The sequence below is a fragment of the Ursus arctos genome, unplaced genomic scaffold (assembly GCF_023065955.2).
Source record: "Ursus arctos isolate Adak ecotype North America unplaced genomic scaffold, UrsArc2.0 scaffold_9, whole genome shotgun sequence".
In the NCBI taxonomy this organism is placed as follows: domain Eukaryota; kingdom Metazoa; phylum Chordata; class Mammalia; order Carnivora; family Ursidae; genus Ursus; species Ursus arctos.
Genome location: NW_026623111.1, coordinates 692,368 through 762,045, shown reverse-complemented (window position 1 = coordinate 762,045; position 69,678 = coordinate 692,368). Strand labels below are relative to the sequence as shown.

The window sequence follows — 69,678 nt, the reverse complement described above, 5'->3', positions numbered from 1 at the left end:
GGCAACAGAACAGAGTAGATGGTACAACTCACCACAGCACCGAGTGCTGTGACTCAGGGGCCCAAGGGAGCAGAGGAGAGGACAAGCCTGAGTAGCTGGGTGACCTGCCACTACCTATGGCCGGGTTGGGGGCGGAGAGGGTGTGGTGACTGCAGGGGGCCAGAAGCCCCCTCGCCCAGACCACTGCCACACAGGGAGGGCAGCGGGAGAGAGCGCTGACCCATACTCATGACTTTCCAATCACAACAACCCCACCCTCGGGTACACAAGGCCCAGCTGACACCTCACATTTCAGTCTGACCGATCAGGTTACCTATATTCTCCCCTGGGGAAGGGTCAGAGGTGTAAGGCTTCCCTCCCCTTTCGGTCTGTCCCCAGGGAGTCACCCCTGCTGGAGCACTGAAAGGGCCCTTACCTCTACATCCCCCACTGCTCTCCGCACATTGGCATCCCCACTCCAGCCTCTCCATAGTCTGGTGAGGGGGACGTAGAGAGGCCATGGCACATAATGGTGACCGCAGGGTGGAAGGATGTGAAGGGGCCAGTGGGGGCACCTGCCCCAGACGGGGTCAGAGGGCCAAAGAAGCTATGCCCTTTGGTCATGGGAAAAGGCTCCAAAATCAGACAGATATGAATGTAAATACTAATTCCTCCACTTAAAAGCTCTGTGACCTTGAGCAGTTTTCTTTATCTACCTAAAGACAGTGGGGATAGTTTCAAGGAGGAATAGTAACACCTCTTTGGCTGGGATGTCTTATGGTGAAGAATAAATGTGCAAAGCATATAGCATGCAGTAGACATTTGGAATCATCATAACAGAAATACAGAAGAGATGGTGGTGATGGTGATGATGATGGTGGTGGTGGTGGTGGTGGTGGTGGTGATGGTGGTGGTGGTGATGGTGGTGGTGGTGATGATGGTGGTGGTGATGGTGATAATGGTGGTGGTGACGGTGGTGGTGGTGGTGACGGTGGTGGTGATGGTGATGGTGGTGGTGGTGGTGGTGGTGGTGGTGATGGTGGTGGTGGTGGTGGTGGTGGTGGTGATGTTGGTGATGGTGGTGGTGGTGGTGATGGTGGTGATGGTGTGGTGGTGGTGGTGATGGTGGTGATGGTGATGGTGGTGGTGGTGGTGGTGGTGATGGTGGTGATGGTGTGGTGGTGGTGGTGATGGTGGTGATGGTGATGGTGGTGGTGGTGGTGGTGGTGATGTTGGTGATGGTGGTGGTGGTGATGGTGGTGATGGTGTGGTGATGGTGGTGGTGGTGGTGGTGGTGACGGTGGTGACGGTGTGGTGATGGTGGTGGTGGTGGTGGTGGTGACGGTGGTGACGGTGGTGGTGATGGTGGTGGTGGTGGTGGTGGTGACGGTGGTGGTGATGGTGATGGTGGTGGTGGTGGTGGTGGTGGTGACGGTGGTGATGGTGGTGGTGACGGTGATGGTGGTGGTGGTGGTGGTGGTGGTGGTGACGGTGATGGTGGTGGTGGTGGTGGTGGTGGTGGTGATGGTGGTGATGGTGGTGGTGGTGGTGATGGTGGTGATGGTGTGGTGGTGGTGGTGGTGGTGGTGGTGATGGTGGTGATGGTGGTGGTGGTGGTGATGGTGTGATGGTGGTGGTGGTGGTGGTGATGGTGGTGGTGGTGGTGGTGGTGGTGGTGGTGGTGGTGGTGATGGTGATGGTGATGATAGTGGTGGTGGTGGTGGTGGTGGTGGTGATGGTGATGATGATGGTGGTGGTGGTGGTGGTGGTGATGGTGGTGGTGGTGGTGGTGGTGGTGGTGGTGGTGGTGATGGTGATGATAGTGGTGGTGGTGGTGGTGGTGGTGGTGATGGTGATGGTGGTGGTGGTGGTGGTGGTGATGGTGGTGGTGGTGGTGGCGGCAGCTCGGTGAAGAGCCACAGCAATGGTGGGTGAAGCACCAGCAAGGGTGTGCCATTGGACACACAATTCTGAGCTATGGGGCAACCTTGCACCCAGTGCCAGACAAGCCATGGTCAAATGTGGGCAAAGGTGTAAAGGAAATGTGAGACAATGAACTACAGATGCCCAGAGCAAAACAGTGACATTTGACTTGACACCACTTATACTGAAACAGTAATTTTTCGTTCATCCATTCAGCGAGATTTCTTGAGCACCTACTGTGCTGACATGTCCCCGGCAAGGCCTAAGCAGTGGAAGCAAGATGTGCGCAAAACTCGTGGAGGAAGCAAAGCAGCCCTGGTTTCCTGCACTTGCACACGCCCCGGTATTCACAGTAGCCCTATATTCACACCTGCCCTGTGTTCACCCCCACCTGTGTTCACACCTGACCTGTATTCAGTTCCCACCCTGTGTTCACCCCGCCTGTGTTCACACCTGCCACTTCATCTGGTCCTCAGTGGGAATTGCTGTCTGCTAGGAGCCTCTTTGTCCCCGCCCTGAGCTCTGAGGAGGAATCAAGGGCAACAACATTGTTGTGACATGTCCATTGTTGGCCAGCACCCCATTTTCCAATGAGGAGGCATATGGGGGTGACTGAACATGCTGAGGTCTCAGAGCGAGGGGCAGGTGGGGTTCGAGTCATGCCATTCAGGCACCTAACCAGTTCCTTGCCCTCATGCCCATCACCGCAGGGAGCCCTCAAAACTTGAACTGTCTCAAGAGCCCAAACCAGGTGGTCAGTGATGCCCAGACACTTGTTTCTGTCCCCACCTTGGCCACTGGAGGCCTGGTCCACATCCAGACTTACCTGCAACATGGGCACGAGACAGCTTGATGGACAAAGAAATGGTCCCAGGAGATCAGCTGAACCCTGGAGGCATACAGGGCTACCTTTACAGAGGGCATCTGGGGACATCTGGAGAGTCAAGGGGAGGCTGGGCCAGAATAAGGACACAGCTCTCCGGATCCCCAGGACAGAAATGCAACTCAGACGGGTGAGGCCAACAGGAATGTTGGGGTGAGGCTGGACTTAGGAAGACCAGGTCCCCTGCTCTCTGATGTCTCCGCTCGTCCCTCCCTCCCTCTCTGTCTCTCCCCACCCCACCCCATCCCTGTCTCTCTCTGCAGTTGGGCTGTTTCTCCGTCTGTTGCCAACCCAGCCAGCAAACCCTCTTGGTCAATCATAGAGAATCTGCCACCGTAAGAGATGACCTCTCCCGTGGCTGCCACTGGGGCACGTCTAGCCAGGGCTCAAACCATGAGTACCCAAACTCTAGATCCCCTTCTCTGGCTTTGCCCTCCTATCTGCTTCCATATGATCCAGGCACTCGGGGGGGGGGGGGGTGCATAGAGCTGCACCCAGGACGAGGGCAGGGCCATTCCTCCCCCATGGGCTCTCCTCGCTGCGCTACGGCGTTTTCATCCCCAGGGGTCGTCTGCCCCAGTCACGCCTGAAGCCCCCACAGTCCTGGGAATTTAGAACCCCACACCACGATGCTGTGGCCTCAAAACCCCCTCTGTGGCCCCATCCCAGGATTTCAGCTGATTTCAGCTCAGAGACCCCACCACGGCCCTGAAAGTGAGTGGTCCTGAGTCCCCCCTTCCTGGGGGTGCAGAGGCTAAGTCTCCATGGACCCCCACTCCCTGCTCTCAGGGGTGAGCTCAGGGTCCCAGGCTCCAATCCTGCCCATGGACAGCTGGGCGACCTGTCTGTGGGCGAGTCTGTCACCTTGAGGGGCAGGTTCCAAATCTGTAAAGCACATCGCAGCACCCAGCCCGGGCCAGGCGGGAAGACGGAGCCTAGAGCAGGCCGACAGAGGCTGGGACCCGCCCCCCCTCTGAGCCTGCATGCTCCTGACCGCCCCCCACCGCTCCAGGCCGGAAGCTCACGCACAGCCTGAGGCAGACCCAGCCCCCCACCCTGAAGGGAGGGAGGAGGCCTCAGACAGGCCCAGAGGTGTGGGGAGCCGAGGCCTGCCCAGCTGGGCCTGAGAGGGCGGCAGCCGGCTGTACGTCTCCCTTAATGTGACAGACACTTCAAGCAGAGAAGGGGGCTCACGGCCCCTATAAAACAGCGGCCCCGTCTCCCAGGCCTTATTTTATTCATGGCAACAGAAATAAAAGTGCCTTTTATGGGGCTTCCTGTTTCTGGCTCCCCAACTACACGAAGACATCATTTACAAGGAAGCTAACTAGCTCCCTTATTAAGCTCCAGTGGGGGGACGTCCACGTGGGCCCCGGCTCCACCCCAACCACGTGTGGGCCTTCCAGGGGTAGGCAGAGCCGATGCTCAGGACCCCAAACAACCCAGGGATGGTGGTACAAGGTCCCAGCAGCCCCCCCCCCCCCCCGGGGCCAGGGCATCCCCGGGCACCTCAGTCACACCCACCGAGCAGAGATGACCTTTGTCCCACCCCAGCCATGATGGAGGGTGTGGGGGCGCACACGCTGGGCGAGGCCATCTCACTGGACCCCCGGGGTCACACTCCCAGGCAGGCAGAACAGGGGTGCCAGTGGGCTCTTCCTGTCTGACCTCGACACAGAATGGCCAAGTTGTTCCATCATTATCAGCCCATCTGTTCTGCACAGTTACTGACCCAGGTGCTGGGGCACCTGCTCCTGGGACAGACCCACCCCACTCCCACCACGCGGATCCTGATCCTGAGTGTCCTTGCAGGGGGAGGTGCCATGGAGAGGAGGTGGCCTCTAGCGGGAGGCAGAGTCAGGGGCGGCAGGACTTCAAGCTGTCCCTTGGTGGGGGGGGGGGTGCAGGTGGCCATGGGTGCAGGCTGGGGGCTGTGCCAGGCATGGAGGCCACAGCAGGGCAGTGTGGATGCTGGAAGGGGCATGACTAAAGCACAAGGTGAAGAGGATTGGGTCAGAACTTGCGGTCTTCAGGGGGCTGAGTCAGCATGGTGGGGGAGACCCAGGGAAGGACCTTTGCAGGCAATATCTGGAAGCTGAGAGCACGAGGACCAGAGCTGGTCAGACATGGAGGTTAGAGGGGTGGGTGATGCCCACCCAGGGGTGGGCAGGGGCCACAGGGGACCCAGGAGTCTCTGGACATGTGGTTGGAAAAGGGGTTCTGAGGCTACAGGAAGGACGCCTAGAAGGGCCTGTCCAGTGGGCAGTGGATGGGCAGGACTGGAGTCCAGGAAAAAGACCTGCTCTGGAAAGGATGCAGGTGGAGACTGGAGACAGGAAAGCGGTGTGGGGCCCAGGGGCTGTGGGGCAAGAGGACAGAAACCGAACAAAGCCAGCAGTCTGTGTGGAGGAGGGCAGGCAGGGCAGGAGGAGGCAGGATGAAAGCCCACAGAGCGTGGTGTCAGGGAGGAAGGGGCCACATGCCCAGGCCCTGTCCCTGCTAGAACCCAGTCCTGGACCTGCAGCCACACCGGCACGGACACTCTGAACAGCAGAAGCCCACTGTGCCAGCCCATCGAGCGTGAGCCCGAGCGCTGGTCCAAGTGCGGGCCCGAGCGCACGCCGTCTGGTGTGCAGGCCCATCGAGTGTGAACATTCAGGCCTGGCCTGCTGCCGGACAGCCAGTTAGGGCCCAATGACCATGGTTTTGATATGGACCCCCATTTTGCTACAAAAGGAAGGAAATGCTGTCTACAGACTGCGGCCTACTCACAGCAGAGAACTGATGAATCGGAATGACTCAGGGTAGCTTATCTATCAATTGGAGGCTTTGCCCTGCCTCTCCTGTACCACTTACCGTCCTTCCTGTAACTTCAGCATCAGTGTGGACGCAAGGCCCTGCAAGCGCCCGTCCTCTGTCACGCATCTCTCACCAGTTCCCAGGACAAGGCCCATGTGCTCTTCAAAACACCAGCAACAGGCTTCAAGATGTGGGCTTCTGCCGGGGATGGAGGTTGTTGCCCAGCAGGACCCTGTGGTCACTTGGCCTTTACCTGAGGGCCCCTGTACTGTCTGGGGCAGATCCTCCAGCAGCCACGGGTTTTCCCACCATGTGCCCTGGACCATGTGTCAGCCAGGCTCCCCAGAGAGACCAGCGGGTTATGCCTGTGGATCAAGAGGTTCATTTCACACAATCGGCTTGCATGCTGCTGGATTCAGCTGGACAAGCTGGGGATTCACAGGGCAGGTGGAAGGCTGGTGTCTCCTCCTGGGGGGCCTCAGTTTTGCTCTGCAGACCTTTTAGTGCTTAGATGAAGCCCCACTTTGTTGGGGGCCACCTCCTTAACTTTGGGTCCCCTGATGGTAGACATGACCCGCACCTGCTGAAGACCCGCTCGGCAAGACCTGGGCAGGTGTGCGGTCGTCACCCCTGTGTCTCACCACGTCCACCTACCATCACAGACAGAGCCTGTGCACGGCAGTCCGGCCTAGCTGCCCCGTGCTGGGGAGGGGTGCCCAGAGGGTCACGGTAGAGGAGCACAAGGCCAATGGGGAGTTCCCCGGGGCCCAGATGCAGGCTGCAAACAACAGCCGCCAATGGGAGCCGCGAGGGCCCAGAGCAGGGACCAGGTGAGTGCTCGAGGCCATTGGGCCCCCTTCCCAGCAGATCCCCCGAACCATTAGCACACTTTCTCCTCCCCTTCTGTGCCAGCAAGGCAGGCTTTGGTGTCTCCTACTGCCCACCAGGACCTTGAAGGTCATCAATGACTGTCCTCCCCAGACCCAGGGGTCAGCCCGTGGTGTCACTTATGTTACCTCTCAGCAAGCTCTGGCCCAGACACCCAGCCTGAGACACCTTCTTCCCTGGATTCCAGAACCTTCACCTCCTGGGAGTCCTCCAAGCTCAGCAGACGCCACCTTAAATCTGGGCCTGGAGCGTGAAGACAGTGAGGGAGCATCTGAGGTATGCATTCCTGCAAGCGTCTGCTGGGTCTCCAGCCCAACGCCTGTGGGCACCCTGGTCTTGACCTCACTGGAAGTGCTCCTTCCTTCTAAAGCACTGTGGTTAGCCTGACAGAGATGAGAAGAGGCCACCAGCCCACGAGAAATGAAGGTCATAGACACTTCCAGAAAACCCGCCAGAGCTGAGCTTTTGATTCTGCAATAGCGCAGCAGAGAGGTCGCACCATCCCGACTTTCAGATTGGCGAATTGATTACCAGGTCCCACTCATTAGGGGCCGAGCTGGTTCCGGCCAACTCCACAAGAAGAAACACCTCAAAGACCAGACAGAAACATCCACCTGTGGGTGGCCAAGCGGCTTGGTCAGAGACGAACTGCCCGGAGACGGAAGCTCCTTGCTTTCTAGAACCTCTACCCACCTCTACCCACCAGAAATCCTACATAGCCTCAAGGCCCCAGAACCAAGAGAGAAGACCCTGGAGGAGGGAGAGGTGATGGCAGGGGGCTGTCAGACCACCCATCCCACGCCCCCCTCACGGTGTCCCCCTCTGCTGCCTCTTTGAGTCCCTTGGAGTCCGCTTTCCAGCTGAAGTCTGACCCACCGAGATTGAACGCAAGGACAGCTAGTCATGTCCGTGCACCCAGGCCCAGCAGAGTTCAGAACATTGTCAAAGGAATGAGTGAGTGGTCTGAAAGCACTGCCTTAAGGATAAGCCTCTGACGCAGGACACTTTCCAAGAGCTGTACGGTGATGTGCGTGGAGGGAGTCGGCCCCGCCCAGTGCCAAGTGTCAGCCCTGCGCGCCAGGTGGTGGTGGTGACTACGGTAGTATTACCATCATCATCATTATTTTCTAGGGGCTCACCTCCTTTAAGGACCAGGACAGTAGCCTTCAAATGTGGGCCTGTTACAGGAAGCATGCTCCTGAGGAGTCATTTAAAAGCCAAACATGAGGGCACTCTCTCATTGACCCTGGGGGACCCTGCTAAGCAGGTGCCGGGCCCAGGAAGGGAGGCTGTGGGGAGGGAGAGGGTGTGAGGATGAACAACTCCATGTGACACAGGTCGACGCAGAACAGGGCAGAGGGAACGAGATAAAAGGAAGACGTCTGGGAAGGTGCTTTGTCATATAATTGTGGCATTGGAGCTGTGTAAAGGCTTTACACAACAAAAAAGTTTATATAAAAAAGGAGAAAATCAACCCACAAAAATTTAAAGCAAACTGGAACTAATGAACTTAGCACACAGAAAAAAAGAATTACTTTAAGTGACTGTAACGCACAGTATTTTTGTTTATGCCTAGGGAGAATTATTCTAAGGACAAACCAAAAAAAAAAAAACCTGCATAAAGATATCTTAAACTGCACTTGGAGAGCCCCTTGCTAATAGAAACACTGGCATTACTATTTTGAAGTTATTATAGATATATATCACAGGATGAATCATGTAAGTAATTATGTTAAGGTCATTAGAAAATGAGATTTTTAGCATGAGAGAAAAAAAGATGAAATTGCAAATCAAAGAAATGAAGTTTAAAACTAATCTGAATAAACCATCTGAAAATGAAATTTAAGAAAACAATTCCATTTACAATAGCATCAAAAAGAATAAAATACTTATGAATGAATTTAACCAAAGAGGTGAAACACTAGTACGCTGAACATTACAAAATTTTTGCTGAAATTAAAGGAGACCTAAATAAATGGTAGGATATCTTGTATTCATGGAGCCAAAGACCAAATATTGTTTTAAGATGCTAATACTCCCTAAGTTGATCTTCAGATTCAATGCAATCTCTCTCAGAATCCAAGATGGCCTCTTTGTACAAATTGACAAGCTGATTCTAAAATTCTTACGGAATTGCAAGAGACCCAAAATAGCCAAAACAATCCTGAAAAAGAAGAATAAAATTTCAAAACTTACTACAAAGCAATGGTGATCAAGACTGGGTAGTCCTGGAACAAGGATAGACAGAGATCGATGGACTAGGACAGAGTCCAGAAACAGGACATGTGTCCATGGTCAACTGATTTTTGACAAGGGTACCAAGACCATTCAATGGGTGAAAGACAGTCTTTTGAACAAATGATGCTGGGAAAATTGGATATCCACATGCAAAACAATGAAGCTTGACCCTCGCTCCACACCACATACAAAAATTAACTCAAAATGGATCAAAGACCATGTAAGAACCAAAACTATAAAACTCTTAGGAAAAATACATAGGGGTAAATTTTTATGGCCCCAGGTTTGGCAGTGGTTTCTTAGTATGATACCAAAAACAACAGCAACAAAAGAAAAAACAGATGTAGGGACTTCATCAAAGCTAACAACATTTGTGCTTCAAAGGATGCCATTAAATAAGTGAAAAAACAACCCAGAGAATAGAAGAAGATATTTTCAAATCCTATACTGATAAGGACTTTGTATCTCAAATATATAAAGAATCTTAAAAATTTAGTAATAAAAGACCAAATAGCTTTATTTAAAAATGGGCAAATAATCTGAATAGACTTTCTCCAAGGAGCATATACAAATGGTCGGTAAACACATGAAAAGATGCTCAACATAATTAGTCATCAGGGAAATAAAATCAAAACCACAATGAGATATTGCACACCCACTAGGATGGCTAGATCAGAAAACCACATAACAAGTCTCTACAAGGATGTGGAGCAGTTGAAACCCTTATACAGTGCTGGTGGGAATGTAAAATGATGCTGCCATTTTCATAAGCAATTTGACAGTTCCTCAAATGATTAAACATAGTTACTGCATGACCCAGCACTTCTTCACTTCTAAATATATATCCAAGAGAAATGAAAACATCTGTCCACATAAAACTTGTACACAGATGTTCATCATAGCATTATTTATAATAGCAAAAGGTGGAAACAACCCAAATGTCTGCCAACAGATGAATGGATAAGCAAAGTGTGGTATATCCACATAATGGAATATTATTGGGCAATAAAAAGTAATGAAAACATACTTGAAGAAATCATGGCCCCAAACTTCCAAAGTCTGATAAAAGACAAATTTACAGATTCGAGCTCAGTGGACTCTAAAGAAGATAAACTCAAAGAAATCCATGTCCAGAAATATCATAGTCAAACTATTGAAAACCAAAGACAGTGGAAAAAAAAAAAAACCAACTTTAAAGCAGGCATTAAGGAAAAAAAAAAAAGATAAATTACATATAAGGGAAATAATGACTAGAAAGACTATGGATTTCTCATCAGAGACCATGGAAATAAGAAGGCAGTGGAACAATTCTTTTAATGCATTTCTTTTGTTTTTGTTTTTAAGTACGCTCCATGCTGGATGTGAAGCCCAATGTGGGGCTTAAACTCATGACCCTGAGATCAAGACCTGAGCTGAGATCACGGGTCAACTGGGCTCAACCAACTGAGCCACCCAGGTGCCCCAGGAACAACATTTTCTAAGTACTGACAGAAATGAACGGTCAACCCAAAATTCTATATCCATCAAAAATCCTTCAGAAATTAAGGCAAAATAAAGACAGTCTCCAATGAAGGGAAATGAAGAGAATTTGTCACCAGCAGACCTACTCTGAAAGAAATTCTACAAGGGACTCTCCAGGCAAAATGAAAATGGCACCAGAAGAGAACTTGAAAACTTCAGGGACAAAATGAAAGAAATCATTAATCTCTACATGAAACTCTGGTTTTTCTTCTTACTTCTTTAACGTATATATGAAGGCTGAAACAAAAGTTATAGCATGGTCTGGGGAATTTTCAATGTATGCAGATGTAATAATGAGACAACCCCAAGTATAAAAGGGAGGATAATGGTGGTTTGAGGACTAAGTTTTCTGCATTCCCCTGGAAGTGGCAAAATATTCACTTGAAACAGACTGTGACAAGCTCAGTGTCTGTACTGTAATCCCCAGAGCAATTGCTAAAAACATAATTATACAGGAAGACGTAGTAAAAAACAAAGAAACAAAAAACCCACCCAGTAAAGTGGCATGAAAGAAAGAAAGAAAGAAAGAAAGAAAGAAAGAAAGAAAGAATCATAAAGAAGGCATGAAAGAGAAAAGAAGAGGTATGAGATGAACAGGCAAAAACAGTATAGTGTTAGACCCGAATCCAAACACATAAATAATTGTATTAAATGTCAATGGTCTAAACCACCAATTAAAAAGATCGTTACACGAGACTGAGAAAAATCCAACGTGCTGTCTATACAAATCCACTTTAAATATAACTATATAGGTAAATTAAAAGTTAAAGGGTGCAAAAGGATAGACTGTGGAAATACTAATCAAAAGAGAGCTATATTCATATACTATATGGGTATGTATATACTAATATCAGAGGAAGGAAAATTGCCAGGAGTAAATGGAGACATTACATAATCATAAAAGGATCAATTCTTCAAGTAGACATAAAATCCTGTGTGCGTTCACCAAACAACAGACCTTCACAATACACGAAGCAAAAACTGATGGAACTGCAAGTTGAAATAACAAATTCACAATAATGGCTGTGACCTCAACCATTCTCCCTCTGTGTCAGCAGAACACGCAGCTAATCAGCACGGAGGTAGAACTGGGCACCACGACCACCTGGTCCTACAGGGCATTACCGAACACTCCATCCAACAATAGCAGAATAGACATCCTTGTCAAGTGGTCCCGGAACATTCTCCAGAAAGATGAGATCCTGGGTTATAAAACCAACCTAACAGATTTAAAAGAATTCAATGCACATGAGGTATGTGCTTGACCACAATGGAATTAAAGCAGAAATCAATATAGGAAGGTGTTTTGAAAACCCCAGAGGCTCAGAAGGTAATGCACTTGTAAATAATCCATGGATCAAGAAAATGCCTCAAGGGAAACTGGAAAACATTTGAACTAAATGAAAAGAAAGTTTTCAGTATCAAAATTATTTGTGGGATGCAGTTAATGCAGGATTTAGAGGGAAATTTATAGTATTAAATGTTTATAATTAAAAAGAAGAATCCAAGCTTCCTCCTTCGTAAACTAGGAAACGAAGAGCAGAAGAAAGCCGAAACAACCCGAAGAAAGGAAATAAGAAAGGTGAAGCCCAAATCAGTAAAATTAAAAACAGAGAAATTTGAGATAAGATCAATGAAGTAAGAACTGGTTCTTTGGAAAAGACTATTACATTGATAAATCTCCAGCCAGACCGACAAAGAAGTAAGAGAAGACACAAATAGCCAGTACCAGGAGTAAAGATGGGGTGTCACTGTGGAACCCACAGACTTGAAAAGGAAGAGTAGGGTCTGCTCCACACACATAGACTCCGATTCAGCAACCTCGATGGATGGACCAAGTTCCTGAAATCCACAAACTGTCAAAATTTACCCAAGAAGGACTAACAATCTGAATACCTTCTATCTACCAAAGCAGTTGAGTTCATAGTTCATAACCTTTCATAGAGGAAAACTCCAAACCCAGAACAGATGGTTTCACCGGCAAATTCTACAAAATAGCTAAAGATAAAGATTAAACACCAACAACAAAAGCTCTTCATAATCTGTTCAAGAGAATAGAGGAGATAATACTTTCCCGTTTTATGAGGACAGCACCCCCCACGTCCAACAGGAGACAAGGACAGGACAAGTTAAGAAGATACGGAACCATGAAGATCTATGCAAAATCTCTAGTAAAATATTAGTAAGTCGAATCCAGCAACATATAGGAAGAACGAAAACATCATGAGCAAGTGGGGTTCAGCCCCATCCCCCGTCACCGTGGTAGCAGACAAAACCGCAGGGCGCTCTGTGCATGCAGAGAAAACATTTGATAAAACCACGTGTTCATGATCAAAACCCTCAGAAAACTAGGATCAGGAAGGAACTTCCTGAAACTGGAGATATTGTAAAAAAAAAAAAAATTAATTTCGGTTTCGAGTTATTGATGGCCAGGATGTAGGAATTTGCCCTCCCTAGCTGGTCCTGAGAACACGTTGTATGTCCGCCGGGGTTTTCCAGACAGATTCTCATGTTGTCTGCACGTAGTAGGGACGGTTTGAGTTTTTCCTTTCCGCTCTATACCCCTTTTATCTCCTTTTCTCCACTGAAATATTTGCAGGTGAAGGGACTTGGTGTGTGGAGATGTGCTTAGAAACATCGCAGAAAGAGAAGTGTGACCATGAGGACAGGGGTCACGGGACGCGCTGACGCCTGCTGAGCCCAAGTGGCTCTTCTCTGCATTTCTGTGTATGTTCGACATATTTTATAATAAAGGGTTTTTAAAAACCTATTACAGCAACACCAACAGTTGAACAAATGGAAAAGGGACAAAGGCCATTCACAAAAAAATTGAAAACACACATGACCAATATCCAGACGAAAACTTCCATCCTTACCGGTAAATTCTGAGAGGATCTGCCCACCTTGTGCGGGGAACTGCAGTCACCAAGAGATGTGTTGCTGGGGTCATTTATCCAGCGCCTTCCCGTTAACCCAGGGACTCGCGTCTGTTTCCTTCTAAAGAGGGGATGGAAGTCTAAACAAGAATCCACAGGGCAATGTGTTCAGAGTAACCTGAAGCTAACTGAGTGATAATTAGCTCAGGTCTCTGGACGAGGTACAGATGACGGGATGTGGGATGGAGAAGCAGAGACCCAAGGGCATGCACAGCGCCAACACGTGCATCTTTAAAAAGCAGAAAACACGGTAAAAGGGAAACAGGTAAGATGTGCACTGAGGTCTTGCCGTGGGGAGGGATTACAGAGGCTTCGACCTCCTTGCACGTCTCCAAGACTGCACGTTACTTTTATCATCAGAAAAGATACAGATCGTCTAAGAACATGGAGATAGCAGGATCCTTCCCATGGCCCCACAGCAGGGCTGGGCCAGGTAAGCAGGGAGCTCACGTGGCACCCCCCCCCCCAACAGCCCACACACCAGGCTCCTGCCCATTTCAGCCCCAGCTGCCCACCCTCCCCGGGGGCTGCTTGGGCTTCTCTGCTAACCATGCCCTGGGCTGTCTCTCTCTGGGGAGGCGGGATCTTTAAATTTTCCACAGACAGTGCGCCCTATGCCCCACGCCCAGTACAGTGGGCAGCCAGGCGATGAGGAATTGGGGATAGGAACAGGATCATCTGGGCAGAGGTCTAGGGGCCAAATGACCGGGAAGGGGGAGGCACTGAGTTCCAAAGGGCGACAGCCCTGCGGAGGTCAGGAAGTTCACAGAGGGCCAAGGTCCCCAGGCTCCTTGGAGGTCCAAGGCCACTGGGCAGAGCAGACTGATCTCCAAACCACTGCCCGACCCTACTTCCAGGATACTTCTGGGCACCAAGCCCCACACTTCCCACCCCCCTCCCAGGGCCTGACTCCCGAGAACCAGCTCATTCTGTGGTTTTGGTGGCATACCCCAGTGAGGGAAGGGGCCGCACTGCCCAGGGCTGACTGCCAAGAGCAAGGCTTCGTGCAGCACAAGAAGGACAAGGGGAAGAAGCAGACTGCGGAGCACCACAGGGCTGCCGGCACCTGCCAGAGCTCACTCCAGACAACAGTTTCTGTCCTGGTCCTACACACAGGAGAGCCGTGTTCGCCGAAGGTCACTCTCAGGAGCAGCAGAACGGCGTCTGTCAGCCCTCCGTTCCACCAGCAAATAAATAAGTCAAGCCTTTCGGGGGAAGAGTTGAACCAGGGCCTTTAGGGGGTGCTGCTGGAACAGAGAAAGGAGTGTAGTGAGAAGCCGGCTGCCAGAGCCAGGGAACGGCCAGTGCAGAGGCCCTGGGGCTGGATGAGCTTGGCCAAGGGCACAGCAGCAGGAGGCGTCCTGGCAGGGGCGTGGTGAGCCCAGCAAGAAGGGGGGATGCAGGTGGAGGCCTCTCTGACCACAGCCACAGGCTTTGGTTTTGTTCTCTGTGTATCATCCAGAAGACATCTGAGGGGCATGAGGCGCGCCCTGCACCGGTGCCCTGAGCATCGTGACTCGGAGAGCTCTCTGCTCCAGGCCCCCACTGCAGGGAAAGAAGGGAAGCAGGTGCGGGCCCCAGGACCCAGGTACCCGCCTCACAGCAGGACATGCAAAGCCCCCCTCAGCTGCTCAGAGCTGGGCTCAGAGAACCACGCTACAGCAGCCCCACTGCCTGGGACCCAAGACCCCTGGTTGGGAGGGAGCCGCCGGCGGGGGCAAGGCCAGCAGGTCAGGCAGCAGCGCCTGGAGCCTGCAGCCAGGGCCCTCCCAGCACCTGTCCTCAGATTAGATTTCTCCTTTCTCATTACCACCGTAATAGGTCCTTCAGACCTCATTCCAGCCCTAGATATTATCTGACCCGTATAATTAATTAATTATAGCCCAAATATTATAGATTATTAAAAATAGCATAACTAATAGTGTAATATCTCAAGCTGTCGACTTTAATAGTCAACATTGTCTTGGCCGCGCTTATCAGCCCGGGACACCCGGTGAGAATATTGATTCCGGGGTAATTTTAGCCGTCATCTGCCATCCTGACGGGGATTGTCAGGTCCTCACCCAAGCCGGGGCTCATTTGAAATCGTTAAACCGCCGCGCGGTTCACAGTGGATCTTAATGTTCCCTTTTTCTCCCCTTCAATATGTTTCAGCAACAGAGAGGAAAATAAATAGAGAAGAGGAAGGGGAAAGCGAGAGAAAGAGACGGAGGGAGGGAGAGAGTCCGCTCTCAAGGGGAGGGGAGGGGCGACTGATTGGTCTCTCTCCCCGGGGACCCCGACTCCCCGCCCCGCCGCCCCCAGCCCGTCTTTCCCGGAGAGTCTCCCGGCGGAGCTGTGCAGGGGCGGCTGTGGAAGGACAGGGCGGCGCTGCCGGGACTCAGGCTCCCCGACAGGACACACGTGCGCCGCAGCCCGGCCGGACTCCGAAGACCCGACAGCCGGGGAGCCTTAGCTCGTGCCCGCCGCACGCCGACGACCCCGGGAGCCCCTGGCAGGCGCAGGGCACGCGGGCTGGGAGATGCAGGCAGACGCACGCTGGGCACACGGCGCACACGGCCGCACGCACGAGTGGACGCACACGCACGCAGCAGGCGCACGCAGAGCCCCAGGTGCGCAGGGACCCACGGACGCGCACAGCCTCCAGCAGCGCGTGGTCGTTGCCTGCGGGCCTCCTGCTGGGGCCGGGACGGCCGGCGCTCGCGGTACCGGGGTAGCCGGGAAGTGACCTTGGGGGGGCCGGGTGCTGCAGTTCCAAAAGGCGTCAGCAGGGGGCCCTCGGGAGAACAGGGAAAGTACCGCGCCGAGCCCCGCCCGCCCAGCGCCCCCACCGCAGCGCCGTCGCCGCGTCCCGTCCTGCTCGCGAGGGAGGGCAGCTGGCCGCACGCAGGCCGCGGGGGACCCTCAGCACACACGAACGACCCCCAAAGGGAGGGGGCTCGGTAGCGGGGGGGCCAGTGCGGGGCGGTCCCGTCGGGGGGCGGGGCCTCGTCTCCCCCAGCCCTCCCCACCGGGGTCCCGCGCGCGCTCACCCCCCACCCCCACCCGGCGCACAAGCCTCGGCCTGCGCGCGCGCACACCCCGGGGCACGCGCTCACCCCCACTTCCCACCTCCACCCCCACCTGCCCCGCCCCCACTCCTCCGCACCCCTCCGGAGGCCCAGGAGAGCGGTGTTCCAGAATCTCTCCTCCAAGGCTTCCCTTGGAGTGTTACTCAAACTTCTAATTATGATTCACGGGTGTGATAATAATTTAATAATCAGGGAGCCGTGCAAGAGGCATTAACCTCAATTAAGCTCATTACTCGGCCTGACGCCCCCACCACGTGCCCTGCTGACCCTGAGTGAGCCCTGCAGGGGTGACTGTGGCACGTGCACGCTGGGCAGGAAGAGTTTCACTGACTGCATTTATTGAACACCTTCTGTGTACCCGGCCTGGACCCCTCCTCGCACCCTGGGCGGGTTCCCCGTGCCCCCTCCCCTCTTCCTTCTTGGTCACTGTCCACTCTTCCTGACTAGGGAGGGGCCGTGTCCTCCGTGCCTAACCTTCCTTCCTGCCCTCATGACCGCCCTCCCTCCCTCAGGACGGCTCAGGTGGAAACTGAAGGACCACCACGAGGGCGGGTTCTCCCTGGTAACTGGGTAACTGCCCACCCTCCCTGATGGCAGGCCTGCCCACCTGGCTCATTTCTGCCCCCATGCCCACCACAGGGTCCACGCTGTCAGAGGTGTGCCATGGAGAGTAGCTGAATGTGTGGTGGATGAAGGAATGAGCCCCCCGTGGGATGTGCGGTGGTGGGCACAGTACCTGAGTGCTGTGTACCTGAGACTGGGTGACTGTGGAGATGTCCAGGAAAGAGTCCTGTGACTGTGGGATGGGTGAGCAGTGAATCGGTCAGCTGCTGGACACATAGAAGATAGCCAGGCAACATGGGATGTGAACAGGCAATGGGTGGGGACTGCTAAGGCCACATCCTCAACTCTAGGATGCCACGGGCTGTGAGGTGCCCCCCACTTGTATCAGTCAGGTTTCTGCTACAACACTGCTGTGTAACAAACAGCTCCGAAGCTGTCAGTGGTCCACGGCCATTATCACCCATTTCCTGCTTGTGGACCATCATCAGCTGCCATTGGCTGCCCCCCACTGGGCTCATCAGGTGGGGTTCGGGTGGGCTCCAGACCTTTATTCCCAGTCCCAGCTGAGGGAACTACCATGTCCTGAGCATGTTCTCCTCACAGAGGGGAGTGGAAGCTGCAAGTGGCAGAAACACAGGTGCTCTTAAGGTCCGAGCTCAGAGCTGGCTCTTGGTCCCTTCTGCCCAGTGCAGGTCATGTGGCCAAAGTATACTTTCAGAGGGTGGAAGTATGCTTTCCCCATTGGAAGGCCATGGCAAGTCAGAGGATGGAGGGAAAGAAAAACTGTGGTTAAATTATCCAATCTGTGACATTTCTGATTTAATTAGAGTTTTTCCAGTTGGATGGGGCTGGGGGGGGCAGGGGCGTGAGGGACAAAAAGCATTACTGTAAATGTCCACATGTCCACAGACACATCCTGGCTTCCGAATTAAGCTGTGCATGGAGACACACAGCACTGCAAGGGTAATAATTCCTCCTGGGTCAGTCTCCACCCCATCCCAACCTGTCACCCCTGGTGAGACCCAAGCAGAGCGAGAGGCACAGAGTTGGGCACCTGGGCAGCAGAAATCCAGGGGGCAGTGCAGGAACGGCAGGGACAGGACAGAGAGAGGACGCCTTCTGCTGAAGTCCTGCATTGGTCTGATCTGCAGGGAGCCCTGGAGCATAAATCCTGACAGCTGTCTACCCCTGAAGGAGGGGAGGGGTCCCCCCCAAGTGTCCCCCCAGTTCTCCTGAGTAGCTCATGAGTGTGAGCTTGAGCCCCTCCACTCTTAGCAGCAGGGGCCTAGGTCTGGACAGGGATCTGGGTGGGGGTCTGGTAAAGGATCTAAGCAGGGATCCGAGTGGGGATCTAGGCAGGATTCTGGGCGGGACACCATCGGCAACCCCTACACCAAGGAGAAAATTGATCAGTGCCACACTCCCTATTGGTGGAAGACAGAGCCAAGGTGCCCAGGGCCCCGACTCCCCAGCCAGGGCCATTTCCCTATTCGGAGGGGCCAGAGAGCTAGAGCAGGAAGTCAGGCCACTACGGGGGTGAAAGAGAGTGGGTGGGCTGAAATGCTTGCCCCACCCCCTCAGCACTTGGCTTTCCAGTTCCTTGTCAGTGTAAACATGTTTTTGTATTCTACGTTCTGCCTTTACTTTGGTGGGGGCCACAGAGCTGAGTTAGACACACACACAATGTCCAGGAGCCTACAGTCTGGGGCCAGAGCCACAAGTGAGCAGATAAATGTCCCATAATGTATTAAAACAGGACAGGGTGAAGCTCGGGGTTTGGTTGGTAGGATGGCGCCTACCTTTTCCCCGGGGAAATCAGATGGCTTCCAAGTGGTGCTGCCACTAAGGTAAGTGGGAATGATATGTGTGGACAAGTGGCCAAGGTCACAGCTGAATGAGGGAACTGTAGGTGCAGGCACGCGGCAGGTCGACCATCGGGCTCGGGAGATCTGGGGACAGGGTGCAGGTTTAGGGTCTGTGCAGGACAGCCTACAGGACCCAGTCAGGAAGTCCTTGATTCCTTGCTGCAGAGCCCAGATTCCAGCCCTGGACTGTGGCAGCCTTTGGCTGTTTCTGGAAGAGGAGTGTGATCTGATTTGTCTTTTAGAATGACAGAGGATAGACCAGAAGGCTAGCTGTGGCAGGGGCACTGAGAAGAGGAGGACATCATCAGCAGGAAACTCTGACTCCCTGTGCCCAGGGCATCCCCAGATGCCCCACTCACAAAGGGTCTTCAGGCCATTCACCTCCAAACAGAGGGGCTTAGGGCATTCCACTGTGTAAAAAATCCATAGGAAGCCCAGATTACTGTGGTGATTACTGATGGCGAGAATGCCTGCCCTTGAAGCTCTGGGTACTGACAGGACTTTGGGGGGACAGGGATGGAAGGTGGCCATCCTGGACACGATTGAACCTGGACATCCTTGTTACCCCTGTAAGATGGACCAGTGACAGGCAAGCAGCTAGAAAGACCAAGTGCAACAAGGGGCACCCTGAAGAGAGCCTGCAGCAGCCAGGACCCCTTTGGGCACCCCGCCTGGACTGCCTTCCCTCTGGCACCTGGTTGTTAATTATCTATCACTTTGCACATTAAGAATGCTGGCATCAATAGGACCCAGCATTCACATCAAAGTTCCACCACATACTGCCTGGATGACCTTGAGCACATGATCAATCTTCTTCATCCTCAGTTCACCCATCTGTAGGTGGTAATCCTCACCCCTGCCCTTACCTCTGGTCAGAAAACCCTTTGGAGCTAGGATGTCCCCTGAGGCCAAGTGAGGAAGCTGGCCACCACCTCCCCAGTGCTGACGTGGGAGTTCGTGTCCTACCCTCTACACACAGCCCGAGAGCCATGCCCAGTTTTGATGATCTGGAATTTTGTTTTTGTCTTAAGTTTAAAGGGTTTAAAACTCACCTTTGCATTTGACTGACCCCTTGCCATGAAACAGGCCCAGAGCTACGTGCTTCTCGTCTTTGAACTCGCAGCTTACAAGGAGAAGCATTCAAACCCAGGGAGTGAAAACCTTATAAAAATCCCTGGCCCTTTGGTTGGTTCTGGCTTGGCCATGGTGAATGAGCTGGGGCGTAGCATATACTGTGCCAGGACGCCACACCATACGCAACCTGCCGCCCTCTTCCTCCTCTGGGGTATCCCAGAGTTTGGGGAGAGAGCCAAGGACAGGGCACGGATGTCATAGCGGGTTGATCAGGGAGAGAAAAGACGCCAGGAGGTTGTTTGCGCTGTCCGCGGTGCTGAACACGGGCACAAGCGCGATCCGGGCAGGGCCGGCGGGTGCGCTGTCCGTGGTACTGACGTGCTTCCAAGCGGTCCGTGGATCTGAAGATGCCCCTGGTGCCGCAGCTGTGCGGTCCGCAGGCGCAGCCAGCCGCCCGTATTTCCTCTCTCCTCTGGTGTTCTGAGTGTAGGGTGCCCTTGCTCGAGAATTCAGGAGACTCCAGGAGAGGCATATCTTAAAAGATGAGTAAAGAAGCTGAAAAGCGGAAAGTTCCCCTCTTGTTTTCCAAACTCTGGGTGAGCAAAAGTGTTCATCACGGAGTGGAGTGGGTGGAGAGGCAAAAGGAAAGAGAGTAGAAGTATTCTCTTCTCCATCTCCTCCTCTCCCTCCTGCATCCTTCCCACAAGTGTACAGGAGGATGGCCCGATCAGAGACAGCACTATGTCATCAGCAGGACCCAGTATGGACTCAAGGAGTCAGAACACTAATTTGTAGATGGGGGTGATAATCCCTTCCCTGAATATTTCACAACGATGTTGGGAGGACCCTGGACAGTCTGGGGTGGGGTGTGCTTTGCATGAAGCAAACATTATACAAAGTGGGGGTTATCCATCCATGTGCCCTGTAGACCCCAGAACATTGCTGCCCCTCCATCCTGTCCAATAAAGCTCTCCAGGTGCAAGAGAAGGGAGGCCCTCCACCCTCATGCACAATGAGGGCTGTGATCGTGTTGCCATTCAACTCACAAGGGGAAGGTATACGGACCTTAAAGATCACATAGACTCCAACCCCCATAACTGACAGAAGAAAACTTTGAGGAGGGAGTTCACAAACACATGATAAGTTAGTGGCAGTTGTGGGATGCCCCTCCTGCTCTTGTGCACCCCAAACTTTCAAGAACTCTGATGTTGGGGAGAGGACATGGCCATGGATTGAAACGGCTGGATGCTCTCCCCAGTCCCTCTCCCTCAAAAACCTCCCCTTCCTTTTCTGCATAATCTCAGCCCTCACCCACAACTTTTCCCTGGGCCACTTCTAAGACATTGTATCACCAGCCCCTCCCCCAGATTTCTACACTTGTTCCATGTTGGTTCCTGCTTTGGTGCAGCCCCTCCCCCAGGCTGCCAATGACCCCATCTGGTCCTGCTGATGTGCAGTGAGTGGAGGCTTAGCAATAAAGGGGTGTCTCCTGTCCACTGGGTAGGCAGGGGCATCCCTATCTCAGGCACTGATTTCACCTGTCAGTGCCCACCTGGGGCCCCGCAAGTGAAGCTGGTGACTTGGAGATAACCCGATATGGCAGATGGGCAAAGATTGCGCAAATGAGGGTCTAATTGACAATCAATCGTGATTAGGAGCGAAAGGACGTCTTTATAGCCCTGGACGTTCTGAGTTGAAGTTGGGGGGGGGGAGAAGTGGTGTTCCTGGGTATCTGAGAGAGTAGGACGGGTGCCGTGCGTCCCCATGACTTGGGTTGTTTTTTAGAGATGGGGAGGGTGGGGCAGGAGCAGGTGCCATGATCTTACTGACACGTCCTCACATAGCACCCCCTCTTCGCATGGGAACATGCCCCAAGGTTCCCTATGTAGCGCTGGAGGCCTCCCCTCACACCCCATTGCCCTGCCCCTGCTGCCCTGGGTCAGACTCTGCAGTTCATTACTCTGACCGCTGCAGCTCCCATTAGACAGTTCAGGGCAGGGAAGAGGGGAGAGGAGAATCAAGGAGGAGAATCTTGGCACCTGCAAACTCCAGGACAGTCACAGCATTTTTTGTCCAAGTAGCACTCAGCCCCGAGCCAGCCCCCTCCTCTCAGCAGGGAGTACATCCTGCTGCGCTGAGTGTGTATGTTTGGTTGTATATTACAATATGTCTTTTTATTATGCTTATTACATATCATATTTAATATACTGTATTCTATTTACTATGTGTTAGTGATACCATACATTACACTACATCTACATTATGGAAAACATCATTTTATGTGTGTTTGTGTTGAATGAAGGTTGTACCAAGAGGCCTCACATTTTTCTTCCTCACCTGCAGGTGTCTGCTGTGTATAATGGGGGTGAGAGCAGACCCACACCCAGCGCCTGCCCACCAGCAGGGGGTGGGGGTAGTGACTGCCATGTTTGTGCCTCCCCTGGGGACCCGGGGTAGGTAGGGACAGACCCTGTGTGGCACGGAGTGTGAGCACGCTCATGCGGGGGTTACGATGCTCTAGGCCGCGCTGAATCTCAACCGCCCAGAGCCAGGTCAGAGGTCTGCACTTGGGACCTGCCCTAGGGCACCTCGCCCTGTGACTCCGAGGAGCAGAGTGGCAGCTCAGGGGCTGGGCAGGCAGGGGCCCTCGTGCCCTCCTCATGTAGAGAGTTAAAGAGGGGACTGAGACTCGTGCAGAGCTGGTGGGCCTTGGTGAGGCCGACTGCAGGGAGCGAATGCATTTGTGGGTCACGCGCCTGAGATGGTGCGCGAGGTGCTCATGAATGAAACTGAGATTGTATGTGGTGTGTGCTGCTGAATGAGTGTGTGTGTGTGTGTGTGTGTGTGAATGGGGTGTGCACATCTATATTCAAACTTAGCTGGGGGAGGGGTAGAGAGAGCCTGAGTCCCGCCAGGAAGGTGGGGGCGGGAAGGAGATAATTACCTCCCTGTGATGAGAGATTATCCACCCTCCTTCCCCCAGAGGTGATTTATAATTTAAAGATAAAGAATAATCAAGTCCTGGCAAGGAAGGACACAGTGTTGTGGGTCTGATTAGAATCTCGGGATGGACCAGCATGCGGGGGAGGGGATGGGCTGGGAGAGGGGAGGCCTTGCCTCCCCCCCTAGTCCCAGCCTCCCTGAGGCTCAGCATGTCCGAGCTTGGCCCAAATTACAGCCGATTGGTCCCCCATTATTTCTCCCAACTTTTAATTTCTGCTTCCAAAGGATCATTGCCCGCGGTAATTGCAAAGGACCCGTCCTTGTGTGCGGAGCGGGCTCCGGGGACCGCAGCGTGAGGTGGCGCGCACGCCGCTCATGCACACGCCCGCGCGCACACTCACACCCACCACATACAGCCTCACACCCTGAAGACCCTCTCGCGCGCGCTCCCACCGCCGGCTCCACCTGGGTCCCACCAGCGGCCAGCGCTCGCCGGCTCTGCGGCGGGAAGAGGGGGGAGGGCGCTGCCGAGGAGCAAAGGTGGTCTTACCCTCGGACGCCGGACGCGGCCGGTCCTTCCGAGGGCCGCAGGGCCCTGTGGTGCAAACATCGCAGCTGTAGATAAATATGCGCAAATAAAGACCCGGACCGAGGGGCTTCTTATTTCTCCGGGCGTGGGGATAGAAGAGTTTGCCGTCATGTGTCCCCTTACTTGAAGGGTATCGATTTTTACGTAGGCCGCCTGCTGTTTGTAGGATTCTTCGGTCCCCATTTTGGGGGGCGGGGGCGGGAGGGCCGTCCCGCCTCCCTCATTTTCGAGCCCACTTCTAATGAGCGACCCAGGGGCCGCCGGCCCCGCCTCTCGCGGGGACACAAGGCCGGGCCCTAGTTTGACAACGCGAAGGGGGCGGGAGCGGGAGGGGCTGGAGGGACAGAGACCCTGATCGAGGGAGACCCAGAGACGGGAGAGGAGACCCCGAGAGGAGCGACCGGGAGAGGCGGGACCGACGTCCACGGAACGCGTGGGAGGGGGCTGAGGACGCGAGGAAGACACCCAGAGTCTGCCCCCGAGGACCCACCCCCGCCCCAGCCGCTGAGGGACGCCGGAGCCTCGGGAACCGCCACAGCGTCAGGACTGCGCGCCCCGGAGCCAGCAGAGTGGCCGCCTAGGCGCCGCGTCCCGCGCCGGGATGCCCCAGCCAAGTCTTAGCGCTCGCCCGCCCGCGCGCCCCGGGGCCTCCGCGGCCCGTCCGCCGATTGATCCCGCAATTATTTAAAAGCCAGGGCTGTCTCCTCCCCCTTCGCCCAGGAGGCAGGCGCACCTTCTCTGGACGAACGGAGGCGCAGCGACGCGCCCCTGACCGACCGCGACAGCCGTTCGTGGCCCGCACTCGGGCTCCGGGCTGCGCGTCTGTTGGTCGGGCCCGGGGCTCAGTCCGTGTGTCCCGCGCGGGGCCCGCCTCCTCCGCCCGGGACCGTTCGCAGCCAATTAGGCGCGCGCGCTAACGAGGGCGGCGGAGCCCCGCGGCCGCCTGCGGGCGCACGTGTGTGCGGCGTGTGGGCGCGTGGGCGCCGCCGGCGGGGCCGCCATAAATGCGCGGGCCGGGCGCGGCGGGCGCCTGAGGCGGCGGCGGAGGTAGCGCCGGGCAGCAGCGGCTGAGCGCGGCGTACCGCGCGGAGAGCCAGCCGAGCCGCGGCCGCCTGCGCGAGACCGTGCGGCGGCGCCAGGGCCGCCGGGGATGGGAGCCCAGTAGCCGGCGGGGCCCGAGCGGCCGGAGCGGCGGGAGGCCGGCATGAGCGCGAGCGGCCCGGCGGCTCCCGGGGACGGCCCGGCGCTGCAGCCGCCGCCGCCCGGGCCCGGCCCGGGGCCCGCACCGCCCACGCCCGCCGCCGCCCGGGACACCATGGACGGGCGCGCCGACCTGCCCGCCTTCCCCCGGGCGGGACCCCCGCCGCTCGCCGCCAGCGACACGGTGCCCGCGGCCCCCGAAGGTGCCGGGGCGGCCCGGCCTGGCCCGCCGCCGCGCCCCACCTCCTTCTCCGTGTTGGACATTCTGGACCCCAACAAGTTCAACAGCAGAAGACGCCGCTGTGTGCTTCTGGGCCCCGTGGCGCCCGCCGCGTGCGCCCCGTGCGCTCCGGCCCCGTGCGCTCCGGCCCCCGCCGCCCCGGGACGCCCGCCGCGCGCAGAGGAGCTGGAGCGCCGCGCCCTCGCCGCCGCCGGAGGAGCTGGAGCCGCCACCGGAGCTGAGCCGCCGCGTGAGTAGGACGCGGCCCGCTCCGGGCGCGGGAGCAGGGGGACGGGCGGCATCTACGCGTTTACGCTCCCAGGCCCCTCGGCGAGCCGGGCTAGCCGTGTGCCAAGACTCAGGGCAAAGTTCGCAGTGCGCGGGGCTCCGTCCGACCCGGACTCCGGGGCCGAGGCCGCCCCGCGCCTCCCGGGATGGCTCCGCCGGGCCGGTCCCAGGGCTGCGGGACTGCAAGGCCGGCCTTGGAAGGTAGTTGGTGCCAGAGGAGGAGGGGACCTGCGAGGCGGCGGGCCCGTGACCTCCCTGCCCCCACCGTGGCCGCCCGAGCCTCCCTCCCCCTTTCCTTCCTTTCCTCCCCCCCCTTGTTTTTTTTTTTTTTTTTTTGGACAAATCAGACTAATTGTGACAAAACGCTGGTTATCTCTGGAAAAACAATTAAATCCCTTCGATTACAGTTAAGGGGAAATGTGCTTAGCGGCGGAAAGCGGCCGGTAATGGGGCGGCCCGCGCCCCCGGCCCGGTCGATATCCCATTACGGCAGCATGCATATCTCTTTCAAGCACCTTGCAAACTCCCCCCGAACATCTAAATTATAGGGTCAAAATTCGGATAATTACTCGATTAAAACCTATTACACTTATTAGGGGCCGCTATTGATCGAGAATTGCATTCGACCGGCTCCTGATTGCTTTTGGTGCCCCCTCCTCCGGCCCTTCCTCCCTCCAACTTCCCAGGCCCTCCACATAACAGGGACGGGAGCTCAGGGTGGACAGGGCTGGGGCCGCTGTCTTGGGGCATAGGGACCTCAGGGTACCTGGCTTGCCTGATCAAGGTGGGGTTGAGATGAAGGAGGAGCAAACCCAGGCTGGCTGGAGCGAAACCGTTTGGGCAGCTGGCGTAGCCAGGGTTCTGGGAGTCTCCACCTGGAGCCTCCACCCACATCAGGAGCCCATCCCAGCGGAAGGCCCTGTCTCTTGGCTCCGGGGGGAGTCTGGTCAGGCCCTCTTCCTCCTCAGACTGCCCCCGACGAGACAAAGCTAGTGGCCAGGTGCTCTCAGGGTCCCCTAGGGGACAGTCTGCTCCTGCTAAGGGGTGTGGGCCCCCTCCCGCACCTGCCCTCCTGACTTCCATGCACCCTGTGCAGTTGCTCTGGGGAAGTCAGCTAGCACCCAATTTGACATTTATTCACCAGGTTCTTAACGCCAACCTGCCTCAACAGCGGGGTCTTGGCGCCCGACTGGGTAGCACTGTGTTCACCACCTGCTCTGGCTTTTTCTCACGGTTGCACCACCACCTGTGGGGTGCAGTCTGCACAGATGCCCTTCCAGGCCCTGCCCAGGACAGACTCTGTCTTCCGAATTTTCCACACTCGAAATGCAGCCACCTCAGGGGCCTCTGCTTGGAAGACCGGTGCTGCTGCTCAGACTGGGCCTAGCAGGGACCCCCCCGGGACTTAGCATGCTCAGGACCCCCACCTCCCAGGCCAGGACCTCCTGCTCAGGACCCAGACCGGCGGTGCCTTCAGCCGAGGCACGGAGGGCTGCACGGTTCCAGGGCCGGAGGCTTGTGGTGGCAATGGGGCCAGGGCGGCCGGCTTTGGTCCCCACAAGTCCCCTCACGGCAGCCGGCTCCAGCCCCACTCCTGGCCTCTGGGCCGCCAGCTCTAAAATGCCCGGTAATTGGCTGGCCCTCGCCTTTCCGTAATTGGAGGGTAATATACGCCGAAATAAATTAAATGGCCGTTAACTAGTTTGCACATCACACAAAATGAGTTTAATTAAGTTTGTATCTGCCCCGCGGATCGATCGGAGCTTTCCCTCCGCCGTAAACCCCGCGCGCGGCCCGGCCGGCCCGGCTCGGGCAGACGCGGCGGAGGGGAAGCTTGGGCAGGACGGAGCGAGGAAGGGACGGAGAGCAGAGGCGGGCGCGCGGGCGCCGGGGGAAGAGGGAAGGAGAACGAAAGCGCTAAGGAGAAACGGAGGAGGAGGGAGGCGACGCAGAGAAGCGACGGCACGGGGGGAGGGAACCCTTCCCGGGGCGGGACAGCCCGAGGGCACGAGCGCGCGGAAGGGAGGGCGCCGCGTCCTAACTGTCCTGTGCTCCCCGCCCGCAGACGCCGGCGACCCCTACAAGGCGGACGAGGCCGAGGCCAGCGGCTACAGCAGCGGCGGCGGCGGCCGCAGCCCGAGCGCCGACAGCGGGGACGACGCGCCCGACGACGACGACGACGACGAGGCGCCCGACGCGGGGACTGCGCGCGGCGCGGAGGAGGCGCGGGGAGGCGGCGGCGGCGGCCTCGCGGCCCGCGGGTCGGGCTGCCCGGGCGCGGCCGAGGCCGAGGCGCCCCCCGGAGCGGTGGACGAGGCTGCAGCCCCCGGCCCCCGCGGGAGCTCGCCCGGAGCCCCGGGCCCGCCGGGGGCCTCGGCAGCGGCGGCGGGGGGCGCGGGGACGACCCCACAGGGCGCGGCGGCGACGAAGCCCAAGCGGAAGCGCACGGGCTCGGACTCCAAGTCCGGGAAGCCGCGGCGCGCGCGCACCGCCTTCACCTACGAGCAGCTCGTGGCGCTGGAGAACAAGTTCAAGGCGACGCGCTACCTGTCGGTGTGCGAGCGCCTCAACCTGGCGCTGTCGCTGAGCCTCACCGAGACGCAGGTGAAGATCTGGTTCCAGAACCGCCGCACCAAGTGGAAGAAGCAGAACCCCGGCGCCGACACGAGCGCGCCGACCGGCGGCGGCGGGGCCGCGGGGCCGGGCGCGGGGCCGGGCGCGGGGCTGCCCGGCGGCCTCAGCCCGCTCAGCCCGTCGCCGCCCATGGGCGCGCCGCTCGCCATGCACGGCCCCGCCGCGTACCCGGCGCACGGCCCCGGCGGCCTGGTGTGCGCCGCGCAGCTGCCCTTCCTGTCCAGCCCGGCCGTGCTGTCGCCCTTCGTGCTGGGCTCGCAGACCTACGGCGCGCCCGCCTTTTACGCGCCGCACCTCTGAGCGCGGCGGCGGACGGGACCCGAAGGCGCCCGCCGCCCGGGCTTTTGTAAGGCCGCAGTCGTGGACTCTGTACATAGCCGGTTGCTACAGAAGAGTTTTAAATTTATAAATGACTGTACGCGTCGGGGCCGGGCTCGGCCCGCTCGGAAGCACTTTGCTGAACTTGACTCAATCAATAAACCGCAGGAGGCTGCACCCGCGTCCCTCAGGCTCCCGCGCTGCCCATGCCCGTCGGCGGGGACTTCGTTGTGACCCAGGCGCCTGGGGCTGTTGGACCAGGCGCTGGGTTCAGGCCCCAGTTTCCCTGCCAGGCCGGTGTCCCAGGGCCAAGCTCTGCTGTTCGGTGGTGCCTGGGCTTCCCCCAACCCCCCCCCCCCCCCCCCCCCGCCACGCGCGCTTGGGGCTGTGCGACTAAGTCGGCTGTGCAAGAGTCCCCGGTCCCCGCGTCTCCCCTTCCCCCACCCCGGACCCCATGGCTTCAGGGACATCCCCTTCCTCCTCTGTGTGGCTTTAGGGGGCTCTTCAGGGTGGAGGAAGCCCGGCGGGACAGAGCGGGCACAGGGTCGGGGCTGGGAGCAGCACTGTCCCTTGGGCACGTACCCTTGTTGCCTGCACCCAGAGCACCAGGCCAGGGCCGGGGTGGCTCATGTTGGGCACCGCGCCCCCCAGGCCCAGCAGAGATGAGCTCCTGTCGCTTCCCAGAGGAGGGAAGCTGGGGCTCCCCAGGCTCGAGCGACTTGCTGAAGGGCACCAGAGCTGGACGGCATGCCCTGCCCGCAGGAGTCCAGCACTCCAGCCCAGCGCGGCCACCTCTTCTCCAAGGACTCGCGGGTCCCGCTCTGGGCGCGGTGCCCACACGGGTTCCTGGAGCCCTGGGAACTCGGGGGAGAGGCTTCGGCGCCTAGCCGGTGGCTGCCCGACGCAAGAGCCGAGGCTGAGGGGACGCAGGCACCGAACATGGTGAGGAGGGGTCCCCGCGGCAGCACCGCCTGCACTTGGGAAGAGCTCAGAGGGGTAGCAGGATGCCGGGCGCTGTGGGGCCCATGCGCCCGCCCAGCCCTGCAGCTGGTCCGCATGGAGCCCTGCATTGCAGAGGGAGCCAGCTGTGCTTGGGGACGCGTCTTCTCTAGGCGAGCGTCCCCCTCCGTGTGCGAGGAGCCCACTGAGCTCTCCGAACTTGCTCCTGCGCTAGGCAGCCCTCCAGCATCCACTTCGGGGAGGGCTGGGGCTGAGTCGAGGAGCGAGAGCGCGCTGCGAGGGTGGGTGGCAGCGGCCTGGGCAGGAGTGGAGAGAGCGCCCCCTCTTGGCTTCACCTTCGTTAGTGGCTAGAGGGCCGCCGAGGGGCAGCTGGGACCGCCCTGCCCCCGGCTGCGCTGGCCTCCCGCAGGCTGCTGCTGTCCTTCAGAATGTCCAGGTCCCCCGCCCCCCACCTGCTGCCCCTCCCCTGCTCTCCGTCTGCACAGCCCTGGCACCAGGGAATTTTCCGCTAAGTAACCCTGTTGACGTTGTCAGCCCCAACAGCGGGGCTCTCCCGTGGGCACGGCTCGGCGCGCCCTGTGTGCGGGTGGCTCAAGTCTGCTGAATCCAACAGGAGAGGGTGGAGGAGGTGGGGACACCCCTCGTCTCACACTGAGGCCTGGGCATCCAGGGTACAGGCAGCGGACAGAGGAGACGCAGAGCTCCAGAAGGTTCCAGAGGGCTCTTGGCCTAAAACCAAATCATCAGCTTTATTGTGCACGTAGCCCAGCCGGGCTCAAGGGACTGCCCAGCGAGAAGCTACAGCTTCACCTCCTGGGAGTGGGGAGGACAGCCCCAAAGGTGCTGGGGCTTCCCCTAAGCCCCCCGCTTGAGCTCAGCGGGGCCTGCTGCATCACGGCCCTCAGAGGGCGAGCACGAGGTCGACCACGTACAGCCACCCTGGGAGTCTGCCCAGCGCCTCCTGCGCCGGCACTCGCAGCCTGAGCGAGAGGCAGAGGTGAGTGGTGGCTTTCCCGGCCCCTCATCCCTGTCCCCCTACCACGGGGTCCCACTTCGCTGTTAGTGCCACGCAGGGCTGTCTCAGCTCCGGGATCTGAGTGCACTCTGGGAGGTCCCAGGACCAGTCCTGGCTGCAGTCGGCATCCTCCCGGCATCCCGGAACACACCCCTGTCGTCTCTGTGTCCTGTCCAGCAGGGCACAGGCAGGTGTGAGCGGGACAAACAGACCTGAGGGCCTCGCTGTCTCCTGCCCAGGGACTGCCAAGCCCCGGCAGAGGCAGAGCTCCCTCCCCATGAGGCCGCTCCCCACAACTCTCGGCCCTCCTCTCCTCCCTCCATGCCCGCCCACGGCTGGCACTCTGGTGCCTTGCTGTTAGGATTGGCTTTGGCCGCAGGAAAGAGAAAACCCAAATGAACACGAGTTGAAAGGAGATTATTCGTTTTCTATTGTGTGAGGGAAATCTGGCCACTGGCAGCCCCAGGCAACTCTGACACCCACACAGAGTCCTTGGAAACCCTCTTCCATCCCACTGTCTGCTACAGCATCCCTGGGCAGGGCCCTCATCCTCAGAGTCCCAGATGAAGGGCGATGCTCCGGTCATCACATCCCCATTCCAGGCAGTGGACAGGAAGGAAAGGAGAAGAGGGGGTACACCCCTTTTCCTTTTAAGGTGCTTTCCCAGAAGCTCAGGTAACACAGCTGCTCACAACTCACTGGTCAGAGCTTGGTCACATGACCACTGCTAGCCAAAGGAGGCTGGGAAATGTAGTTTTTAAAGCTGGTGGTGCCTTACTCCTTGTAAAGCAGGGAGAATGGGTATAGGGGCTGCTAGCGGACCTGCCACCCTCGCAGCTTTGCCCGCTTTCCTGCCTACCTGCCCCGCTCAAGTCGCACCAGCTCTGTTCCACCTCCCCTCTCCAGCAGCTCTGGGCCTCACCCTCGAGAGGGCACTTGCCTGGCCAGTAGCCTGCCGCCCCTCCCCACTGTGTCCACTTTCTTCTCTCCACGGCCCCCCACCATCCCTCCCACTGTCAGCTCAGGCCACCGGCCTGCGTGCAGGGCGCTCTCGCTCCTCACCCACTCTTCCCCGCTGGACCGCGTCCACACAGCCTCCTGCTCCATGCTGGGTAGTGTCCAGCTGCGCCCTTCCAAGCCTGAGTTACCCGAAGAGCTGTCTACACCGGTCTTTTCGTGGCTTCTCCACTTGAGCCCGCATGGCCCCCGCCCCACTGCCTAGCCAGTTCTGCTGCTGTTCCCTCGCTCTCCCGCCCCCGCTGGACCCTGGGCTCCGCGAACCCCTCGTGTCCCACCTGCAGTCCGGAGGAGAGGATGAGCCCAGCTCCGCCGCCGTCGGGGAACGTGGCCCCCCGCCCCACCTCATTCCCCATCCAAGGACCCGACGCTGTCCTCGCTCTCTGGCCAGCCCTCCCCACCCCTGGCCGTCGTGCCCTCATCCACGTGGCCCCCTCCCCGCACGGCAGCAGAGGGCCTTTCTGTGGCCGCCTCTTCAGCCCCGCAGTCCGCCCCACGACCAGCCACTGCCTGTGCCCCTCGTGCCCCTCCTGCCTTACCTGCAGAGTCACTTGTGACCACTTGCCCCCTGACCCCAGAAAGCCAGCCTGATCGGTCACATCCCCCATCCCGAAGTGGCACCCAGGGCCCACTGTGGAGTCCCCGGGTCTCTGCCCTGGGCCACCTGAGGTTCCCGTGGCTCTCAGCTCAGAAGGACCTTCCTAGGCTATTCGAGGGATCAGGTGAGGCTTCCTGGAGGGGGTGGCATTTCCATGGGGAGGGTAAGGCTGGATATACAGCCTGGGGCAGCAGGTAGTAACAGCTGGCGGGGGAGGGGGGTCAAGTAGGTCATTCTCAGAGATGTAGGGCTGTCGCACATAACTCCATGGGGGAAGGGGGCTCTCTTCCATTCCAGGACCCCATCCCCCACAGGCAGGTGACAATGCCAGGATGCCATGTCCCACTCCATCCCAAACAGCCCTGTGTGATGGCCCTTTCAGAGCAGCCGGCTGAGGGCTAATCTGTTCACCCTCTTGCCTGGACATAGGGGCTGCTTGTAGCAGGATGCCTATCCCAAGCATAAAAGACTGCATTTTCTGCTTTCTGGACAGCTGGACACTGCTGTGTGCCTAAGTCTGGGCAAAGCAGCAGGGCACTTGAAAAGGCTCTTCACAGGAAATGGAGGTACACCCCCTCCCCTTCTTCCATCCCCATACCCTGTGATGGCTGGAACCCCAGCAGTCACCTTGGGCCAAGTGGTAGCCTTGGGGATGGAGGCCCTATGCACTGATGCCAGGAAGAAAACAGCTCAACAGCACTGTGGGTGCCTTCTCACCAGCTTGGGGCACCCACCTTAGGGCTTTTCATGACAGAAGCACACATAAACCCTGTGTTGGAGTTAGCTAATTCTGCGACACCCCTCTTTTGTAATGGTCCAACCAACCCCAGTCCTGAGGCCATGACACTGGAATGATGCTCCCTGGGCCTTGCCAGTCCTCCCTCCCGCCGTCCGCTCTGGACGGCGACAGCAGGGCCCCTCCATCCCATGCTCCACCAGCAGACTCCATGGCCCGAGTTAAGTTTCCCGAAACGCCCCCCTCCCGCCCTGCCCCTCTTGTTGTGTAACTGCCTTGAAGTGAACAGAAAGAGGCTGTGACGTGAAAGCACAGAGCTACAGTGGTCACAGCGGTGTGGTCACACAGGCAAGTTGACGGGGCGGAGCGGACAGGCCGTAAGCAGAACCGCTGTCTGTGGTGTCGACGTGAGAGAAGGCGGTGCGTCACATCCGCTGAAGAAACACTACTTTGTCAAGGAAGGGATGACACAGCCGCACAGCTATTTAAAATAGAAAACTGGGTTTCCTGGGTCATAGTTTATATTACAACGACTGATAAATAGATCAGTGATTTAAATGTCTAAATGAAACCCTTAAAAGTGTCACAGGAAACACAGAAAAAAATTTTAATATAATCCTTGACTAGGGAAGGGCACAGAGACTCAGATCCACGAACATCAGGAGGCAGAACAGCCAAGTCAGCAGGCAGGAAATGTTTGCAACTTGTCACACAGAGCTCGCTTTCTTAACGAACAAGGAGCTCCTGCATAAGCCAACAAACCAACAGGAAAATGAGCAAAGGACATGGACGTACAGCTCACAGAACGGGAGCAACAGTGAGCGCTCGACCACATGACAAAATGCTCAACGGCTCACTCGCGAGAGGCAGGCCGCTTATAACCGCGAGATGCCAGTGTTCCACGGGGCTTGGCAAACATCCAGATACTTGCCACCACACGGACGGAGGGAGGGTTCCGGAAGCCTGTGTTCTCGCGGCTGGCTTCCGGGAGAGCAAGCTGACTTCGCGGGGCCTCAGCCCGCAGACACACGTGGCTGTGCGTGAAGACGTGTGTGTACGGCGCATCCATGGCAGGACCGCAAGGAACAGTAAAAGGCGGGGAAGGGCCTTCCTGCCCAGCAATCGGGACTGCTCAAAATGCCACAGAACCCGGGGAAAAACTGACAAAATTAACCTTTTCAAAACTCTGGAAATTAACCAAAGACCCGTAACAGTCCAAGGAGGGTTTTTCCTAGAAAAACGGCCCAATCTTGGCGGGAAGGGCAAACCTTGCAGCATTTTCAGTTGGCTATTCCCATCCCCTCTCTCCACCTCTGCAGTGGCCTTTATAGAAGCCAGCAGCCTCAGAGCCAGAGCAGCTGTGGAGATCCGCAGCCGGCAGCCGCTGGGAGGGGAAGACTGGGTGTGGCTCCCCCAAAGCCCCACCCTCAGACCCTCCTCACTACTGGAATAGTCTGGCGGCTACCTGGAAAACACCCATTCGCCAGGCTTGTCTTTTCCTGGCCTGACTCAACGGGCTCAGTGTGGATCTGTCAGGAACCATTAGGGATACTGTTAGCAATGAGGCTGCCTGCAGGCAACACCTGCGTGGCCAAAGGAGAGGCTGGCGAAAAATCTCGAAAGACCTGAAGAGTACTTAGCTCTCCGCACTAGCTGAACTTGAGGCCCTGGACAAGCAGGAAGTGTGAGCTAAGACAGAGTTGGCAAGTGCCCAGCTGAGTGTTCGAGGCGTGCCCAGCACACACACAGGGCTTTCTGCCAGAACCACAAGACTTCTTGGATGAAAGCGTTTGAGGACGTCTCTGAGCAATCATTAGCTGATCACTGAGCTGACCCAACAGGGACTTCAGTGGCCCAGCATGACAAAGATTACAAGTTTCTACATAATCACTCCAGAAAAGACACTAAACAAATAGCAACAACAAATTGTGGGGGGGGGGGGTCTGGTCCAGAGTTGCCACATTATATCATCTAAAATGTCTAATTTCAACAAAATAATTATGACACACAAGGACACAGGTAAGTATGGCCCATACATAAGGAGAAGAGCGTCAATGGAAACTGTCCCCGAATAAGCCCAGATGTTGAACTTATCAAATACTGTAGGCCAGATCTTATAAATATGCTCAAAGAAGTAAAGGAAGCCACGTCTGAAGAATGGAAATATGAGATAACGTTTCACCAAATAAAGAACATTGGTAGAAAGAAAGAAATTGTAGAAGAGAACCAAATAGAAAATTCTGTACTTGGAAAGTACAAGTGAAATGAAAAATTCATTAGAACAACTAAATATTAGATTTTAGTTGGCAAAAGAAAGGATCTGCGACCCTGAAGATAGATCAGCAGGTCCAGTCCAAGGGAACAGAAAAAAGAATGAAGAAAAATGAACAGGGCCTCAGGGACCACAGAGACACCACCAACCACCTGACAGACACATAATGGGAGTCCAACGACGGGGGTGGGGTGGGGTGGCAGAAAGAACCTCTGAAGAAATAATGGCCCCAAACCTCCCATATTTGATGAACAACCACCTCTACATCCAAGAAGCTCAAGAGATTCCAAGGAGGACAGACACAAGGAGATCCGTAACGAGACACATAGTTAAAACTGTCAAAAGTCAAAGACAAAGAGCATCTTGAAAGCAGCAAGGAAAAAACCCAACTTATTGTGTACAAGGCATCTTCCAAAAACCCAACTTATTGATTAACACTGGCTTCTGGTCAGAAACCATGGACACCAGAAGGCAGTGCCATGATACATTCAAAGTGTTAGAAGAGAAAGACTACTAAAAACATATCAAAATCCAGCAAAGCTATTCTTCAAAAGTGAAGAATAAGTTAAGACATTCCAGATAAACAAGAATGAGGACAAGTCACTGCTAGCAGACCTATCCCTCAAGAAACACTGCAGGGAGCCCTTCGGATCAAAGTAAAAGATACTCGTCAAGTCCACAAGAAGCAGCAGTGCACTGGTAAAGACAACCACACAGCCAGAGAGCAGACAGTAGAAATGTATTTTTGTTTGTAAATCTTTTCTTTTCCTGTCTGACTTTAAAGAGCTGCATAAAGCAATAATCACAAAACCATGCTATGGGCTCACAATCTATAAAGATGTCATTTGTATGACAAAAATGGCACAAAGGCACTAGGAGGGAACAAACCTATATTAGAGCAGAGCTTCTGTACGCTCCTGAGACTAAGCTGGTATGAAGCCAAACTAGACTGTATTTACTTGTTCACTGGAATCTCCAGAGCAACCACTACAGAATTCCCCAAAAAACAATAACTCAGTGAAAGACACAGGGGAATTCAGTGAACAACCACCTAACACACACACACACACACACACACACACACACACACACAGCAATGGGGAAAAGAGGAAAAAAGACGTGTAGAAAAACTGAAAAGTGGCAGACATAAATCTTTCCTGATCAGTAATTATATTAAAGGTAAATGGACTAAATATTGCACGTGGAGGCAAAGATCAGCAGAATAGATTAAAAGCCATGATCAGCAGCAAGCTGTCTACAAGGAGCATGTTAGAACCAGAAACAATGAAAGCACAAGGGTGGAAGAAGACGTACCACGCAAACAACAACAGTAAGGCGTACGGATATCATACAAAAGAGACTTCGAGACAAAAGCTGTTACTAGAGACAGAAGATCCCATTACAAACGGGTCAATCCACCAGGAAAAATAACACTATAGACACATGTGCGCTTAACAACAGAGCCCCAAAGCACATGAAATAAAACTGACAGGAAGGAAAGGAGAAACGGACAATTCAAGAATAATGGTTAGAGACAGCAATACCCCACTTTCAACAATGGACAGAACTGGGTTGAAGATCAACAGGGAAAGAGAAGACATAAACAACACTATGAACCACCTCGACCTAACACATATCTACAGAACACTCAAGGACAGAACGCAGTTTCTCAAGTGAACACGGAACGTTCTTCAGGATGGTACATATACAAAATAAGTCTTAAATGTCACAGGACTGAAATCATATACAATGTATTCTTTAGCCACATGGAATGAAATTAGAAATCAAATAACCAAGGAAAATTGGGGAAATTAACAAGTATGTGGAAATTAAACCAACTCCTGAATAATCAACAGGTAAAAGAAATTCAAGAGAAATTAGAAAATACTTGGAGATAGGGGCGCCTGGGTGGCTCAGTCCTTAAGCGTCTGCCTTCAGCTCAGGGCGTGATCTCAGAGTCCTGGGATCTGGCCCCACATCAGGCTCCTCCACTGGGAGCCTGCTTCTTCCTCTTCCACTCCCCCTGCTTGTGTTCCCTCTCTCACTGGCTGTCTCTCTCTCTGTCAAATAAATAAATAAAATCTTAAAAAAAAAAAAAAGAAAGAAAAGAAAATACTTGGAGATAAAGATGAAACACAACACACCAAAACTCATGCAATGAAGGTAAAGCAGTGCTTAGATGAAAACTTACGTTTGTAAACCCCTATATGAAAAAGAAGCTAGACCTCAAATCAATAAGCTAATCTTCTATCTTAAGAAATAATAAAGAGAGGGGCGCCTGGGTGGCTCAGTCGTTAAGCGTCTGCCTTCGGCTCAGGCCAGATCTCAAAGATCTGGCTCCACATCAGGCTCCTCCGCTGGGAGCCTGCTTCTTCCTCTCCCACTCCCCCTGCTCGTGTTCCCTGTCTCGCTGGCTGTCTCTCTCTCTGTCAAATAAATAAATAAAATCTTTAAAAAAAAAAAAAAGAAATTATAAAGAGAGAAAACTAAACCCAAAGTAACCCAAAATAAATAATAAAGATCGGAGTGGAAATTAACAAAACAAACAATGAAAAAAATGAGAGAAAAATCAACAAAACCAAGAGTTGGGTTTTGAATAGATCAATAAAATTAATAAGCCTTTAGCTAGACTGGCCAAGAAAAATTTAAAAAAGTAAAAAAACACTCAGATTCCTAAAATCAGGAATGAAAGAAGAGACATTGCCAGCAACCTTACAGAAATAAAGAGAATTAGAAAGGAATAGTATAAACAAATGTATGCCAGCAAATTATAACTGAAAACTTCTTTGAAATAGACAAATTTCTAAAAATATAGGAACTACTGAGACTGACTCAAGGAAGAACAGGAAACCTAAACAGATCTACAATAAATAAAGATAATAAATTAATTTTTAAAGAATTTTATTTGTCAGAGAGAGAGAGAAAGAGTGCAGAAGCAGGGTGAGAAGCAGGCTTCCCGCTGAGCAGGTAGCCTGATTCGGGACTCAATCCCAGGACCCTGGGATCATGACTGGCGCTGAAGGCAGACGCTTAACTGACTGAAACAAGATAATAAATTAATTAAAAAAAAAATTTCTCACAAGGAAAAGCCCAGGACCAAATGACTTCACTGGTGAATTCCACCAAATGTTTAAAGAATTAACACAAATCCTTCATAAACTCTTCCAAAAAACAGAAGAGGAAGGAACACTTCCCAACCCAATCTATGAGGCCAGCACTACTCTGATACCAAAGCCAGACAAAGACATCATAAGAAGAAAAGCATACGGTAATATCTCTTATGAACACAGACACAAAAATCCTTAACAAAATACTAGCAAACTATGTCAGTGGAATCGCAGAATATTAGCAAACCAAGTGCAATAACATATAAAAAGAAATATACATCATGACCAAGTGGGATTTATCCCATGAATACAAGGGTGGTTCAGCATATGAAAAACAATTCATGTAATGAACCATATCGACAGAATAAAGGACAAAAACCACATCATTTTAATAGATACAGAAGGATATCTGACAGAATTCAACATCCTTTCAAGAAAAAAACACTCAACAAACTAGAATTAGAAGGGAACTTTCTCAGCCTGGCAAAAAGCATCTACAAAAACCCACAGCCAACACCATTCTCGATGGTGAAAGACCGAAAGCTTTCTCCCGAAGACCAGGAACAAGATGAAGATGTCTGTTCTCACCACTGCTATTTGAGATTGTACTGGAGGTTCCTAATTTGCCAAGGCTATTAGGCAAAAGAAAGAAAGGCATCCAAATTGGAAAGGAAGCATTCTATTTACAGATGACATGATTGTGCGTAGACAAAATCCCAAGGAATCTAGACACACACATGCATGCACACTATTAGAACTGAGCTCAGCATGGTTTCAGGCTACAGACCAACATACAAAGACCCGTTTACTTCTATACATTATCAATGAACAATCCAGAAATGAAATTCAGAAAACAATTTTATTTACCATAGCACCAAAAAGAATAAAATACTTAAGAATAAATTTAACAAAATAAGTGCAAAACTTGTACATTAAAAACTACAAAAAGCTGTTGAAATAAGTTAAAGAAGAGCCAGATAATAAGAATACCCCAAGTTCATGGATCATTAAACTTAATATGAAGATGACAACACTTTCCAAAGGGATCCCTAAATTCAACAAAATCTCTACAAAATCTCAGGTGCCCTTTTTGGTAGAAATTAACAAGCAGATCCTAAAATTCATTTGGAAGTGCAAGGGACCCAGAATAGCCAAAATAGTCTTGAAAAAGAACAAAGTTGGAGAACTTACTTCCAGGTTTCAAATCTTACCACAAAGCTATGTTAACCAAGACACTGCAGTATTGGCATAAGGATATATTGGTCACTGGAACAGAATCGAGAATCCGAAATAAAGTCTTACATTTATGGCCACTAGATGATCGGCAAAGGTGCAGGGTAATTCAGTGGGGGAAAGAATAATCTTCTCAACATATGGTGCTGGGACAACTGGAATCCACACACAAAAGAATGAAGTTCGATCCCTACCTCACACCATATACAAAAATGACCTCAAAATGGATCAAAGACTTACATTTTAGAGCTAAAACTATAAAACTCTTAGAAGAAAACCTAGGAGTAAACCATGATCTTGGATCAGGCCAGGTGCTTGACACCAGAAGCACACGAAACAGAAGAAAAAATAGATATTGGAGGTCATCAAAATTAACAACTTAGTGCTTCAAAGGGCACTATCGGTAAAGTGAAAAGAGAATGGGAAAAATATTTGCAAACAATATAAGGGTCTAGAACATATAAAGAATTATTTTTTTTAAAGGTTTTATTTCAGAGAGAGAGAGTGCGTGCGCAAAGCAGAGACAGAGGGAGAACCAGGTTCCCCGCTGAGCAGGGAGCCCGATGTGGGGCTCCAGCCAAGGGCCCTGGGATCATGACCTGAACCGAAGGCAGGTGTTTAACCGACTAAGCCACCCAGGACATATAAAGCCCCCTAGAACATATAAAGAATTCTTACAACTCGAAAAATGTAACTGAAAATGGGCAAAGGATGTGAATAGGTATTTCTCCAAAAAAATACACAAATGGCCAATAAGCACATGAAAAGATAATTAAGATTACTCATCATTAAGAAAACACAAATTAAAATCAAATCAAGATACCACTTCAGGGGCGCCTGGGTGGCTCAGCCGGTTAAGCATCTGCTTTGGGCTCAGGTCACGGTCTCTGGGTCCTGGGATGGCGCCCCCTGTGGGGCTCCCTGCTCAGTGGGAAGTCTGCTTCTCCCTCTGCTCTTCCCCCCTCTCGTGCTCTCTCTCTCTCAAATAAATAAAATCTTTAAAAAAAAAAGATACCACTTCGCACCAAGATGGGTAAGATTAAAGACTGATAACGTGTTGACAAAAACAGGGAAACTGGAGCCCTCACACACTGGCGGGAATGTAAGTAAAACGGTGCAGTGGCTTTGGAACAGTTTGCGGCTCACCAACAAGTTAAACGCAGAGCTGCCAAATTAACTAGCAATTCCACCTCCAGGCGTAAACCTAAAAGAAATGAAAATATGTCCACACAAAAACTGGTACACAAATGTTCACAGAAGCATGACTCCTAGCCAAGCGGTGTGGGAGCAACCCAGTGCATGCTAAACAGATAAACGGCATGCTGTGCGCACACTGGGGTCATCACAGTAAAAGGGCACGGGGCTCCGACGTACCCCATGACATGGGAGAACCCAGGAGACGCCGCGCCAAGTGAACGAAGCCGGACACAAAAGGCCACGTGTTGCTAGGATTCTGTCCACCCAGAAAGGACAGAGCCACAACCAAATCAGGAGCAGCCAGGGGCTGGAGGAAGGAGTAGGGGAGTGACCACTAACGGGGACAGGCTTTCTTCTGGGGCGATGGAAAGTTCTGGAACCAGGTGGTCCAGGTTGTGCAACGCACTTCATGCTACTAGGTGGTACACTTCGAAAGGGTGAACTCTAGGGTGTGGGCGTACCGAGCCACTTTCTAAAAACACAAGGGCAGTGAGGTAGTTGTCGGCACTCTAACGCAGAACCATCACCAAACGCTCTGTGAGCTGGGCACGCAAGGCGCGACACTGAACGGTTCACGTCCCTGCTTGTCTTAAAAACAGTGTGTACGTGAAAGCGTGAGGCTTCCTAGCGTCCCTCAGAGGGAGCGCTGCCCAGGGAAAAGGCGGGGAGCTGGGAGCTGGGGGTGACACGGGGCCGGGCAGTGCGAGGTGCCCCACGCTGCCCATGTCACCTCCAGGCTCTCAGGCAGGCCAGACGCATAACCCACGTGGCAGTGGCCCCCAGGGCAGGGGAGAGTCCGCACCTCTGGGGCGCTGTGATTGGAAGGCGGACTATTTCCTCACACAAAATACACACAACAATGGTGGCTGTGGCTACAGCCCAGTCCTGTGTCTGTGCTCCCACCCTGGTGCCCTGGCTGAGGGAGAAGAGCTGACGGCCAGAGGGGACCACACACACCCAGTCTGGCCCTCTAATTCAGCGCATAGTTAAACTGGTTTGCAAACTTCTCGTGCTTCTTCTGGTCCATCTGATTCATAGCTGTGACCACTCTCTGAACAGCAGCCCTGTGGGGAAAGCAAAGCAAGATGCATCAGGGAAGCCTGGCCAGGGCTCTGGGCTCTGACCACGCTCTGGCTAGGATCGGGCCCTGGTCCCCAGGGGCTGCCACTCACATTCCACGCAGACTCCCTCAGACAGGCGACAGCTCAGAAATGGCTGCAGCTTGCCAGTCTGGAGCCTAAAAGTAACTCTGGCACTAACCCTGTGGGTTCCCTGAGCCTGAAGGCAGCTCCCAGGACCCCTCATCTCGCCAGCGCCAGGCTGCACCCTGGAATGCAGGCAGAGCCTGCCCAGCATAGCTGAGGGCAGAGCGCCAGACCCTGACCCTGCCAGCTCGCCCAGCCACGTGCACAGCACCCCAGGACAGTCATGGGGCAACACTGCAGTCCTGGCAGCAAAGACACAGACGGGCAATCGAGCGTGTCTTGCTGCCCGGCCTGGCTGCTGTGCCGCTGAGCGTGGGCTCCGCAGGGCCCCGTGCCCAGGAGGAAGCCTCTGAGGCCACCAAGCTGGGATGCCCCGCTGCCCCCACGTGACCGTGTAACCGCTGGACACAACTCCAGGGCTCGGTCACCCGTGGCCTCCAACAGGACAAGCTCATGGGAGCCACGTGTAGGTACTGAGGAAGCCGCCCTCCTGTCCGGCCCCCCTCAGGCCAAGTGCATGGTGACGCTGGCCAGGAGGACAGGAAGAGCCTCCTTTGCCCCCCGCATGGAGCTGAACGCCCTCCAGGGGTCTGCTTGAGAAGGCTGCCCCATGAGGAAGGCCCGACGGCACCCACAACCTGCACATAAATCCGACCGGGGAGGCCATGGCTTCACGGGGCTTCCTACACAAGCACCCTAAACGCCTGCGTCTAGCCAGCACAGTGGCGGGCCGGCAGTGAGAGTGCTGGCTGTGGCCTTCCTGCCCTGGCCCTGCCGAGTTCCCAACTGCCAGGCACATCCAGCTGGGCTGTGGAGACGCCCCATCCCTGACCCACGTCCCCGGCAGCACTCTCTGCTGGAACGAGACCCGTGTGCTGCCTCCCATCCCACCAGCCTTGGAGGGCCCCCCTGCCCGCAGTCACCATGTGGACACCCCTTCCAGGTCAGCCAGGCAAGGGAGGCATACGGCGCTGGCCCTGCCCCAGCGGCCCCCACTGAGGCCTCACCCCATCACCAGGAAATGAGGGTGTTCTGGCTGGTCCATGAAGCCCCTGCACTAGTAGACGCTTATCCTTCACCTTTGGGGTAACCAGCTCCAGGCTCTGCTCCTGAGGGGCCCACCCATGGCCCTCCTGGCTAGGCGCGCCCGTCCCCTGTGGGGACCTGGCAGTCACAGGGAGAAAGGTGCAGTAGAGAGGAGTTAGGGGCCCCAGGCCTTGACAGTATCTTGCAGCTCAGTCAGCCCCCCTCTGGCATCCCCAAATCCAGAGGATGTGGGGCAGGCATGCTGCGAGGAGCTCTTACTTAGCAAACACCTTCTTGGCGATGCGGGCACGGGCAGTGTTGGCCTGCTGCTTCAGGTCAGTGAGGCCAGGGTGCTTCCTCCTCTTGCCCTTGCCTCTCCCGCTGGACCGAGACGAGCCAAGGTCCACTCCTGTGGCAGCCTCCACATCTCTCATAAACTCGGGGTCCTGCCAATCTGCAAAGAGACCCTGAGATTTCAAGACACCCCCGACACCAACCAGAGAGCCTCTCGCTCGAGCCCTGAACTCTCCTTGCCTCAAGGGCCGGCTGAGCTTGCCCACTGTTGGCCAGCGACAAAGGGGGCAGTCGGCAAGGCAGAGCTCACCACCCCTGTCCTGAGGCCCACAGGCCCCTGCGCCCACAGAGGCCAGAAAGGAACTGGGACAGGACCCAGAAGCCTCCTCTGGGGCAGGGGCAGGCTACTTCCCAGCCTCCAGCTGGACTGGGCCCCACCAGGTCCCCAATTATGGCGGCCAGACCCATCTGTAGACTGGCGTCTGTGGGCAGCAGGGGTGGCCAGGGCCAAGGGGTCAGCACGGGTGAAGCTTTCTTTTTTTACTGGTCCAGAGATGACTTAGCAACAGGCTTCAGCAATGAGGGGGTCAGTTCACCTCCCGGACAGCTCTGCCCTTCCTGCCACATGCAGTCTGCCATGGCCCAGGTCAGGCAAAGCAGCAGGAGACAGTGCTCCACGTCCCACAGAGCCTGGCCTCACCAGCCCGGGGCCACGCCGTGGCCAGGCCAGCGTGCCCATCGGCCAGGACTGAGGGAAGCTTTCACTGTCTGATGCCCGGGCTTCTCAAGGCCCTGCTACTTCCCTGGCTGCTCCTTCCCACCTTGGCATCCGCTTCCTGGTCCCAGTGGGGGCTGGTCTGCCTCTGAGAGTGGAGTCGGGCTCTGTGAGATAGCGCACCATCCAGCCTGGCCACCCAAGGCAGGCCATCCCGGTCAGGGGTGCGACAGCACAGCCCCCCTCACGTGCCCAGACCTACGGACACCGAGCCCGGCTCGCAGAAGGGTGCCAGGCGCCCCACACACCGACGGCGCCCGCTGTGCCCACGGGAACCCCACGGAATGTGCGCCCCAGACAGACGGATGGCTAGGCCTCCCCAAGTTGATTTTTTGAAGTGAAGGAGTACAGGGCTGCACAATTCACATCCAGGAATGATTAATCCAAGATTAAGGAAAACCGTCTAAACAGTTTATCTCCCGTAATAAGAAGGCGCCACAGTTTAGGGGCCCAGTGAATGGAGCAATTGTTTAAACACCACGGAAAAATACCGGCACCCGGTGGAGATGGAATGAGCATCTCAGTAAAATGAAGGAGCAATTTAAAAGCCTTTGAAGAAAATCAATAGATGCTGGGACCGCACGGCCTTCCTGTGCGCTGGCGGGCCCTGGAGCTCGGCGCGCATTGTCACCAAGGTTAGCGCCAGGGAAAAGAAAATTGCCCCGCGTGCGAGGGAGGCGGGGATCGATACTGTAGTTAGTAAAGAGATGCTATTTCACATCTGACTGGCCAGCGCCGGCCCACGGCCGCGGCCCGATACCTGTTGTTAACAAGTCACCGAGGGCTGGAGAACCAGATACTCTTCAGGGCTGACACAAAAAATACGCACTTAATTTGCTCCTGAGCGTGAGCCACCAGCGAAGGCCTCGCCCCGCGGATTAGCAGGTCAGGGGCCCCTCCCTGCTGCTGTCCACGGCCTGGGGGGCTCAGACTCGGTGTCAGCCTGAAATCTCGTATCTGTCGGGGGAAAACCCCACTGATGACGACAAGCACAGCCTGGCTGGGACCCCCCCCCCCCCCCGCCCCGTGCAGGCCAGTGCTGCCCCCATGCACACGCTCCCTTCATCAGGGCTCTGGGTCGGCAAAGTGGCTTTCTTGGGACAGCGAGAGCCCCAGGCGGCCGGGACCTCCAGACCCTAGCCCAGGCTTGACAAACCACAGAGACACTGAGATCAGGGGTCTGGTGGGTGCCCCCCCCATTCCAAGCGTGCCCACATGCTGCCCAGACAGTGACGGCCACTTCTAGGGGACATCACGTGGCCCTGTTGTTCAGGGGTCCTTGGGAGTCACGTGGCAGACAGCACGTGGCACGTGCCCAGCACAGGGCGCCAACACATGTATTGGGTGGAGACAAGTTCCCCAAATTGTCCTGAGAATAAAGCTTACGTGGTTCGAGGCCTGGAGCTAGCATATCAGCCAGGACCCTGAAACAGCCAGGCTCCCGAGGCTCGGGGCTCAGGGCCTGCCTGAGACGACCTCACATCTGCCCAGACACGCACGCGCCCGCCCCCGCCCCCCCCCCCAGGCACGCCCGCACGCGCACGCCCACGCCCCAGACCTGCGGAGGGAGCGATGTGGGCAAGGCGACGGGGCACGTGTCTCTCTGGCAGGGATGTGCTGCTCTCCTCTCTGGGGCACGGGTTTCAGCCAGTAACTTTTCTTACCTCCACTCCCCTATTTCCTTAAAAATGTGATTCAGGACCCAGAACCCGAACCACCAAACAACACAGGGGTGGTTCCTGGCCGTGAGTCCGTGTCTCCCGGTGGCAGCAACACGAAAACGTGGCCCAACTAGAAGCCTGTGTCCCCCATGGTGCTGCTATGCGTTACGACCGTGCTGGAGGTGGCAGGTGCCACCAGGGTCCCGGGCCGTCCCCCCACAGCACCCGCCCATCGCTCCAGCCCCCAGACCTACCCGCACGCCCTGCCTGCCTTTGCAGCTGCTGCCTCTGCTCCCAGGCCCTATCCTCCGGGTGCAGGGGCCGGCCCGCGTCGTCTCTGGGGATGATCTTCCCGTGGAAAGGGCACTGTGACGAAAAGGAGAGCAGTTCTGACGGCAGAGAGGCTGGGGCCTCCATCAGCCTGGCCAAACCCACCACCCTTCACACTGGCCACCTGGCGGTCAGCGCAGGGCGGGCTCAGGAGGACAGCAGGGACGTGGGAACACATGCAAGCACCCCAGGTCCCGGGTGTCGACTCCCAACCCCGGGCACGAGGCAGTGGCTAAGCGACGCCTGCCAGCCACGGACAAGCCCTCCCTGGGGAGGGCCGAGGCCAGCTTCACACTGACCGGCTGGAGCCCGGCACTCCACCCGGCCACCCTGTCCTGGCCCGGCTGGGCCTGCAGCAACCGTCCCGCGTGCCTGTGGCCCTCACCAGCCCCGGCCCCCGCCTCACCTTCAGCCGGTCCTGGCGCTCGCAGAGCCGGCCGTCGGGCCTTGGGGCGCGGCACCGGTGCTGCACGGGCTCGAACTTCCCGGCAAAGGTGATGTAGCGGCTCTGCAGCATCTCCGAGACGGCGGCACTGTCCACCTCCGCGTCCACCTCGCTGGGCTTCCAGAAGCGGTGCTCAGAGTCACACCTGCAACACCAGACTCTCAGAGCCACCACAGGGATGCCGCCGGACCGTGTGGGGGCAAGGCCCGGGCCGGGCAGCCCAAAGAGAGCAGACCGCGAAGACTTCTGGACCCCGTCGCAGGTGCCACAAGTCAAACCTCGAGAGTCCTCCCCGTCCACAGCTTCCATGGCTGCCCCCAGCCTGGCAGGACAGGCAGCGCGAGGGGCGGGGGCTCACCTGGGGGGCAAGCTCCCCGACAGGTTAAGGACTGGATGCACTATGGCCCCTTCTCGTCTGCGGCCCCACAGAGCGCGTCAGCCAGCACAGCGAGGGGACAGCTCCCCAGGAAGTCCTTGCAGAGCCCCAGGCCTGGCCCGCACCGAGGTCTGAGTCAGGGCACCAGAGGGGCGAGGACAGGCCAGGAAGGGCCCTGGGCCCAGGAAGCCCATCCTTCACACCCACGATGCCAGACTGCGTAGGACGATGATGCAGGACGTCTCCCCAGGGAACTACCGGAAGGTTCAGAAAAAGTCCCCAAACCCCCGGGGCACAGTTCTATGGTCCCACTAGAGACTGTGTGTGGTGAGCACCCCCGCAGGGACTGTAAGGCAGAGTGAGGCCCTGGGCCCGGTGCCGTGCTCACTGGCGGGGAAAGGCGGGACCAGACACAGCCACACTCACTTGAGGATCTTCCCAGCCATCGGCTGCTCCTGGCCCCAGTAGCAGAGGTCCACTCCAAAAGGCACAACAGGCGCCCGGGCTCGCTCTGCGGCCAGCTTCCCGGCCTCTGGTCCCACCGGTGCCCTGGAGCAAGAACAGCACACACTGGACGTGCATGCAGGAGCCGGCCACAGCCACCTGCCTCTCCCTCTTGTCCTCCACCCTCCCCAGGCACAGACGCAGAGCCCCTGGGTCACCACGTTTGAGCAGCGACCTCTGCCACCTTGGGCCCGGGCTCCAAGGCAGCCACCGGAGGCTGTAGGAAGCCAGTGCCAAGCCCCAGCTGTCTCCAGGGAGCTGTGCAGGGAGCTGGTCTTGGATCTTCGGTCTCCACCCTGGGGCCGCGGGTGCCCTGACATCCGCCCCCTGCGCCCCGGCTGACACGCCAGCTCTCTGAGGAGCCCCTCTATCCCGCGCCAGTCCTGCCCTAGGCGCAGAAGCTGGCGGGTGCTCGCCCGGCCAGGGCCACACAGGGCCGCATCCACACAGCTAGAAGGGCCTTGGCAGGTCACCGCCCCGGGCAGAGTCAGGGCGTCTGGAAGTCACCTGGGGCTCGGGGGAGGGGGCAGGCGTCCATGCAGCTGATGCAGCTGGGCAGCAGCAGAGGTGGGGTCGTGCACCTCCTCACCCCTCCGTGTCGTCTTCCCCGCCTGCAAGCCCCATGCAGCTGGGTCCTTCTCCAGCCCTGGAACAGAGACGTGTTGTTTCCAGCCACCGTTCCCACGACCTCAGACCGACCCCGGGGGCACCGCGCTCCATCGCAAGGGCCTGCACAGCAGTGACTGCACGTGTTAGGCCACAGCCAGGCTTCTCGCGGCACCTGCTCGGCAGCCAGCCGGATGAGGCCACCACGCTGGTGTCTCCCAGCACCTCCACAGGAGACAGCCAGAGGTGAGGGCCCAGGCCGCTGACCTCCGCAGGCCAGCGTCCACCCCTGGGTCCTCAGAACAGGGTGAAAGCAGGTTCCCCAACACTGTCAGGGTCCTCCCTGACCCCTGCGGGCCCCTCTCTGCGGGGTGCACAGCCACACTGCCCTGTCGCCGTGCAAGCCGGGGTCCCAGGGCTGCACCCAGTGTGACGACGTCACCAGAGTTGTGCCCCCCATGGGCATCACCCCCACCCCAAACTAGCTGTGGGAGCCAAGCGCCTGGACTGAGCATTCCCCCTGCAGGCTGAGCACAGCTCACAGGTCAAGGACGGTGAGCTGCCAGGAAGGAAGGAAACAGGCTGAGCGGCATGTCCCAGAGGACGAGACGCCAAGCAGATCAAGTGTGCTGCACACTCCCCAAGGGCCAAGGGGCCCGGAGCACATTGGAGCTTGGGAAGAGGAGGGGAGAGTGGGGACCCCCCCCCCCACACGGAATGAGCTGACGACGCACCAGGCAGGTGGAGGCACATGTGAAAGGCGGGTACCGCGGGCAGTGGGCGGGGGACGAAGCCAGGGGGCAGCTTTCACAGCTCAAGTTGGAGACCAAATGCGCAGCACGAGGTGTCAGCGTCCTTACTACTGGACCCCGGAGGCACAGAGAAAATTACTGGAGTTTGGAAACGGCTGAAGAAATAAGACACCCAATTTTCCTGGTATTTGGGAAAGACCAAAAGGGCCCGGTGAGTGCCAAGAAAGAAACGGAGAAACCATGACTGGTAGAGTTACGAGGAAATTTAGAGACGTTAAGGATGAAGAGAAAGATCCAAGCTTCCCAAGACAAAGGGCAGATACCGCAAAAGACAAGCATCGCACCGCTACCAGCGTTCTTAACAGTGACGGTGAGCGCCAAGTCTCAGGAGATCGTCCTGAGAAGGCTGAAGGGAAGGACGTTCACACGTAGCACTGTCCATCTAGCTCACGAGCATCTCGCGGTGCCTGTGAGGGATGGCCTCGCACACACAAGACCCCTCCCGGAGCCACCGGAAGGCCTGCTTCGAAAACACTCTTCGAGCAAGTAATCGATCCGTCAGGGAGGAAAGTGAGTTTGGGGCAAGGCGCGCGAGTGTAAGTGCAAAAGCGATGGCTGTGCCTCTCGCCGCACACCCAGCGCCAGAGCTGAGCGGGCACCGGGGCGAGCACGGCGCGGGGCTGGGGAGGGCCACGGAGGGAGGGCAGTGCAGACGCCGTCACGCTGTGCCCACGACTGTGCATGTAAAACATGAGGATGAATCTTCCAAAAATGAGAGAGAACCCTCAGGAAAAATCGATGATCTTACAATTTTATTAATATTTAATGAATATTTTAAAAGCTAGAAGAAAGGTGAGAAAAAATACAACAAGTGGGCAATAAAGTACCTGGAACATAGAGCAACTAGGAACGATTCGTTAAACGATTAAACTCAGCTAAAAGGCAAATTAGTTCTAAAACCTTCAGCAATTTGTGGTCCACACGAGACCCAGTAAAACAAACGGTCAACAAAACAATGACGCTGAAGATGGCCACGCGGACTTAGCCTGCAAGTGGGGCAGAGACCGCGGGGACAGACAGCAGTGTCGCCGGCACAGCCGGGTTTCAGGCTCAGAACGCACACACGGGGGGAGATGTGGCGCACGCAGTAAGCAGCTCCGGGGCTCGCCGTGGCCGGCTCTTCGGACCCTCACAGAACAGATCAAAAAGGCCAAATCCACAGCCGCAGGGGGCGCTGCATCCGCGAAACCCTTTGGAGCACACGCACGCCTCACAGGACCACCAGGCAGGAGGACCGAGGGGACCTCAGGGTCCCCCGACCACGTCCCTGGGCCACAGAGCAGTCAGAAGGAGCAAAGCAAAGGGCAGTGGAGACCCAGACGTTGGGAACTGACACACACACTCCGACACCCCCTCCCTGAGCACACAGCTCCACCCAGCACCCCTGACACCGACTCGTGAATACTGGATTTTGACAGAAAACTGGAAGGGACGTGGCAGCACTGAGGACTGGACACCAGGGAAGGCTTCCCAGCCATTCAGGACACAAGGAAGGGCCTCGCTGGGCTGGTGCCGCTGGGAGGGACCGCATCTGCTTCGGGTGTGGGCACTCTGCAGCAGGGCAGCCTGACTCGACCCGGAGACGGCCACCCCAGTCCTTCGCAGTGTCGAGGGCGTCAGCAGACGGGCCGCTTTCTGCGCGTGGTTTTCCTGGCACGTGGCCACACGCACCTGGTTTCGCGGGGTTCCAGAAGCCCACAGGCCCTTCGCAGGAAACATCTGCCCTCACCTACTCCCGACGCCCTGCCAGCCTGCCCGCTGCCCTTTCTCAGGTTCCCGCGGCTGAGAGTGGAGGACAGAGACACTAGGGCCTGATGGGTCTCCCAGGGTGGGGACCCCGGACCAGGCTCCATCATCACCAGGACGCCCTAGCCCCAGCTCCCCAAAACTCCCCCAACACCCCTACTCGGGATGCTGACGAGGCGTATCGCTAACTGCCGCAGAGCCTGTCGCGGTCCGTCAGCCCGAGTGTGCACGCACCACATGCACGCGCCCGGGGCAGGGGGGAGGGGAGGGCTGATAAGTGGGCATTGTGGCATTTAGATGGATACAATCACAGCCTAAGGATCAATATGAGAATTCCTAGGAGTTACAAGAATGAAATATATTTTTCATTGATTTGTTGTTTTAAACCATTAAAAAGATGGGTAAGCGTGTTAGAGCAGAGTAAATACTCAGGGCGCTAAAAACACTACCATTTTCACATTGTTGTAGAAAATCAATCTCGCTGACACACGCTTTCAAAGTAAAACCCCAAAAAGCAGTCGGCCTTCCTCAGGCCCGGGAGCGAGCATTCGAGGCGGAGCCGGTGGCCACGCACCACGGCCGCACAGCCTCGCCAGCTGCGCCCAGCCGTCCGAGGGCGCGGGCCTCGCCTACGGAGCCCGGCTCAAATTTACTCCCACGGTTGCTTTTAGAAAGAATCCTACAAATGCCCAAATCCCCTTTTTTGTTTAAATTGACCAAGTGGCACCCATTTGCCTGGAGCAGTAAGGCAGACAGGGCGGGAGCGATGAATCGATAGCGGGAAATGGAGAGGCTGCGGCTTCCGCGCGGAGTTAGGCCGCCGAGCTTGACATTATTGATTTTACCTAGTTCAGCTGGCCTTGTAATTAAAATGTAAATTTGAGAAAGAGATTATGTCCTGACAGAAATGGTAGGATTAAGGGGAAGATAAAAGCCCCTCGGTGAAAATTCAGAGAAAGAAATGAGCAAGAAAAAGCACCAGCTTCCGCAGCCGTGTGGATTTAGACGTATCTACTGCAGGTTCGCCTGCATTTAATTGAGAAAACAGTGGCGGAATATAAACCAGTGTTATGAACTGACTCGCCCCGGCACACTTCTGTGTTTGGAAACCTCCAGGGCCCCCGGGCCCGCCGGGGGTCAGAGTGGGACTTAGGGTGGTGGCCAGGGCGGCCCCCGCACGGGGGCACGGCTGTCTTGGGGATGCAGTCGACCCTGCACAGGCTCGGGACCCTGTGGCCCTGGCCAGGCTGGGTCCATCGCTGCCCAGACCCTCCGTAGCCCACCTGTCTGTGAATGCAGATGGGCGGCACGTGGCCCAGATCCACGTCAGCCGCCGGCATGACCTTCCAGGTTATGGATAGGATGTTGGGAGCCTCTCAGAGAAAAGGGGTGAGCCAGTGGCAGCAAGACCAACGGGGTCTCTGCCTCCCTCCCTGGGCTCCCAAGGTGCCCTCCACGGGGCTGGCGTGGCCATGGGCACCAGGGTCTCGGGCCCTGCTGGCCTCAGGAGGAAGGGGATGTCAGGGGCCACAGGAGCGCAGAAGACGCATCCTGCCTGCCTGCTGCTGGACAAACACCCCAGAGCTCAGTGGAGGACGTCTGCAGACCGTTGGGATCAGGACTATCTCAGTGGGGACAGCTTATCTCTGCTCTGTCGTGGCTGGGGCCCCAGCCAGCAACACCTGGAGGCAGGTTCACCCACTGTGGTGCCAGGGCTGGGCTGAGTCCAGGCGCGTGTCCTATGAGCATGGCGGGCCCCTCTGCCATTCCTGGTTAGCACCTTGCCAGCTGGAGTGGCGGCAGCCCCACTGTCCCTGCTGGGGGCCGTGGCCTCCGTGGCAGAGTAGACGTGGCGCAGACGAAGTGTTCTGCGGACTACAGCTGTGCTCACTGCTGTTATCAGAACTGGCCACCAAGCATGGCCCCAGGCCAGAGGCAAGCTCTCCCTTCTGTGGAAAGGGCTCAGTGCCCTCCAAGCAGGACGTGCTGAGGGCCAGGGCAAGTGTCTGCAGCTGGGAAGCCTCGGTGAGATGACTAGCTGAGGGTCAGTGTGGGGCTTCCAGGCACTAGAGGCAGGGCCCACGGCCTCAAAGCCTCTGCTGGTCACCTTGCCAGCCGCCGGTGGCGCTTAGGCAGGGGCTGCCTGTCACCAGAATCCTCCGCTGCAGAAACCTGGAGAAGTGACCACACTGAGTGGTCTGTTCCCTGGCGATCCTGCCCCCACTGCCCACTGTCCCAGCCTGAGCACAGGCGGCCTCGGGTGTGGCCGGGATTCTGCTGGTCTCCAGCCTGGGCATGCACGGGAGGGTGGTCACTGCCCCTAACAGCCTTAGGCAACCCCCAGGTACCTTGTAGAACAGGTGAGGCCTCTGGCCACAGGGAGCCCCTGCTCTGGGGGGGGGGGGGGGACAGCAGCATAAACCGGGGATGGCAGAAGGCCATTTCAGGCACAGAAGAACGAAGGGCAGGAGGGTTGCCTAGTGGTCAGAGGAAGACCCAAAAGCTAAGAAGTGAAGGCCTGCATGGCTGGAGCAGAGGACGAGGCACGCAGGCGGGCCCTGGCAGGCAGGGAGCAGGGGCTCACTGCTTCCGTGTCCACTCTGGAGCCTGGGGAGAGGTCACCGCGCTGGCGGAGGGCAAGCAGGAGACGAACCGGGGCTGCACGAACGGCAGGCGTCAGGTCTGGACGTGCTACTTTGGCGTGATGCCCCTACTGGGCCACAGCACCACCCCCGAGCTGCCCGCCGTCTAAACTCCGTTCCCAAATTCACGTTCCACCTTACAGACTCAGAGAGAAATCCACCGGCCTGTTTATTCACAAAAGCCATGGGTCTTGTTTTTATTTGCCTCCTGTGTGTGTGCTGGGTAGATCCCGAGAGCACACACCCCTTCTCGCCAGACAGCCACCATCCTGGGATGCAGACGGGAAAGGAAACCCCAGACAAGAAAGACCAGTCACAGCTGGGCCTTCACTTCCCAAGGAGCAACCCTCCTCCACCACGAGCTGCAGAGGTGTCCTGGGCCAGACGCAGAGTCCGTGACTAGGCAGACGGTAAAGCGGGGATGCCCCAGCCAGCGGGACCTGGGAACCAAGGAGCCTGGAGAGCGGCCACCAGTCTCCCGCCACCTCGGAGTCAAACCGCACACCCACAGCACTCTCCCCGGGGCACAGGAGCCGTGCGAGCTTCCTCTCTGCTCTGGGGTGCCCACCCCACTCCTGGACTCGCTCCCCAGTGCTGAGACTTATGTGTCCCCAGGGGCTGCCCCTGGTGTGGCGCCGGCCTGGCTGTGCCCACTGAATGCACGCTGGGGCCTGCCCACCACAGGGAGGCAGGAGCCCATTGTGGGGCAGGCCTTGGGGAGAAGCCCCGGACCAAGAGGAGCTAGGGCACAAAAAGAGAATTGCATGATTTTCAGTGACAGACCTGCAGTGTGAGCAGACAGCGTGCCCAACAAGGCTGGCTCCCCTGCTCAGGGGGCCCCAGAACCCAGATGTGAGGTCACGCCCCAGGGGTCAGCATCCTTAACAGGACCCTGCCCACCCCAGCTACACTCACCGTACTCGGGCCGCAGGTGGTCAGGGATGCAGGCCTCATACCCTTCCTTCTCTGGGACCTCGACAAAGTCCCCGTCGTCCTCGTCCTCGTCCCTGTCCCATGGGGCTGCCACCTGTGGAAACACCCCCAGACCTGTGTATGAGCACAACACAGAGGCCTGGAGGTTCCCAGTCCTGCCTGTGCAGAGACCGTTCTCCAGGCTGGGTCGAGCGTGGGCTGTGTAGCAGCACTGAAGACCGAAGATCATCTCTAGGCCTGGCCCCACCCCTGAGCTCAAGCCAGATCCGCAGTTCCGCTTCCACGCCACATATAAACCTGCCCCAGCGCCTGGCGCCCCTTGAAACGCATGGGAGAGGCGGGGGAGTAGGTGGGTTTCCAGAGCCCCGGGAGACGGATTTCACCCAGCGAGAGGCAGGGCCGCCCCTCCCTCCAGGCCAAAGCATCTGTCCGTTCTCAGGGCAGCTCTGGGGATGTTGGTGTGACCACGGCACTTCTGGAATATTCTGTCCTTAAGAATAACTGTTAAAATGCCCCAAAATAACAGTTTCCTTTGGATGAGGCCCCCTTCCCCACCCAGGTCAGTGTGGTGAGGGGCCCACCTGGTGGCTGCCTCCGCCCTAACCTGAACTGCATGGGGCCGGCTTCCTTTCTACAAGACCCAGACCCTCTGCCCCCACCCCGCTGGTGGGCGGCACCAGGCCTTCCGTGCAGGTCCTCCACGGAGCAGGGGTTGGGGCCGCCACACGCTGGGGGAGTCGGGCTTCTACAGCTGGCTCCACATTCTCAGTGACCCCACAGCCCTAGGACAGGACCTGGGGGAGAGCAAACCCCACGGGATCGGTTCTTCCCGAGACGGTCACGGCGGGGAGGAACCAGGAGCGCCTGTGCCACAGCCAACCGCCCCTGAGCACTCGGGGGCCCGCCCAGCCAGACCGGGGAATGGACCCTGCACCACAGACAATTTCAATCCCACTGAAGGAAACATCCAGGACGGAGACTCCTGTCAGATAAACACCGACTACCGGGGCAAACTCCGCAGGACCTTGTGACACACGCCTTCACTTCCGAAATCTTTCTCCACAGCACACCTCAGGGGTACCGTCGAGGCCAGTAGGGAGGATGGAGAGCCTGGGTGACACCCAGGGCGGGAGGCCACACCAGGCTCAGCTGAGTCACAGACGCCGGAAGCCCCCCCACAGCTGCCAGTCACTGCAGAGCCAGGCCTGGTGGTGGCCTGCCATACCTGCGGCCGGGACGCCCGCCCCCAAGAAGCATAATCAGATGCAAATGCACTGTGTTTGGGTACAACCCACGGCCGTGCATCTGGGCAGCACGGGAGACATTAATCATCGGAAACTGTAATTTTTTGTTATCAGTCTAACACTGATCAAAAGGGAAGCCTGTCTCCACCACTGACCTGTGAAACGTCCCAATTATACTCTTTGGAAATGACAGGGGCACTTAGCTCCCGAGCGGGGCAAATGATGGCGATCAATCACGTTTGAATAACAATGAGCCGCGGACCTGAAAATTATTTTTGTATAGAATCTACCCAGGAATTTATGAAAGGTGGAAAGCAGCCCAAGGTTTTAGGGCATTACGCTCCCGGCTAGTGCAGTGCGTATCAAACACTAAACAGAATTTATGTGTTTTAATTTTCTAAAAGGTAGATGTGGGCTGGGTGCTACAATGCATAACAGAGAGCACCGGATTTTAAATATGGGGGTCATTTTCATAAAATACTACGCTTACCGCTCACACCCTTCAATTTCACCAGGGACTTTTACTAAATTTTCATTTCCTAAAAAATATTCAGCTGCTCAGCTAACTATTAGGACTTATACCCTCTTTCTCCCCAACTAAAACCGTTTATTCCTGTGATGAAATACGGAACCCTGGGCTGCTCTTTGTTCTTAAATTAGCACTGATCACGCCATGCCAGGCTGCACCCACCTCCAGGAGGACCCACCAGAGCAAGAGCTGCCCCCTCAGTGTCCCTGCAGCTGGGGCGCTGGCCTCTGCAGCAACCCACTTGTGCATGTGACCGGTGAGCTCTCCAGCCGCGGGTGGCCCCCTGGAACTGCAGGGACACCGGGCCGGAGACGGACTTTGCTGCTAATACCGAATCCACAAATCCACGCTCGAAAGCCTCCAAGTGCAACGTGGAGTTCCCAGGGCTGCATCGGCTCTCTGAAATCCCCGAGCACCGGGGGAAGGGCAATGACATCCGCTGTCCAGAGGCCGAGGCACCCCTACGACCAGGCACAGTCACCACTGCAGTGACGCCTGTGTGACAGGCTCCAGGGCCTCATGCCAAACGCCAGCTCAGAGAACAGGAACACCACCACCAACCAGGCCAGAAAGCCCTAAGACCCCGGCAAAACAGCACGGCCTGGGGAAACTGAGGCCAGCAGGAAGGAGCCAGTCCTGGGGTGGGACAGGGAGGTGGCCACCTGTCCTCAAGGTCAAAAGTCACGGACTGGCCAGAACCCAGCCCTGAGGGAGGCAAGGCAATGGGCAGGGGGTGGGGCAGGGGTGTGTGGATGTCCTGAGGATCCTGGGAAGGAAGGAGATCACGCCGAGGAAGTGACTGGCTGAAGGTGGGTGGTCCTCAAAATGGGGTCGACTCATGAACTGTCCTCATTTTGCAGCCCCTCACCTCACCCCCGCCATGTCCGGGCTGTGCACCCACCTTCTCCAACAGGTGGAGTCCCTGGGCAGGCAGCCTGGGAGGCCCCGGGCAGGCGGTCAGAGCCCTGTGGCCCACTGAAGGCCTCCCGCTCTGGGTGGCCCTTTGGGAGACGCCAGGCAGCCCGCGGGGAGGCGCAGAGGAGGGCCTTTCGCCGGTTTCATACAAACGATCCGCACCCACAGTTAAGAGGATTTAGAAAAATGAGCCTCCGGGATCATAATTAAACAAGCACTAAAATGGCTAAAATATACAACACAATCAGCTCACAGCAGTGGGGGTATCGGGTTACTATTTGAGGAGGAACAGGAAGAGCGACCTGGCTCTGGGAGCGGGTCTGCCCGCCAAACGCACGCCTGAGATGCAGCTGGGACCGTTAAATAAATTTTGTACGATCTAATTAACTCGGTGCGCAATCTCAATTACTTTTCACCCAAGAAATCACTTTTGTTCAGTTTTATGTGTGTCTGTTTCCCTTTTTAAAAAAAAAAAATGATGTAAGGCCTCGTCAGACAAGTGAGCTCCAAACTGCATTTGTCTTTCAGCGGCTTGATGGCCATGCATTTAAAACCCCATTCTATCTTATAAACTAAAAATTAAACGTGCTCAGCTGTGATGGTCCTCGTTGCATCTGCTATTTATATGCTAATGCCCTCCCTGGAAGGCCGTGCAAATTGCCCAGCCAGGCCAATATCTCATGCGCATCTCCAGCGGCTGGGGACGCGCCTTCAGAGGGCAGAGGACGTGGGGCCGGGGCTGACCAGGGCAGGGGCTGACCAGGGCAAGCACGAGGGAACAGGAACCCCCGGGCACCACCACCCTGGCCATGCAGGGCCTGCGTGGACGCAGACAAGGCCGCAGAGTGCACGGTCCCCGATCGGGGGGGGGGGGGGGGGCGGACTCGTGCAGATCGGCGTCACCGAGTTCCAGAGTGACCGCGGCCCCCTTTCTTGTCTGATCCAAATCGGCATGGGATGAGGTTCTCACCTTGGAAACTGCGTGCCGGCTGTGCAAGAAAGCACGCTGCGGGCCAACGAGACACCAGACGTCCACTTCCAGGCCAAGGCTGGGCCAAAAGCTCTGCTGGGTGTGGGCGCATCCGTCACCCAACATAACCCAGCACAGGTAGTGACCCAGGAGCCACAGGCGGTACCTCGAGCGATTGCGGGGCTGTGGTGCCGACGGGCACCGTCTCCTCTGCGGCAGCCACCCTGGGGAGGCCAGCGATCAGGGAGCGGCCCATGGGAGCGGCTGAGCAGCTGGACAGGATACGCTCTCACCTGGGCCACCTGACAGCACAGCCCATGGAACGCACAGGGCGTCCTGGTTAGAGCGAGCCATTTCCCCAGTTCTCACCACCCAAGGAAGCGGCATCCACACAAGAACAGGAAAACCCGCTGTGCGTGCTCTCCTCCCTCAGCCCAACCTTCACAGGCAAAACACAGGGGGCCAGGGATCTTGCAGGCCAAGGCTCACACAACCCCCCAGACTCAGTCTTCCCACCTGTGTAATGGGGTAGTGACATAATCCACCTCACAGGGCCTCTTGTAGAATCAAAGGGATGATACATGAAGGTGTTCAGGAGCAAGGGGTGCACAGCAGTGCAGGGAGAGCCAGGCATGGCGTGGTGCGGTGTGGCTGGGCTGCTGGGCCCCAGGGTGCAGGGGAAAGGGCCGGCCCTGAGTACTGGGGAGCCTAGTGTGCTCTCCCAGCCCCGGTGAGAAGAGCGGGATGCACGAGGACCCCTCCCCCGGTGGCTCCCGGCACTGCAGCCACATGGCCTTCAGCGTGATGGAGGGAGTCGCGTCTCCGGGAAGGTTGTTTACTGGCCCTGCCGAGCACAAGGTCCCGACTGCGCTGATTTAGTTTCCCTGCCTCCCTGGGGTGCCTGACTCATTCAACATTTCATTCTGGGGCTTCCTGCTCTGTCCTTTTCACCTACAGGAAGCCGGCACTCGTGGCTCCCAAGGCACAGACAACTTGTCGGACACAATGGCAGCAAGAGCATCCAGGGCCCCAGCCCGAGGCCAGAGAAGGCCCGTCGCAGGGGAGGCCGCTCTGGGCAGGCAGCCAGCAGCTGGCTGGAAGGAAAGCCTCCCAGAGCCACGCGGGGGTGATGTCTGCTTTTGGACAGAGTGAGATGCGCTCGTTGTCCGGACCCTGCGGCCGCCGCATCAGACTGGCGATCGGTGAGGACGAAAACACCCACATGAGTATTTTACCCACTTAAACCTACAACCCAGCCATTTAAAAAAAAAAAAACCCTGTTGATAGTTTATATAAACTGATGCTTGAAGTTAATTTTCTTAGACATATTAGTTGGTAGGAAATTAATATTTTGTTAATTACACAATACAAAATAACTGGTGATCTTGGCCACATAATTAAACCGCAAGCAATTTAAAAGTTTATAAAGGATTTTTATCAGTGTAACGAATGTAGCAGGCACGGTTATTACACCTCTCCCACAGCAGCAGGACCAGAAGCTAAATCTACCGAATGATGCCCCCATTGATCTACTGGAGATTTATCCCCAGCTGCTTCCAAACAGAGCAGAGACACGCTCTATAAAACAAACGGTTAAACATATTTAAACTGGCTTAAATATTTCTCAAAGACCAAACCTCCACGTCAAAAGGAAAACAATACGTAGAAACCAACAGCAACACAAAGCCACCTTCACGCCCACCCGAAGGGCTCATTCCCAGCTGGGCTCCCGACTCCTCCCCAGCATCGCGCCAGCCAGGGGCCCTGTGTTTGTTCTCGTCTCTGACACGTCTGTCAGAAGCTCTGGAACACTGGAATCCCACGTTCCGAATTAGCGTCCCCAGCTCAGCCTGCTGTGCGCGCGGTGAGGACGCCGAGCCCCTGCCAGGTGGGGAAACGCTAGGGCACACGATTTAAAGCCCCATCCGTTTTACTGAGCGGAGAGCAACTTGTTCATAATTTCTAACGACCACAGTGGCTCCGGCAGCCGCCCGCCCCGCACCGAGCGGGAGCAGATGTGCAGATAGGGGCACGTCTATTCTGGGAAGCGGCGCTCACCTGAGCGGGGCGCTGCCACTCAGCCACTCGAGCCCCAATCGCTTCATCTCCGGCGCCCCCGACCGCCAGCGCCCGAGCACAATCTCCAAGGATTTCGGAGCAGTGCCCTTTTTAAATCAGTTTGTGGAGAAGCGTCTGGCGAGCGCCCGTTCGGCTGACAGAGACAGTGATGCTCCGTTTCTGCTGAGGCCGCACCGCCTTCCACAGGCAGCTCCAGCCCACAGGTGACCCGCGAGTCTGAGTCTCGGTGGGCCCTGCTGTCCCTGTGCCGGGGCGGGGGCGGGGCGCAGGGCCCCTTCGGCACAGCTGCTCCTCCGGGTTGGCCTCCACCCACCCCCAGCGCCCTCGCGGCTCGTGTGCCCCCACAGCTCCGTGACCGGCCAGCTCCCGCCCCGGGCAGCATGGAGCTGCCCCCACCAGATGCTCCCTCGGATGCCTGGGGGCAGTGCCGGGGGTCCCCGAACAGCCCAGGCACAGTCAAGGCACTGTCGGGGCGGCAGCAGCCACAGTACAACCCACAGGGCGCCCGGGGCAGGGCTCCTTCCGCATGGGGAGCCTGAGCCCCCTCCATCTCCACCAGCCCCTGTGGCATCTGGAGAGAGGCCCCACCCTGGCTGCTGCCCGCTGGCCGCCCTCAGGCTGGAGCCGGCCACGCAGGGCACCTTGTGCTTCCCACGCGGGGAGGCTATGGCTTCCAGGGACACGCTGGTGCTCAAGCCCCAACCCAGCCACCGGCCTCACTGGGCCCATTAGGAGACCTGCCCTTCCCCTGGGGGCCCTACAGCCACAAGGCAAGAAGGTTCTGCTGCCAGCTCTGGGCTCAAGAGTCCTGCCGGCCCCAGCACTGCTGCGGAACCCAGGCCTGGCGGGATGAGGTCACGCTGTCCAACCAGCCCTCACGGCCTCTGGGGCTCTCCCCAAAGCCCCAGTCGCCCTGAGGGTACCTCCCCCAGCTCCTTCAGACACAGTGCGAGGCCCTGCTGGGGGGGGGGCTGGGCCTCAGGGTGCCATGAAGGGGGCACCCGGGGGAGCCAGTCCGATTCCCCACAGCCCTCCCTGCTCTCAGGCCAGCCTCCGCTCTGACACCATGACCCGGGGTCATCTAACAACCTGGTGTGCTGGCACGAGCTCACCACATCGCCTCTCTTCTGAGACCAGAAAAGAACCTTCCTTCGTTGTTAAAGAAAAGCACCTTGGTCAAAATTCAGGAAACTAACTTCTTAGTAGTCTCACACCCCCGAAGCAAGGCTCTATGAGGAATCTCACGCCCAAAGAAACCCCGCTAGGACATCAGCCAGCAAAGGCGAGATTCCTGCTCCCTGGAGAACTTTCCTCAGACGCCACCGCTTTGCGGGAGAAAGGCAAGACTGCCCTCTGCTGGTCCCCGGGGGCCCCACACCCTGCACCTGGAGGACAGCCAGTGGGGCCACTGCTCAGAAACTCACACCAGGGCAGCGGCCCTGCGACAGGTGTCCAGTGGCCCTGGAGGGGTCAAGGTCACTAGGTGCTAAGACCCAAGGTGTCAGCCACTGTCCGTCCTAGGTCTGAGTGGCTTCGAACCTGGTCTCCTCTCCTCCTCCCACCCCAGAGCACCTGCTGGAAACTGTTACATTCACCCAGAGCCAGGATCCAACACCCTGGCAGAGAGGTGCACTCCGGATTTGCTTTCTCGCTTCTGACAGGGTAGCGGCTATGCTGACCCCTGCTGTAGTCCAGCTCTGGCTGCCCTGCCCTGCTGGCAGGCCCCCGGGACAGCTGCAGGGGATGCGGCCCTCAAGTCCATCTCGGACATTGAGGTCTAGGTCCCGGCACAGGCCACGGGAGGGGGGCCCCGAAGTCGCCCAGTGTCCCAGGAACTTATGGACTTCACCCGTGCCCCATCAACAGGTGTGGGCCTGTCCCTGCTCCACAACCTCGCCTGGGGACGCAGCGCTCAAGGAGACCAGCCTCCCCCTCCCATGCCACATGGTGCCTGTGAGGTGCCACACAACCAGTCTCCCCCGGCGGGGCGCCAGGCCACATGTTCACCCCGCCTCGCCACCTGGGAGCCCCTCTGTAGGGCCCTGCTTGGGACCATGGCGTCACCTCCCCAGGCCAGGGACACGACCTTCTCCAAGGACAAGTCCCGATTCTCTGTCTGCCACAGGCACCCTAACACCGAGTGTCATTGGCCACAGCGCAGGAGGATGGGATGAGACCTGAAGCCCAGAAGACGCTTAGCAGCTCACGGGAGGCTCAGGGCACAGCAGTGCGGCGGGCTGGTCTGGGTCTCAGCTCAGCCCACGGCCTCCTCCTCCTCATCCTCCTCCTCCAGGGCCCTGGGATCTCCCTCCCAACTAGAACCTTCTGCCTCCTGCCCCAGCTCCGTCACGCCCTCCTGCCCTGGACCCTGTCCCAGCCCTCCATCCACGGGGAGGCCAGCAGTGTGCTCTCTGGCCCCCCAAGCCAAAGCTTCCATTTCAGGAAAGGAACTCCCAGCGAGGTAAGAACCAGAATATTTCCGAGCCCCAATGACTCTTGCTGACTCAGAAAACAGCTCTGAGAGGAGGTCTCCTCGCTGTCACCTCCCCCGAGCCCCCTGGTGGCACCCACCTCCCTCCGGTGCCCGTCCTCTGGCTTGATGTCCAGCTCTCCCGATCGCCGCAGGGCGGTTTCCAGCTCCGCCTTCAGATGGATGGCAGCTTCTAAGTGCCCACCGTGGATCTCTGCGCGGGTGAACAGCTGCCAACAAGGGGGCGCATCACTCTGGCGGGCCAGGGCGCCCTTCCCACCCCCCACCGTCACGTCACCCTCTGCACAGCCCGCAGCTCCCTGACTCTGCTCCGGCACTCCCGGCACACGAGGACCTTACCTGGACCCAGGAGCACACAGCTGGCAGGAACTTGTACTGGATAAGCTTGAGCGCGTCCCGGGCCGAGTGGATGACAGCGTGGTTGTCCTCGTCCTCGCGCACCCTCAGGCTGTCTGGAACGAAGCACATGGGGTCACCGGAGGAGCCAGGGCAGGTCCCCCAGCCCCACAGAGGGACCACCCGCACTGCCACCCACCATGCCCCAGCCAGGTTCTGCCCAGGACCTCATACCTCATGCCCCAGAAACAGATTTACAACTTGAAGGTTCTGATTTTGGTGGAGACCATTTTAGCCTGAGCCCTAGGCCTCCTTCCCCACCAGACCTCGAGACCCCACACAGCATTCTCACAGACAAACCCCAGCCCATCCACCGAGCCCGGGGAGCCCTGGAGCCCCCTCCCCTTACCACCCACACCGCTGCTGTTCGCGGCCGTCCCTTCGTGTCCTGCCACCCCAGCCTGTCTTCAGCCAGGTACCCCCACCTACAGCACGTGGCCTGCTTCCCCCGACCCAGCCAGACAACCATTAGTTCCCTGGGGCTGGTGGGACCCAAGGTGCCTGGAGTGCCACCTTGACCGCCCTTCCTCTGTGAACACCCCTAAAGGGCTCCCAAACCACCCGCACCCCACATGGTGCTGGGCCACGTGGGGCCCTGCGCCTCACACCTGCATCATCACAAACGTGGTGAGAAGTTGCTGTCCAACCACGTTTTCCTCCAAGCCAGAGTGGGGGGCGGCCTGATCCCTGAGGGTCACCCTCTGATCCCGATGGGCCTGGGACCAGGCACTGCAGCCTCCCCAAGGGCTCCCCAGTCCCCTGGACAATCACGCCTGACCTTGCTGCCACACCTGCCCATCACAAGAAGGACCTCGGGGTGGAGCCACCTACCCCAAGCCTCAGTCAGCCCTCACTCCAACCCTGGAGTCCCTGCCCTGCTCAGGGTCCCGAGAAGCCTGGGCTCTTGCCAGCGTCCCTAGGGCCCATGGCTGAGGGTAGAGAGCACTGGCCAGCCAGCAGGAGCTGGCGGTTACCTGATGAGAGCTCCACGTCCAGCGTGTACTTGTGGGAGCCCAGTCCGTGGCGCCGCACAAACCCTTCCTCGTCGCTGTCGCTGTCCTCCTCCTCCTCCTGCTCCTCGGCCCCCGTGGCAGCCGGGGGTGGCCCTTCCCCACCGCCAGCTCCTGGGTGGCGGGTGCAGGCAAGCAGGGTCTTGCTACAGCAGGGCTGCTCCTCGTCCCCACGGTTCATGACACTGGCCTGGCAAAGGGCACTCTGCTCAGACACACTGAGGCCCGCCCAGGGCAGCGAGGCCCCCAGGCCTGTGGCAAAGTCCAGCGGCACCAGCAGCCTGAAGCAGCTCTCCACCTCCGTGAGGCAGCGCCGGATTTCCTCGGACATTTCTGCAGACACAGGTACCGCCTGTTGGGTCCTGCCAGCACAACGGCACCACTCCCCCAGGGCAGGGCCCAGGATCAAAGGGAGGGCCACATTCCATTAGCAGGTGGGCCCCAGTGGCAGGTGGGCTGGGTGGCGATGTGTTACTTGGGAGTGCAGGCCGCCTGAACTCGCGCCTCCTCCTTCCCCCCCAACAGAGTCGGGTGCCCTGGGTGCATGGAGGCTTTGTGATCGCTTAGAAATCACCAGCTCAGCAGCACAAGGCCACCCTCTGGGGTGTCCTCGGAAACACCCTCAGGTCTGGACTTCTGCCGCGAGCTCACTGGTGCCCCGGGAATACCAAGTGGGATGTGCCACCATGGACAGAGCTTCTGGAAAAATGAGGCCAGCAGAGAACCATCAGGACACACACCGCTTCCCAGTCCTCCATTCAGAGCACATCTCGACCATTCCACTCTGGCCGTCCGCTTCCTGGCAGGGATCTCCCTGGGCTGGCCAGCACCCTCCTCGGGGGCCAGAGGCCTGCTTCCAGCCTCATCCGAGGCCAGGCACCTGAGAAGTGCCTTCAGCTGGGGCCTGCCCCCCAAGTTCCTCTCACCCTGACTGCCCCTCACGGAAAGGGCCAACTGCTCAGAAGGGTCAGGTTTGGGCAGTGGGGGTGCTGGCAAGAGCAAACTGGGGCCATGAGAGGAACAGGCACATCTCCCTGCTTCCCCCAGCCAGACCCTCACGGAAGCACAGTGCCCACGCTGCACCACCAGGGGGCGTGGGAGAGCAGTGGCCGCCCAGAGGTTCCTGAGGACAGGGCTGGGGTCTGCCCGCCGGTGGCCCCCAAGGCGGTGGGCAGGCCTTGTGACCGCAGGGTGGGTGGGCTGCACAAAGCCCTAGTAAGATGCAGCGGGCAGGGCGCCCTCAGGCCTGCTAACTCACTCACCCTCCATCTCCCTGATGGCCCGCTCAGACCGCTCCCTGTAGATTCTATCCAAGCGCTTCTGCTTCTCCTCCTCCCGCTTTCTTTCTGCCAGAGTCCGCGCGCTCACGTCCTGAAAATCCACCTGGGAAATTGAAGTGGACGTGAGACCTGACTGCACAGAACACAAAGAACGTAAGTCAAACACAGGCCTAGAAGAAAACGTGCCGGCACAAGCACACAGCCAGACCCTCTAGGTCCCTGGGGTCCAGTGCTTCCAAACACAAGGAAACACACTTGACAGCAAGGATCGATCCTGGGCCGAGGCACAGCCAGCAGATCTTCCAGAAAGCAGCATGCTGCTACGAGGAGTGTGGAGGGGAGGCTGCTCGCCCCACCCAGGGGCCTGGGAACACCCCGGACGTGCAGTGCCAGACAGCATGCTCAGGCTGCAGCGGGGATCGGCCAGCTGCCCCGGGCAGGGCCTGAGCTGCTGGGACAGGAGGGCAGAGGCAGCAGCAGCCAATCCTGGCGGGTCTCACACATCTAGGATCAACAGAGCCCATAGCACACCCAGGAAGGACTCAACTCCTGGACACAGAACAGGGCCGTGCCTGAGAAGCCGACCTCTCCCTCGTTTCAGCTTTCTGTGGAAGTCAGGACCAGAGGCCCAGCTCCCTCCACACGTCCTCCTCCCAGAGCTGCTGCCCCACTCCCAGGTGTACCCCCCAGCACTGGCTGGCTGCTGAGAGGCCAGGCACGTCTGTCCACCAATGCAGCACAGGGCACAGCCTGCCCACCTGTTTGCTGTGTCTTAAGAAGTGGTAGCCCAAGGCGAGCTTCTTGTAGGCTGCACCATACTTCTCATGCCACCCCTGGACAGCCCGGGTGGCGGCCTGCCGCAGCCTCTGGGCCACCTCCCTGGGGGGCGGCAGGGGCTGCTCGTGGTCGGTGCCCAGTGTGAGCTCCAGAAACTCCTGGAAGTTGGAAACGACCAGCATCCTGAACTGGTGGGACCGGGCGAAGAGCTCATCTATGGCCTGGAATGCGGAGAGGCGGATCTCGGCATGGTCCTGGCTCAGCTGCGCTGTGAGCAGGTGGTAGGCATGGCTGAGCTGCTCCTCTGAAGACCTAGGAACACCCGTCGTCCCTGCTGAGTGCCCAGTGCTCTGTGTGCGCAACATGCAAGGCAGCAGGGACGCCCCCTCCCCCACCCCCGCCCCTTCGTCCAGAGCAGGTCAGACCGACTGCCCTCGGGTCCCTGCCTGTTTCTGTATGACCCACAACCAAGAAAGGTTTTTAAGTTTTTTAATAGCTGAAACAAACCAAAAGAATAATACTTCATGACATGTGAAAATCATGAGAGCCAGCGTCAGTGCCCATCAAGTTTTATTGGGACACAAGCACGGCCGCTGCTTCGTTCCCATTACTGTCCACAGCTGAGCGGTCACTACAGAGACTTACAGCCTGCAAAGCCTCAAGGAGTCACCATCTGACCCGTCAGAGAACGTCAGACCCTGGCCCCCAGCCTCCCCTGCAGGCGCGGTGATGGGACCAGAGCAAAAGCGAAAGGACCCGCCCTCTGAAGAGCTGCACACACCCTGCTTCCTCCTGTGTCCTCCTGTCCCCCGCCCCTTCCCTGCAAAAGATGACACTGCTGTTCTGGGGTGTTCTGGGCGTATGGTGAAACCTGATCTGGCCTGAATTTTTTTTTTTTGTCAAAAACTAAAGACTCCATTACTTAAAGTCACTTAAATTTTCCTGTTTTGTAAATACAGGATAAGGACAATCAGCAAATCTTGACTTAAGCTCAACAGGTCCCAGATGACACCGCCTTTAAAGTGTTCATGCCGCACACACCCTCCCCCCACCCCTCTCCAGACCCATGCCCCACAAGGTGAACGCCTGCCAGAGCTGGGCCCTGCAGGGTCCTGGGAAAACATCCTGGCCCGTTTCTTCCCTGCACAGAGAGGCGACGGTGGGGGCAGGCAGGGCAGGGCTGAGACAGATGCAGGTGGTGGAAGGCCTGACCCTAGGGCAAGCCCCACAATCTCCCAGGCGTGTCTTGGACTTGCTGAGCCAGCCAATTGGTGTGAAATGCTGAACCTTAAGACATACTTGCAAATCTTCTTCAGTTCCTTCATTTTCTCAGGATTCAGTTGGGGTTCTCCCGAAGTCGTGAGCTCCTCTACCAACTTGGATAGTTTCTGATCCATACCTAGAAATATGTGTGGCAGAGACACAGACACGAAATGACCACCCAGCCTTCAAGATTTGTTAACCATTTCCTGAGCTAGCTGTGTCCTGGGCATTCCAGGGGACTACAGGGCTGGCCCCTCCAGCCCCTGCCTCCAATGTGACCTGGATGCGGAAATACGACGATTCAGATGATATTCTGGGCACAGCATTTTTGGTGATAAACTAGGAAAAGCACAACAACAAAATACTAACTCTGGAGCTCTACAGTCCCACACGTGGGAGAGACCTCAGCAACACTAGAAGGAACACAACTGCCTGAATGAAATTTAAATGAGCTTTCCTGAGAGTGTGACGGTAGCACCTCCTCCCTCACCACACGGCTCATTCACATCCACGGAGGACTGCAGAGAGCCCGTGGCTGCACACTCTCGTACTTGCACCCAAAGCCCCAAAGGCAGATCAGCCCAAACCCCGGTGCTGAGCACACAGGAGGTTTGCAGGAAGGAGAAGGAAGGGCGAGGTCGAAGGCCCGGGAGGTCAGTCACTCAGCATGAGCTGAGACTGGGGGCAGCATGGGTACCAGGCCAGCTGCGGGGCTGTTTTATTTGGTAGAAGGAGGGACCAGGCCCAGCAGACATACACGGACTCTGCAGCAAAGTTTATCACTGACATCAACTCAATACACACTTGGCGGGGGCAGGGAGCTGCTCACCTGAGCACCCTCCCAGCATCCCCCACTGACCATGATCCCTCCAGGTGGACTTTGCCAGAATTCCTAAGCCCAGGGCACCATGGCCACACCAGACAGAAGAGGGGGTGTCCCAGGGAGGAGGAGAACGCAGTGACCAGGGAGGAGGAAGCATCCAGGAAGGGGGAGGGAGCGGTGTCCTAGGAAGGACAGTGTGTGGGGAGGAGACAGTGTGAGAGGAAGAAAGGGAAGAGGATGAGGGGGACAAGGAGGAGGATGGATTGGTGTCCCAGGGAGGGGGAGGCAGGATGGTGTCCTGGGGAGGAGGAGGAGTAGGATGAAGAAGGCTGGTGTTCCTGAGAGGAGGAAGAGGAGGAGGGGGAGGGGGAGGAGGAAGGGGAAGGTGGAGGAGGGCAGGTGTTTCTGAGAGGAGGAGGAAGGGGGGGTAAGGAGGAGGGAGAGGGAGGAGGGGGAGAAGGGAGGGGGAGAAGGGAGGGGGAGAAGGGAGGGGGAGGAGGGGGAGGGAGAGGGAGGAGGAGAGGAGGGGGGAGGAGAGAGAGAAGGAGGGGGAAGAGGAGGGAGGGAGGAGGGGGAGGAGGAGGGGGAGGAAGGGGGAGGAGGAGGGGGGAGGAGGAGAGGAGGGGGGAGGAGAGGAGGGAGGAGGAGAGAGAGAAGGAGGGGAAGAGGAGGGGGAGGAGGAGGGGCGGTGTGCCGGGAAGAAAGCGGGGAAAGGAGGGGCGCGTCCTGGGAAGAAGGAGGTAAACAGTCCCGGGGACGAGGCCGGGCCTCAGAACCCCGTCCCGGCCGCAGCCCCTGCCCGGCATCGCGACGACCGCGACACCTACCGCGCCCTAGGCCGCTCGCCTCTCTCCTCCCCTTCCGGCGGAGAACCCGCCCCTATCACGTGCCCCAATTCGCCACAGTCATTGGCTCGCCCTGGCACGGGGGATGCGGGGACGAAGGTCAGCGCGGCGACGACCGCACCTAGGCGCAACGCGACAGCTGTCACCTTAGCCCACCCTTTCCGGCGGGGCCCCCGCCCGCCTCCTGTCACGTGGCCCCAAGCTCAGCAGCGAGTGGCTCGCCCTGACGCCGGACGCGCGAGCGCCGGGGCGGGGCCGAGGTCTGCGTGGTGACGCAGGCGCGCTCCCGGAGGGTCAGGGCGGCCGAGGCGGGCGAAAAAAAGGAAGCGGGCGGGCGCAGCAAGTCCTTAAAGGGGCCGCGTGCCCGGGTGCTGGGGCGAGGCGGGGCGGGCCCGAGGGGTGGCATCCTGGTCTCCACGCCGCGGTCGCCCAGGAGTGTGCGATCCCCGGGCCCCTACCACAGCGGCAGGCAGGCCGGGATGGCCTGGGTGGGAGCCGGTGCGCGCTTCTCCCGGGGGCGCCGGAGACCCCTCCTCCACGAGCCGCCCCGCGCTGCCCGCTGCCCGGACAGGGCCCCCACGACGTTCGGTGTACGTTCGGTGTTCGGTGACAGACAAGGGGCCCCTGCCGGCACGCGGTTGGACCCCCGCGGGCGTCCGCCCCGCCTCCGGAGGCGCTCAGCTCGGGGAGCCGTCGCCGTGCAGACGGGCACCCTCCGGGCGCTGGCCTGAAGCTTGCCAGGCCTCGCGCTTCCCCGGGCGGCCCGCGCCCCTGCCCGCTGCGCCGCGCGGGCCAGGCTGGCCTCTCCGCGGCCCCGCACTCGCTCGCTCCTCGGCGGCCTCGCCCGACCCGCGCACCCCCGCCGGGAGAGCGGGGGGGGGGGGTGGCGGAGATCCCCTCGCCTCTCTGGCCTGTCGCACCTGAGGGTCCTCTCGGGGCCGGGCGGCGGGCCGTGTGCCCCCCCCCCCCCCCCCCCCCGTCCCACGGACTGAATGGCCACCACCCCCTTTGGCCTTCGTGTCTGCCTTTTCCCCAGGAAGGCCTGCTGCACCCCAGGTCCTGAGGCCCCGGCCCGGCGCTCTTTGAGGGGTCTGCGCAGGTGCTCGGAAAGCACGGGGCATGTTTTCTGGGATCTCAGGTGGACGCAGAACAGCGAGAAAGCCCCGCAGACCTAGGTGCCCTGGAGCAGGACCACACGGAGGTGAGGGCCCTCCGCAGCATCGTGCTTAGCGGCAAAAGGACAACGGCCCAAGTGTCCCTCAGGAGATGGTAGATGAACGTCGGCCCTTCAGCCATGAGGGAGGGAAACACAGACACACGCGCTAACACAGATGAACTTAAAGGCAGCCAGACAAAAGGCCCACATATTCCATGATTCCGCCTACATAAAACGCCCAGGGAAGGCAGATGCGTGGAGACAGGAAGTCGATGAGTGGCCACCAGCGGGGAGCGTGGACTTGTCTGTGTTCAGAGTGGCATTCGTGGCATGTCAACTGTCTCTCAGTAAAGCGGTTACTGAAAGAGAAAAGGAGAGCGGGAAACATGCCAACTCATGCCCTTCCTGTGCACCTGATCCAGGCCCAGGGTTTGCTCTGGGCAGCCGTTGGGTTGGCAGCCTCCCTCCGTCTCCTGT

The 69,678-nt window shown here is 57.4% G+C and overlaps 2 protein-coding genes across 3 annotated transcripts; one reads left to right on the top strand and one right to left on the bottom strand.

The window, feature by feature from the left end:
* The first annotated feature begins 24,477 nt into the window (after positions 1-24,477).
* Positions 24,478-27,915, top strand: NKX1-1 (NK1 homeobox 1). Its single transcript, XM_026491538.3, has 2 exons — positions 24,478-24,943; positions 27,047-27,915. The coding sequence occupies exons 1-2, from the start codon at positions 24,478-24,480 to the stop codon at positions 27,913-27,915; spliced, it is 1,335 nt and encodes a 444-aa protein (XP_026347323.3).
* A 4,927-nt stretch (positions 27,916-32,842) lies between these two features.
* UVSSA (UV stimulated scaffold protein A) lies at positions 32,843-68,211 on the bottom strand. Of its 2 annotated transcripts, XM_026485966.4 has the most exons (14): positions 68,028-68,211; positions 66,414-66,513; positions 65,096-65,426; positions 64,320-64,440; positions 63,022-63,390; positions 61,991-62,103; positions 61,732-61,860; positions 53,406-53,517; positions 47,192-47,330; positions 46,607-46,729; positions 45,766-45,949; positions 45,284-45,395; positions 42,579-42,753; positions 32,843-41,132 (listed from the first exon to the last, which is right to left on the bottom strand). In XM_026485966.4, the coding sequence occupies exons 2-14, from the start codon at positions 66,509-66,511 to the stop codon at positions 41,039-41,041; spliced, it is 2,100 nt and encodes a 699-aa protein (XP_026341751.2). In that variant the 5' UTR covers positions 66,512-66,513; positions 68,028-68,211; the 3' UTR covers positions 32,843-41,038. The 2 variants fall into 2 exon arrangements, with proteins under 2 accessions (XP_026341751.2, XP_044235322.2); XM_044379387.3 differs by lacking the exon at positions 42,579-42,753 and having other exon boundaries at positions 68,028-68,205.
* Between the last annotated feature and the right edge of the window lie 1,467 nt (positions 68,212-69,678).

Excerpts from the sequence above, each read along its gene's own strand:
- NKX1-1 (XM_026491538.3), top strand. The coding sequence starts at position 24,478 with ATGAGCGCGAGCGGCCCGGCGGCTCCCGGGGACGGCCCGGCGCTGCAG. Across the intron at positions 24,944-27,046 it reads CACCGGAGCTGAGCCGCCGC|ACGCCGGCGACCCCTACAAG; the intron begins GTGAGTAGGACG and ends CCCCGCCCGCAG.
- UVSSA (XM_026485966.4), bottom strand. The coding sequence starts at position 66,511 with ATGGATCAGAAACTATCCAAGTTGGTAGAGGAGCTCACGACTTCGGGA. Across the intron at positions 62,104-63,021 it reads GGACGTGGAGCTCTCATCAG|ACAGCCTGAGGGTGCGCGAG; the intron begins GTAACCGCCAGC and ends GCTTCGTTCCAG. Across the intron at positions 41,133-42,578 it reads GCCAAGAAGGTGTTTGCTAA|GGCTGCTGTTCAGAGAGTGG; the intron begins GTAAGAGCTCCT and ends CTTTCCCCACAG.